Raw genomic sequence first — 72,089 nt, forward strand, 5'->3', positions numbered from 1 at the left:
TGCTGACTACTGGGAGATCTATAATATAATTCTATAAACGTGGTCAACCCTTTTTTATTCCTCAGTTCCACCCATATAGCCTTGGTAGACGAGACCTCTGTCCTGTCTGAGCACTGCAATGGTATTTTCCCTGATGAGTAATGCCACCCCTCCCCCTTTAATATGCTCCCCATGCTTTAGGGTTAGGGTTAAAACAATGCCTGAAATGATGGAAAGCCAGAACATTGAGCTGCTGGTTCTTCCCTTTGCAACCAAATAAGGTCATAATTGTACATCATGTTCCATGCTCTAAACTCATCTGCCTCAGCTTTCAATGAAAGACGTAACTCAGAACATCAGCCCCACCATGCTCAACCTTTCAGTTCCTGTCTTGTATGTAGGCTTAACATTCATTTTCCTCACAACCACTCTACTATCTGCCCTGGCTCTCCGGTTCCCATCTCCCTGCAACTCTAGTTTCAGACTTCTGGAGCAGCACTAGCAAACTCTCCCACAAGGATATTGGTCCCACTCCAGTACAAGCACTAACCGCCCCTTTTGTACAGGTCTGAGCTTCCCTGGAAGAGAGCCCAATGATATAAAAATCTGAAGCCCTCCCTCCTGCACCATCTCCTTAGCTATGTGTTAAGTTGCTTGATCTTCCTGTTTCTATCCTCACTAGCACGTGAGGGTAGTAATCCTGAGATCATCAGTCTGGAGGTCCTGTCTTTTAACTTAGCATAACTCCCTAAATTCACTTTGCTGGACCTTTCCTGCATATATCATTGGTATTGACATGGACCACAACCTCTGGTTGCTCATCCTTCCCCTTTATAATGCTGTGGCCTTCATCTGAGTTGTCCTTATCCCTGGCACCTGGGAGGCAACATACTATCCCGTAATCTCACTTTTGTCCACAGAATCTCCTGTCTATCCCCCTAACCAATGAATCTTCTGTCTCTACAGCTCTGGTCTTCTGCCCCCTTCCCTCCTGAGTCACAGAGCCAGACTCATGTCAGACACCTGGCCACAGTGGCTTTCCTCTGGTAGGTCATCCTCCCAACAATATCCAAAGCGGTATACGAGGGGTGATTGATAAGCTAAAAGGAGTCAATTTTAGAAAACCTAACACATTTATTTTTCAACATAGTCCCCTTCTACATTTACTCACTTAGTCCAGCAGTTGTGGAGCATACGGATTTTGGACCTCTAGAAAGTGTCAACAGCAGGGGTGATTGATAAGTTCATGGCCTACGGTAGAAGGAGATGAATTATACAACTCTTGTCACATGCACATGCAGTTCAACTCTTTGAGTGATTACGCAGGAAGTTTGAAGTTAATAATTCATCTCGATCTACCTTAGGCAACAAACTTATCAATCACCCATCTGTGGACACTTTCTGAAGGTCCAAGATCCATATGCTTCACGACCGCTGGACTAAGTGTGTAAATGTAGGAGGGGACTATGTTGAAAAATAAATGTTATAGGTTTTCTAAAATTGATTCCTTCTACCTTAGGCCACAAACTTATCAATCACCCCTTGTATTCGTTATTGAGGGGAATATCCACTGGGATATTCTGCACTATCTGCCTATTCTATTCCTCTTCCCTTTATCATCACATTCCATCGAGGAACCAGCTGGAGGTGTATTGTTATGTTTGCAAAAGAAACGTTTCCTGATCATCATCTAAAAGGGTCTTTGAGTAAGAGTGACCATAATATTATAGAATTTTACATTGAATTTGAAAGTGAAGTGGTTAATGCAAAATTATGTAGAAAACTGTATAGTTTTAAGTGTGAGCTGGCTGTGGTTAATCGGGAGACTACATTTCAAGATATAATGGTGGACAGAAAAAAACAGTATTTTCCTTTAAGCACAAAAGCCCCAAAGGAAAAGTAGTCTATCTGCTGCTGACAGGAGAAATTAAAGACAATATTAAATCCAAGAAATTTTGGAAAGTTGCCAGAAATAGTTGTAAGCCTGAGGTTTGGGAGCATTTCAGAACTCAGCATAAAAGGGCCAAGAAATTGATAAAGAAAGTGAAGATAGAATATGAAAGTGAGCTGGCAAGAAGCTTAGAGATGGATTGTATGAGCTTATGCAAGTGTGTTAAAATGAAAACAGAACCCAGGACTAGTGTTAGTTTCTTACCAGGGCATTTATGATAGAGAACAAGGATGCTGTGGAACACAGAACACAGGAATAGGCCACCAGGCCCCTTAACGTCCTCCTGCCATTTAATATGACCTTCTTTACCCACAATCCTCAGTTCCTTCATTTATCAAATATTTATCTATCTCCATGTTAAATATATCAAATGATCTGGACTCTAATATGCTCAGGGAATTCTAAAGATTCACTACATTCTGAGAGAATAAATCTGTGTACATCTCAGGTTTCCTTGTAGCTATTCTCCCTTGTTTGTGACTCTCCAACTTCTGAGGACACCTCAACAGCTACATGTCCAATCCCCTAAGGATCTTATAGAACCATAGTTTAATACAGGCCTTTCAGCCCTCCATGTTGTGCCGACCAATATAATCCTTAAAAAAAGTACTAAACCCACACTACCCAATAACCTTCCATTTTCTTTCATCCCACACTACCTCATAACCCTCCATTTTTCTTTCATCAGTCATCTACCTTTATCAAAACTCCAAAGAATACAAACCCAAAGTTGTCCAGTTTCTCTTGGCAAGACAACCCTCTTATCCCAGAAATTAACCTGGTGAATCTCCTTTGGAATGCCTTCAGTGCTACTAAATCCTTTTTAGGTAAGGGAAGCAACACTGTACACAGTACTCCAGTTGAGATTTCATCAACACGCTGTACATTATAACAAAACCTCCCTATTTTTAAACTCCAACCCTTTGAATTAATGGCCAAAATTCCCTATGCCCTCTTAACCACGTTGTTAAACTCACAGGTCCAAGTCCACCTTGAGATTCTTGAGAATTCATCCACTAAAGCACCTAGCTCTCACTGAATTTCACTCATTTTTGTTTCTATTTAGATAATAATCTGCCTTTTGATTCCTCTTTCTAAAGCGTATGACCTCACATTTTCCAACATTAAACTCCATCTGGTAGTTTCACTCAGTCACTCAATCTATCTGTATCCCACTCTAGAATGACAATGCCCTTATCTCAACAAATAAAGGTGTTCAATAAGGGTGTGGGAAGCATGCAACAGCTGTCCCTTTAGGGGATGTAAATTCAACCACAGAGGCATCAACCACTGGCAGGACATTAACTCAAATATATTATGGCTGAGATTCTTGCTTAAGTTCAGCCTGACTCTAATTGTATTGGGTGGATCTTGGATGGCAAGAGATGGATTGCTGGAGCTTATATTGTCGTCTCCTACAATCCATTTCACGCTGGAAGCAGGGAGCAATGAGGTGAAAATTATTTCCTGTCCACCCTTGTGTGTCCCTGAATATGTTATTTGATAACTTCATAAATCCTGCATTTTGTACTCACTCACAAGGTCTCGATTAATCACTGAGTAAATAGCTGACCAATTTCTGAACAGTTGACTTGCTACAGTGGAAAGTCATTCTATTTTTGCATCTAGTGACGACACTGATAGGCCCCTCAGGCTGTGTACTGTGAGCAGCCACAAAATCACAGGGCTAAAATGTTTCTCTGCATCAGTGGGCTTTTGCATATTCCACAACACCTCAGACATGCTTGTTGGTGCAAAGCAGACTTGTGAGACCTATTTCCTTAATTAAAGTTACCAAGGCAGCGGCATGTAATATGATCAGTATTTAATAGCTCACTTCTTGCAGAGTTACAAACCTACCAGATTTGCCATTCACCATTGTTTGCAGATTTATATGGAAGCTCTTGTGTTACTTATTTCTGCTCATTTTTATATGGAGCACCCAGCTCAGAGTGTCTGACTACTTTATGGCTCTTTTATGTTCCACTGCTGCAATCTTCCATTCCACTTCATCTAACCTTGTCACCACCTCCTATCAAATATCAATAAAAACATTCAAAGCATAAAATTCAGTTGGCAACAAGTAAACCCATACTTTAACCGTGAACTTCTGCTCAGGAGGTGTATTACACTGACAAAGAAATTGAAACAATTTCCCTCTGTTTAAGTTGATTAAGGATACCCATGCACCATTTGCAGTTTAATTCCAGATAAGTATGAGCTGTTGCAATGTGTTGAAGAATAGAGGGGCCTAGGACTACAGGTACATTCTTCAATATAAGTAACATCACAGATGCTGTTGAAAGCATTTGGCATTTTTTCATTGAGCAATGAGTGCAAGAGTTGGGACATTACATCGCAATTGTACAAGATATTGGTAAGACTGTGTTTGAAGTATTATTTATTGTTTTGTGACCCTGCCATTATGTTGGAAAGAGAATATTACCAGGGCGAGTGCCCAGAGTTAAAGGTAGAGTTTTGGAAGGCTGGAATTTATTGACCAAATTGAGGTGTATAAAATCATTAGGAGCACAGGTAGGGTGAATGCACACTGTCTTTTTCTCTGGGAAAGGGGCTCAAAAACTACAGGGCACAAATTTAAGGTAAGAGGAGAAAGATTCAAAAGAGGCCTGAAGGACAACTTCTTCACTCAGTGGGTGATCCATATATGGAATGAGCTGTCACGGAACATGATTGAGGCAGGTATAGTAATGGCATTAAGGAAAAAAAATGGACGATTATGTGGATAGGAAAGGTTTAGTGGTATATGGGCAAGTGGGACTAGGTTGGTGGACACCTTGGTTACCATAGATGAGTTCCTGGGCCTGTTTCTATGCTCTACAACTCTATGACTCTCTTTAGCCTTGGCTAACATTACACTGTGCAATGTGACCAACTGATAAAATGAATTAGTTATTTCTCTTCCATCTTATGTGTTGTTTCTGGGGCCTAGCTACATACACATTGAGTTACATTAATTTGTATGATGAGAGTTCTTTTTCTTAGATGCCTATGGATGAAGTGGTGACCGTTGTGGGAAGTGCAACAAGAAGGATTGGAGGTGACATTGTGAGATGGCTCAGTTGTTTCAAAACAGGACTAAATGTTCTGAATGCATGGCCCCAAGGTTTTCAATCTTGACTTAAATGATCCTTCTCCTCTTTGCGTTATTCCCTGAAGCTAACTGCAATAGTTGAGAAAATAATAACATATTACATAACTGTAATATCATTCCCTCTCATTTCCCTCATTGCTAATCTGCTTTCCTCCATATTCTTTTACTTTCTTCATAAGACCATAAGACCACAAGACACAGGAACAGAGTTAAGCCATTCAGCCCATTGTGTCTGTTCTGCCATTCCATTATGGCTGATCCCGGATGCCACTCATCCCCACACCCCTGCCTTCTTGCCATATCCTTTGATGCCATGACTGATCAGGAAATTATCAAATTCCACCTTAAATATACCCACAGACATGACCTCCACCACAGTCTGTGTCAGAGCGCTCCACAGATTCACTACTGTCTGACTAAAAAGAATTCTCCTTACCTTTGCGCCCTCTAGCTCTGGAAACCCCCACCATAGGAAACATCCTCTTCATATCCATCCTATCTTGTCCCTTCAACATTAGGTAGGTTTCAATGAGATCCCCTCACATTCTTCTAAATTCCAGTGAGTACAGGCCCAAAGCTGACAAATGCTCTTCATGTGTAAACCCTTTCATTCCTGGAATCATCCTTGTGAACCTCCTCTAGACTCACAGTGATAACACATACTTTCTGAGACATGGGGCTAAAAACTGTTGACATCTCTCCAAGTGTGGCCGAAGTAGTGTCTTATAAAGCCTCAGCATTATCTCCTTGCTTTTATATTCTATTCCCCTTGAAATAAATGCCAAAATTGCATTTTACTTCTTTACCACAGACTCATCCTGTAAATTAACTTTCTGGGGGTCTTGTATGAGGACTCCTGAGCCCCTCTGCATGTCTGATATTTGAACTTACTCCCCATTTAGATAGGAGTCCACACCATTGTTCCTTTTACCAAAATGCATTATTATATATTTCCCATTTGCCACTTTTTTGCCCAGTCTTCCAATTTGCCAAAGTGCTGCTACAATTGTATTGCTTCTTCTGTACTACCTACCCCTCCACCTATCCAAAGTTGTGCAAACTTTGCCACAAAGCTATCAATTCTACTGCCTAAATCATTGACAAACAATGTGAAAAGTCACGGTCCCAATTCATCTGGCTTTCTTTTTAATGCTTTACAATACTTACAGTATATAGATACCTTTGATGTCATCAACACTTACAAGTTGTCTTTAATGTTCTTGTGAAGTTTGTGTGTGAACAGAACATTCATTGTGCTCATCAATCACTCAAAAAAGAGAAATAATGTTTAAAATGGTGTGTTCAGCAAAAAAAAATTTAAATGCTGGTTTTTAATAACTTTTGTGTAAATTTCCATGAAGAACAATTTTGTACTATTATGTTGTGGGATCACTTTATAAATAGAATTGTGATAATTGTATTGTCTCAGTGTTGGTAACCTACTAAATCCTTGTCTGCCTTTTTGCAAAATTCTTCTAGAAGTATATAGGCAAGGGCTGCAACAGTACCTTCAAGGACACAATAATCTCTCCAGATTGCAAGCACCTGATATTGCAAGCAGCTTGTTTTTATGTTTGATAACTCTAAAAAAAAATTAATCAAAAGAAAAACACGGGGCCAGGGATAATATGTCTACTTTGTTCTTATTTTAGTAAGGCGCGCAAATATGATGTGGTGGTGTGATGACGTATGCCATTCATGTACTTCTACATATTATCTAAACAAAGAAGAATGCTTAATCAAACAATATATTCACAATATTGCTGAAATATTAAATACCTGTATACAGCACTTGTACATGCAAAGGAGCTTCTGGGATACAGAGGGAAGGATTTGCTGGCAGCTGCAGATGGGATCTCAGTTCATGGCAATATCATTACAGCTTGCAGAGGAATCTGAGTAGTTGAGTTAAACATCTTGGCTTACTTATACTTTACTGGGTTATGAACAGTTCTCAGGAATGCAACCTTTCATAACCTGGACAGGTTATACAAAGGACTAACAATTAATTTTGTGGATACACAAGTTGAAAGCATGGGTTCACATCCCATCAAGACTTCTTAATAGTAAGGACACAGTCAGTCCATGTGGGTAGCAATGTCCCTAGTCCCATTACGAAGAGCACTAGTGCTCATCCGGCTGTTATTTACACTGCTGACAAATGACTGTGTCGTAGGATTCAGCTCAAACTGTATCATCAAGTTTGTGGATGACACAATAATGGTTGGCCTCATCAAACAACAATGATAAGTCGGAGTACAGAGAGGAAGAGGAGCGGCTAGTGGATTTGTGTGAGAACCTAAGTCTGAACATGGAGAACATGGACTTTCGGAAGGTACAGATGAACCGACCCCCTATGCACATACATGGCTCCTCCAGAGAGAGAGTTAAGTCCACCAAGATCCTGGGAGTTCACCTGGTTACTCAATATCACCTCCCTGGATAAGAAAGCACAGCAAAGTCTCCACTTTCTGAGGAGATTGAGGTAAGTGATGCTTCCCCCCTCACTTCATCTTAACTTTCCTAAGTTATTGTGAGTTTTATGTGTGTTATGTGTACTACTGTGCTTTACACCCTGGTTCAGAGAAATATTTTCTCATTTGATGGTATACATGTATATAGTTAAATGACAATAAATTTGACTTGACAAATGGACATTTAAATTCATGCCCTTGAATAACTGAGCAATAAACAGCCAGTGTCAGGTAATTACAGGCTCTCTCAGTGATCAGGAGAAGTCTAATGTCAGAGTGCGCTTGGTAAACAAAAGCTGACTGGTAGACAACCTTCAGACTTTTGTACTCACATGTGGAAAAGTGAAAGCTGCTGTTTGTTATGATGAACACCAGCAAATTCAGCATTAGGAATTCCTGGTTGTCAAAACCAGAATCAGCATAAGTTGTGAAATTTGTTGTCTATGCAACAGCAGTACAATGCAATACATTATAATAGTAAGAACTGTGAGTTACAGTAAATTATGTATAAAATATTTAAATTAAATGAGTAGTACAAAACTAAAAAGTAGGTGAGGTACTATTCATGAGTTCAATGTCCATTCAGAAATTGGTTAGCAGAAGATGTCCTGGATACTATGGAGGTAAGTGCCCATGACGGAAATGAATAAGTTCACAATTCTCTGTAATTTATTTTGATCCTGTGCAGTAGATCCCCCCTACCCCCACACAAATACCGGATGGTGATGTGAATGCTCTCCACAGTACATCTGTAGACATTTGCCAATGTCTTTGGTGACACACCAAATCTCTACAAACACCTCACTCCTAGTGAAATATTGATGTGTGGCTCACCTGGATTCACATGGATGCTACCTAACTTGTTGAGTGTATCAATCCTCCCTTGGCTTTGTTTGGCTCCCTTTGCAGCAGAAATCTTTATGCACAATATTGAACAAGCATGGGCTAGCTGTGTACCATGGTCACCACACTGCCCTACTTAATCCCCACTGATCTTTCAAAAGAATGCAGAGAAAGTGCTAAACTTTCATAGGTGTTGCCTCAGAAAAGTGGAATGTACAATTCACCTTCCTGCTCAGGTGGACTTAAAAGATCTTATGGCATTGTTTGATGAGAGGGTGGAGTTCTCCCAATATCTACCTCTGAACCAAAAGAAGGTTAACTGCTCATTCATCTCATTTGTTCTTTATCCTTTGTGGAAATTTGGCACAACCTTAGTCAATATAACATGGACAACTTCAAAAGGAATTCCTTGATAGTTAAAGGCTCTGATGAAGTTCCCTTTTGAATATTATTAGCGCTTGAAATAAATTTAGCAAGGGTAATTACATTAGCACCACCCTTTGTTTTAATTCCAACATGGAATAAGTAGTGTGTATGAATTTAGGCAATGTGTTACTGTTATAATTGAGGAAGTTAATAACTTCTTTAATAGAATTGAAGAAGGTACATGAGATCTGCAAATCAGATTAAGCACTACCCAGGGCAGTTTAGTATTCTATATATATATATACATGTATATGTCCAATATGTACTGAATGCACACAGATTCAGCCAATTCAGCACCTGAAACCTTCACTGTGGTTGCAGATACAGATCTGAATCTTTTACAAAGACGAATCCCAGTCTCATAAAATTATCCAATTTAGCCCCATTGCAAACTCCAGCTAGCCTGACTGTTCCACTGAATACGCTGCTCATACTGCCAAAGGCATAAAATTGCTGAAAACAGACAAATTTTGAGCACGCACACACATGCCATACAAGGTTCAACTGTTGAATGTTTTGTGCAAGTGAGTCTTAATGCACGGCTGCAAAATAAAACCTTGGCTCAATTAACTTTTCACTCAAGCCACTGTGCTGTACTCTGTGCAGATGGAAGGTCACAACTCTCTCCAAAAACTGGAATTTATCCTGTGTTTCGATCCAGATCACTGACACTCCATAGAAATGAGCTCTAAAGATTCCAAAGAAACAAATCATGTGCATAAAGCTTAAGTCTCTGCTTTCATAGGCATGAATTATCCACATTCTTTTCTCTACAATTCCTCATTAATTGTCCTGGGACTATAACCTTCCCTGGCATCTGCCACCTAAAGGAAAATTAGAGAAATGTTACAACTGTCCAGCTGGTTAGTGTCCAGAATGATTCAAAGATCACTTATCTTCTTACCGTTGAAACCAAAATAAGAAAATGCTTGAAGTGAATTACTATTTTTAAAAATTAGGTCCTGAAATTTTGAAGAGCATTAACATAGCTCTTCTTATCCAGTTCCCCGGATCGGTTGCAGCATTAAGTATAAGCTAACAAACACATGGGTAGCAGGTGGGAAGGTTGGTGTAGGTGTTCTTGACAAAAGGTACACAGAACAATAAAGAAGATGTGTAAATAGGGTAATAGAGTGAATACTTACTTTCACATCATCTTCTGTCAGCCTCAGGGTTTCAGTTAACCACCCTTTTGCTGTCCGCACTGGAATGACTGATCATTTTGCTTCAATATTGTTTTCTGTCTCAACAGGGTAATGAGTGGTGTAAATAGGGGCAAATATTTACAATCCTTGACAACTCTGTCACAGAGATTCTCTCTGTTCCCTCCATGCTTTCCTTACACTGTGACTTAATCCACATTTCTCTTCACCAGTTCTGTTGAAATAACATTGATACAAAATATTGACTCTGTTTCTCTCTCCATGATTGGGAAATCAAGAACTGAGACTCACAGTTTTAAGGTGAGATAGGAGAGATTTAATAGGAGCCTGAGGGGCAAAATTTTCAATTAGAAGTGACCTGTATATGGAATGAGCTGACAGAGGAAGAGATTGAGTCATGTACATTAACAACATTTGGACGTATACATAGATAGGAAAGCTTTAGAAGGGTATGAGTAAACCTGGGCTAATAGAACTGGCTTAGAAGGGAATCTTGATTGTCATGGTTCATTTGGGTTGAAGTGACTCTATGACTCCATCTAAACACTATTGTATCAGCTGACACAATCCAGTCAAAGAAGATTGTTGTATACTTTACCAAATTTGAGCCAAAGGTGAGCAGTGCAGAACTACTCTTTCCCTCGTTATTTCATAATAAAACACCATTATTCTGTATGTGCATTCGACCTCTATAGTTGGAAGTTTTTGAAATTTGAGGACACTACTTTGGCATTTTTGCTTGTTCTGCAGATACATAGTCTTAAGCTAGAATGTTGTCAGTCAGTACTAGTAATTAAAAATGTGGAGATTTAGATTTAACCTTCAAAAATAGGTCATGAGCCTCTATGTTGTGTTTTTATGGAGCATGGACACAAATGTAAACACCTTACTTTGTTAGTTTTATAGTTGCTGCATTGTTTGAAATTCAATGAGTGCTTTCAGTTTGTGTTATCAAATTAGAATTAATTCCCTGTGTGGATGCCAAACATTGGATGGGAAAGAATGTAATTTCTTTGTACTTCTACTTAGGCCTAGAAATTACACTTGCGATGCTATCAAATGAATCCTTAATGCATTTGTTTGAGATTACTCAACTCTGTAATTTAGGCGTATTCAAGTGATGTTTAATGAGTTGAGGTTTTATTAAGTACAACAAAGAAATAAGTTTAAACTTGAGGGAAAACACTTCATCTTCTCTCAGCCTGTGCGACTTAATAGTGACTTTAACAATGTCAGGCAACCACCCTATTTTTTCTTTTCGTCTGCATAGATATGCCAGAATTTTTGGTTTTAATACTTATTTTTTGTTTTGAACAGTATTTTACAAAGTAATCATTACCTTGACAATTCAGTCACAGACATTCTCTTTATTTTCTCCACCCTTTCCTTGTACTGTGATTTAAACCACACTTCTCTCACCTGTTCTATTGAAGCAACTTTAATACATAATGTTGATTCTGTTTCTCTCTGCATGGATGTTGCTCAGCCTGTTGAGTGTTTCTAACTGCAACACCATGGTTCACGTTTTTACTGCTATGCTGTAGCTATTTCATTTTAGCAGCTCTGTAAGAGCAGTCTGTTTCTCTTGCAGCCTGTTTGGGTTACCATGAAAGATAAGGTATGCTTAAGAATTTGTGTCTTCAGCAAAGCCTTTGACAAAGTTCCACATGGAAGGTTAGTTAAGAAGGTTCAGTCATTAGGTATTAATGCTGGAGTAATAAAATGGATTCAACAGTGGCTAGATGGGAGATGCCAGAGAGTAGTGGTGGATAATTGTTTATTGGGATGGAGGCCGGTGACTAGCGGGGTGCCTCAGGGATCTGTTTTGGGCCCAACGTTGTTTGTAATATACATAAATGATCTGGATGATGGGGTGGTAAATTGGATTAGTAAGTATGCCTATGATACTAAGGTAGGAGGTGTTGTGGATAATGAGGTGGGTTTTCAAAGCTTGCAGGGAGATTTATGCCGGTTAGAAGAATGGGCTGAATGTTGGCAGATGGAGTTTAATGCTGAGAAGTGTGAGGTTCTACATTTTGGCAGGAATAATCCAAATAGAACATACAGGGTAAATGGTAGGGCATTGAGGAATGCAGAGGAACAGAGAGATCTAGGAATAACAGTGCATAGTTCCCTGAAGGTGGCGTCTCATGTAGATAGGGTGGTGAAGAAGGCTTTTGGAACGCTGGCCTTTATAAATCAAAGCATTGAGTACAGAAGTTGGAATGTAATGTTAAAATTGTACAAGGCATTGATAAGGCCAAATTTAGAATATTGTGTGCAGTTCTGGTCACCGAATTATAGGAAAGATATCAATAAATTAGAGAGAGTGCAGAGACGATTTACTAGGATGTTACCTGGGTTTCAGCACTTAAGTTACAGAGAAAGGTTGAACAAGTTAGGTCTCTATTCATTGGAGCATAGAAGGTTGAGGGGGGATTTGATCAAGGTATTTAAAATTTTGAGAGGGATAGATAGAGTTGACGTGAATAGGCTGTTTCCATTGAGAGTAGGGGAAATTCAAACAAGAGGACATGATTTGAGAGTTAGGGGGCAGAAGTTTAAGGGAAACACGAGGGGGTATTTCTTTACTCAGAGAGTGATAGCTGTGTGGAATGAGCTTCCTGTAGAAGTAGTAGAGGCCAGTTCAGTTCAGTTCAGTCATTTAAGGTAAAATTGGATAGGTATATGGACAGGAAAGGAGTGGAGGGTTATGGGCTGAGTGCGGGTATGTGGGACTAGGTGAGATTAAGAGTTCGGCACGGACTAGGAGGGCCGAGATGGCCTGTTTCCGTGCTGTGATTGTTATATGGTTATATGGTTATTTAGGATGGTGGAACTGGGAGAAGGTTCTAGATGCTGGGGGGAGAGGTTTTGTGAGGGACACTAAGGCAGGTCTTTGTTCAGTGGGAGATGAGGAGAGAAGACGATGGAGAGAACCGGCGATAGGATTTGATCTGGTGGGAAAACACGATTCAGTGGAGCTCAAGAAACAAAGGTCTACCAAGTATCGGTGAATATGGCTTTTGGAAGATTTGAGCTACAACCTGTGCACATTTGACTGTTTAATTATAATGTGCACCTTTTGTTTTTCTCCTTTCTTTTTGTTACTAATTTTGTTGTTAACTTTCATAAATATACTTTGTTTATAATTGCATGCAATGTACAATCTGTTACTTCATGCTGAAATGTGATTGCAGAGGGTAGTAAATCACACAGCGTTCACACAAACGTTGGATGGGCAAGACATCTCAATCTCATGGATTTGGTGGGACCCAACTCGTATACACCCTAGATGTACAAAGCCTGGGGAAGGTGGGTTTCTCGCCATGGAGTCCAGTGTCTGTTACTGAGGGACTAACGAGCTGTTTATAGAGATGTCCAGTAAAAATGGGATTTCAAAACATTTTCTGTTTTTGTTCTGGATTTCTGGCTCTTGCAGTTTTTGCTCCAGGGAAATGAATTTGATTGAACATATTTATGTGCTCATTTTCTAACAATTCACCTCCCGTGGAGAAAGGATGATACTGGGATTGATACAACATAGTAAGTATCCCTGCAAAAAAAACATACTGCCGGAAGAACCCAGCAGGTCAAGTAGTGTCTGTGAAGCTTAATAAAAAGTCAAGATTTTGGATTGAGACCCTCCATCAGGGCATCAAATTATAGATAATCAAAAAAAATGCTAATAGTATGTAGTTGATCAGGCAGCATCTGTGGAGAGGGAAACTAACTGTAATGTTAGGTTAGATGAGTTTATGTTTACTTAGGGTGCAATGAAATTCCTTAAGTGCAAGAACCACAAGATGATAGGTGAAACTGGGTGGGTGGGAGGGAGAGGTGAAGTTGATTAGTGAAAGAGATAAAGGGCTGGAGAAGGGAGAATTTGATAGGATAGAAGGCCATGGAAGGAACAAAATGGGGAGGAGCACCAGAGAGAGGTGATAGACAGGTTAGGACATAAGGAAATTGGAAGTGGGGAATGGTGAAGGAGGGCGAAGGGCATTACTGGAAGTTTAAAAAATTGATGTTCATTCCATTCAATGTTTTGGCCAAGACCCTTCTTCAAGTCTGGAAAGCAAGTGGGAAGACAACAGAAGAAAAAGGTGGGGAGAGGTGATGAGTCTTGGCCTGAAATATTGACTGTTTACTCATTTCCACAGATGCTGCCTGACCACTGAGTTCCTCCAGCATTCTGTATGTGTTGCTTTGAATTTTCCGCATCTGCAGACTTTCTTCACTCCTTTTTTGTTTGAAGCTCACAGAGTGAACAGCATATAAGGCAGTTATAAATACAACAACAAAAACAATGACAAGTGCAATAGCAAGATGTGCAAATCAGAAGTAGTGCAATAGCAGAGTGGTAGAATTTAGAGTCTGAGAATGTGGAATGTGAAAGAGGTGATTGATTCTGACAGTAGTGGAGAAGAAGCTGTTCTCAAGTATGGATGTCCAGTCTTTCCTTTATCTTCTCTCAGAAAGTAGAAGAGAGAAAAGGGATTGGCCAGGGTGACTAGTATTGTTGAGAACACTACTAGCCCTCCTTCCTGAAGCAGTGCACCATAAAGAAGACTAAATGGAAAGGAGTGTGATCAAAATGTTATGAGTTGTACCCAGGAACCAAGCAGTTACCTTCATGATTTTGTGAGCATATGTAACTGCTTAGTGAACATTAAAGGGACAGAACTCTTTGCAAGTGTGTGTCAGCTGGAACATAGAACATAGAAATCTACAGCACATTACAGGCCCTTTGGCACATTCCTGGCAAGAATATAGACCTGGACCTAGCCGGAGGCAGGAACCTCATTTAATTAATTGAGGACAGAGACTCATGGATCACACAACACTGAGGGACTGAGAGTCTAAAGCATTTAGAGTTCAGCAATGTGGCTACAATAAATTCAGAACAATTCACAATGAAATTGTTCTGGAACTATTCTTTTCTTGACCCTTTAACATCCTCTAATCATCTGAGTGGAATAACAACTGAGTGGAATAGTTATTGTCCTTGCTCAGTGTTTACCTTGACTGACCCTTTATCAACTATCTCCCAGCTGTGGCTTGCCTCAGTGCGGCTGCTTCCTTCTTTAGGAAGCCACCTGAAGTTTCAGCCTCCACACTTTGAGCATCTCACCAAAACACAAAACAGTTAATATCTGAACAAGTTATTTTTACCATGATCTCCTTGTGTTTAGCTTTTTCAATCGAAAGTAACCATTGTGATCATGCAGTAATGTCACACAGGAAACTTCATCTCCCCCAGCTGATCGTTGTGCCATCCGATCTTGTGAAGCCACAGATTGCACAAACATTGTGAGAGTTCTCTATTCATCCACACTTGACACTGCATTGTTGCCTTTGTTGAGTTACTGTGCACTTTATGTATGATGCCCCAGTTTCATTTCTCACTGCCTACGGTTCCGAGAAACACTGGATTGCCTTGATTGGTTTTCAACACAACTGACAGACCTCATTCATTGCTGGTGTTAATTAAAAGATGCCTTCCTTGTGTTTTTGTTTCTCCGTGGTAAAGAAGTTTTGTTTCTATGACCATCCTTATACAGAAGTTCTAGAGCTGGGAAAATCCCACACCACCTTCTTATGAGTAATAAGGAGCAAGGGGTGAAGGACTTAAGTTATTAGATGCTTGAACATGAAACAGCAGCTGTTGCAGGTTTTAGCTGAGGTTTTGGCAAGGCTTAGAGCGACTATGTGACAGCAGGTGCCAAATGTTTTGACACTAACAAAGTGATACAACATAAAAACATACAAGGTGCGGTTGAAATTGGGTTCAATTAATAGTGCAGAAACAATGGTGGTGTATCAGTATCTTTATACACTGCACATTCTAATTTCCATCTTGGTTGTTTGTCACATTCTAATTTCCATCTCGGTTGTTTGTTACAGAGGCTTTTTGGTACAATTTTACCTTGTTTTGCTGTCAATTGATATTTCTTCCACCCCTCACCCCCTCCCCTCCACCACTTAGATAACTCTGGGGCCTTAAGGACTGCTATATTGGAAGTTACAATGTGCAAAACCCATTGCTCCAGTATTTCTTGGTGTATTTGTTTTATAGTTAAGGCATCAGATATTTTTTACAAAGTTCTCAGCTTCTGTCCTGTTTTCGTAGTGAAGCTGTTGACAAGTCTGGTTCAGTTAAGTCTTGGATCAATGTTAACCTTCAGGCAGACTTTGCGATAGTGTTAAAATATTAACTATCTGAAACATATGTGTTATGAATTCTAGTTGCTAGGCATTGATTGCTTCCCTTGCAATGTTTCCTCTAAGGTTTGTGTGTGCACGTGCACATATCTTTTGCTTTTGAACAAAGGAATTTAAACTGCACACTTAAACTGCACCCTCCACTTCGTTGGTATGGTTCACGATCGTACACAATCACATTTCCTTTTCCGGTTTCTGATGCAGATGGTGTTAACAATGTGGAGTTTGTGTTGATTTGTCTGCAGATTTTGGAACTGGCTTATTTAGACAGTTTTTATTGAAGAAATAATTCAGTGCACACATGTTGGTGTCACTGGGCAAAAATAAAATGCACAACACAAGATTTTTGGACATACAGGTCATTACAAATTAGAAGGAGCATATTTTCCTTGCCCTTTCATGATTTTCCATTAATTATTTTATTATCAGTGAAATATTAGCAAATACTCCCTGCATTCTCAACTTATAAATGAAAATACATATAGATACTGACCTCTGATGCATAAAAACAAGAATGGTCAGGATGGGAAATAGTTTCTTCCCTCAGGCTATTAGGCTTCTGAACTCACTGCAGCATTTCATTCAAAGTGTCGCTGGTTAATCTGTTCTGTACCTTACAATACTGAATTTATGCACTTCACTTTGTTTATTCATGCTTAATTCATCTGTAGATTTGATATACATGTATATAGTTAAATGACAATAAACTTGACTTGACTTGACTTGAAGCTCCCTGGTCTGAGGTTCCAAAAGTATCTCTTACTGCAGTGATTGGGCATCAAACACAACTATATTCCAGGCATGATTCTACCATTCCCCTCTATCTTCTCCTGGCATTACACTCAGTCTAACCCTGCTGTAATATACTGTCGTTCTGTCCTCTGGCTGCAAGCTGTTGTGTTTGTGGTGAACTACATACACCTGTCTGGACACGCCCCCTGCTGACTGCTCCTGTTGCTCCTCCCACAGACCCCTGTATAAAGGCGATCAAGGCTTGAGCCCGGCCTCTCAGTCTCCAGGATGTAGTATGGTGGTCACTCACTGCTTGTTCCTTCTTCCAGTCAATAAAAGCCGATATCTCGCCTTTACGTCTCAGAGTGAGTTATTGATGGTGCATCAGTGTTGATGCCTGGATCAACCAGAGACACTGGAGGCCATTTCCAGAGCAGTCAATTCCATTGCCTTGAACTGTGGTGGCAGAAAGGAACAGTAACATAAAGCCAATAAGAAATACAGATTTAATGGATGAAACTATGCTTAAAATACTTCGTGTTTTGATTGAGTCCAGATTGAAGCCAGCTGTAAAGCCCTTTGATACTCCTGATTACTATTCCTAATCTCACAGTTTGTTCCCCATCTGCGTTTTCTATATTTCTTATAACATTATTCTGCATTAACTCTCCTACGTACATATGTTTCCATTTTTTACTTCAGTTTTGCTCTAAATTCTCCTTATCACAGCTTTTCAAGTACTGCTCTCCTCCAATTCAGACTGCATTTATCCTGCTCATTATCCATCCACATTGCCTACTGCTTGCTCATTGTTTGATCTGTCATTTTTTTATCCAACCATTTAGTCTGGGTTAGGTCTTCTCTCATTCCATTAACTTGAGATCACTTCCAGTCTGACATTTTTATCTTGAACTCATCTCTTTCTTTAACTATCTTGAGTAAATATTCACTTTTCCTGTCCTGCTCTGACTTTTTAATCCCTGAATATACTGTATTAGATCCAGAACAGTGGTAAGAATGTGTTAAGTGTCTGCATTGAGTCTATACTCAATGTCCTTTATCCAGCTTCTTATTCACTATGTTATTTGAATGAGAGAAAACTCCCCACACTCAGTATCTATAAAGAGATATTGGGTCCATAAAGAGATTCTTCTTCTCTGGAAGAAGATGGTGCCAGTAAACAACATGACCAAAGGTGACATCTTTCAGTCGATTCACAAAACTACTTATTTCACTCTCTTATATCTTCTTTTTCTTTCAAATGCTGTTCTGCTACTGTTAGAGCCTGTGATCTACATCTTGGTGGTGTGCTTTCAGGCTGATTGACACTTTGCTGTCATTGAGGGTGTCCTGTGAGGCATGCAACCTCAAGGCCAAGAAGCTTGCAGGAGCTTGGAGAAGGCCAAGCAGTGTGCCCATGATCAACTCCATTTCTCACCAATCTTGCTGGTTAAAGTGCCGAGGAAGATTGAAATCATTGAATCAGTGCGGAAGGTGAGGGGGTGTTCAGCGCCATCTATCAGTCTCTTGCTTGCTGCTGCCGGAGGAAGGTCTCTGCATTCGAATGGTTTCTCTCTCTCCCTTGATGCTCTGTGAGGATTTGGGTCTTGAGCAAGGTATAATCGACACGGTTTGTGGATTGGACTTTGTTGTTCATGTTCAGATGTGTTTCTGCTTTCTGGTTGCTCCTTTTTTGTTGCTATTTTGGGTGACAACTCGATCTGGACTCTTTCGGTTTTGAGTTTTATATTCTGTGTTTTTCACTCATGTTTTGCTTTGCCATTTTTTTGCGTAATCTGTATTTTATTCACATTGGAGGGGAATGTGGTTGAAGTTTTACTTTGAATAGATTCCATGGTTTTCTTTCTGTGATTCGTGGCTGTCTGTGGGGAAGACAAATTTCGGTGTTGTATACTGCATTCATACTTTGATAAATAAATGTACTTATTTCCTTGAATCTTTGAGATTAACTTCAAGGTAAATTCCTGTTTAACCCAATTGTTAATTGTATTTTTTGTACATTACAGATCTGTGTTTCAAATGTACTGTAGGTAAATAAAGCATGATTAGGTCATCGGAGATGACCCTAGTACTACTCCCTCACCACCATTCAGGGTCCTAAACAGTCCTTCTAGGTGAGGCAACACTTCACCTTTTGGGGTCATACTGTGTCTGGTGCTCCTGGTGTGGCCTCTTGTATATTGGTGAGACTCGACATAAATTTGGAGAATGCTTTTGCTGAGCACCTTTGCTCCGTCCACCTGAAAAAGTGGGGTCTCCCAGTGGCCACCCATTTTAATTCTACTTCCCATTTCCATTCACTGTTGTGATGAGACCACACTTGGGTTGGAGGAACAACGCCTTATATTCCGTTTAGGTAGCCTCCTATCTGATGGCATGAAATTCAAATTCTCAAACTTCCGGTAATGCCCCCCCCTCATCCCTCCCCATCCCTCACCATTCCCCATCCCTTTTCCCTCTCTCACCTTATTTCCTTGTCTGCTTCCCTTTAGTGCTCCCCCCCCTTTTCTTTCTTCCATGGTTTCTGCCTCTTTTACCAATTTACTTCCCAACTCTTTAGGTTTCACCTATCACCTTGTGTTTCTCTCTCCTCTCCTGACCTTTTAAATCTACTCCTCGGCTTTTTTTTCCAGTTCTACTGAAGAGTTTCAGCCCGAAATGTCAATTGTATCTTTTTCTTAGACGCTGCCTGGCCTGCTGAGTACTTCCAGCATTCTGTGTGTGCTGTATCAGAGGTGTCTTTTTTCTTCAAAGAATTGGGTTCCCTTCTTCTACTATTTATTCTGCCATCAACTACATCTCCTCCATTTCCCAGACATCTGCACTCTCCTCATCAACCTATTGCCATATCAGGGATAGGATTCCTCTTGTCCTTACCTACCAATCCACGAGTCTCCACATCCAGCACATCATTCTTCAGAGCTTCTGCCATCTTCCACGGGATCCTACCACCGATCATATCTTTTACCTCCCCTCATTCTACACTTTCCACAGTGATCACCCTCTCTGTGACGCCTTTGTTCATTTGTGCCTCCCAACTGATCTTCCTCCTTGCACTTATTCCTACATGCAGCACAAATGATAAATCTGCCCATTCACCTCCTCCTTAACCTCCTTAATAGTCCCCAGACAATCCTTCCAGGTGAGGCAACACATCACTTTTGAACCTTTTGGGATCATCCTGTGTTTCTGGTGCTGCCTCTTCTACATCGGTGAGACCCAGTTTAGATTTATTCAAGATTTCCTGGACTGGGCTTGTACATGGTTAACACGAAGAAATCTGCAGATGCTGGAAATTCAAACAACAACACACACAAAATGCTGGTGGAACACAGCAGGCCAGGCAGCATCTATAGGGAGAAGCGCTGTCAACGTCTCGGCCCGAAATGTTGACAGCGCTTCTCCCTATAGATGTTGCCTGGCCTGCTGTGTTCCACCAGCATTTTGTATGTGTTGTACATGGTAAAACCAGAAAGGCCAGCATTGTGGTTCTGTGATAGGCTGAGACAACTACAACCTAATTGGAAATTCATGCAACATTGGCATCCTCTGGAGTCAACTGAAAACAAGTGTTCAAACATGCATTGGAAAACACAAACATATCAAATACAAGCATTGTTGGATGCCCCAAAGCCAAAGGACATGGCACAGTTGAGGTCCTTTTTAGGATTTGTCAATTATTATAACTGGTTCCTGCCAAACCCGGCTACTGTGCTCTACTCTTGAACTCATTACTACTGATCGGGAAGAAATGACAATGGACAAAAAAGTGTAGGATGCCTCTCCAAAAGACAAAGGAAATGGTGATGTCAGACACCGTTCTCACATAGTATGATCCACTTTGTCCCGTGAAGCTTGCCTTATGGTATAGGTGCAGTCATATCACAGATTATGAGTGATGGAAGTGAATGCCCCATAGCCTTTGCATCACGTTCCCTTACCATTGTAAGAAAAATTATGGACAGATTGATAGAGAGGCCTTGAGTCTGGTTTGTGGTGTAAAACATTTCAACTAATATTTGTATGGGAGAGAGTATGCCCTCGTTATTGATCATCAACCACTAGTGTCCATTTTCAGTCCACAGAAGGGTGTTCCACAAACAGTAGCAGCATAAATGCAGAGATGGACTCTGTTTCTTGGAGGACACAATGATAAGTTCAAATTCAAGAGAACAACTAATAATGGAAACGCTGATGCCATGTCCCATTTATCTATGGAAAAAGAAATATGAAAAATTTACAATAGAGGATACTCCTCCTGACTTATCCTCCCTAGTGCAAATCAACGGTCTTCCTATTTTGGCAGATGTGATCCAAAAGGAAACCAGAAAAGACCCCACACTGTCACAAGTCTATATGGCCAGTCAAAGTGGCTGGAATGAACATCAGAAACTCCATTTTAACAGTGCTGAATGAACTGGTCCTTGATGGTGGTTTGCCTTATGAAGAGATTGAGAGTTGATATACCATCCAAGCTTAAATATATGTTTAAGTGTTGGAGGAGGTACATGCCGGTCATCTAGGCATGGTCAAAATGAAAGTGTTGGCACAAACCTTTGTCTAGTGGCCTGGGATAGATCAGCAGATCGAGCAGCTTGCCATGCACTGTTCGGGATGCCAACATGTCCAGAGGTTGCCCAGAGCTGAGCCTCTCGATCACTGAAATGGCCTGCATTGCCCTGGCAGAGGATTCATGTGGATTTTGCCAGACCAGTCATGGGCACAGATTTCTTGGTAGTAGTGGATGTGGCTCAAAGTGTCTAGAAGTGTTTCCAATTGGCTTCACTATAATCTTGCACACTGTTGATGTGTTGAAGCATCTTCTCAAGGAATGGCATTCCAGAACACTTGTTTATTGACAATGGACCACAGTTTGTTGCAGAACAGTTTCAGACATTAACAAAAATAAATGGAATAAGACATATTACATCTGGATCTTACCAGCCAGCTACTACTGGCTTGGTGGAAAGATTTGTCCTGAGTCCATAGAATGCATTACAAGCAAAGTCAGCATAGCACACTACACTGACACGTAATCAGAAGCTCACCAAACCCAATCTCAGAAGGAGTTTGCTGGACAAACAGCTGAGACAAATTGAGGGCTCCTCAAACAAGAAGGTTCAAATTTCACTCCTGGACAAGCAATCCTGGTGAGAGACTACAGAGATGATCAAATATGGGTACTTGGAAAGGTTAAGGACAGAACTGGACCACTCTCCTACACAGTGGAGATTGTGCCTGATCTCACCTGGAGACGACACATCGATCAGTTCAGGAGAGCAGAGTCAACTATTAGTGAAGAAAGGTGTCCAGAGCTGTCAGAACCTCTTCCTGCAGTCCCAGAGTCAATTCCTACAACTGTCAAAGAGGATGCCCCAGAACCTGAGATTGTCAGGAAAGACGTTATTCCACAAGAGTAAGAAATCCTCCACAGTGATTAAATCTTTAGGCCTGAATGGGTCAATTTAAATTTTACTATGCTGTTCATGTTTCTATAGTAGTTGTATTATATAATATACTGTGCATGTATGTGTATGTGTGTGTATATATATATATATATATATATATAGACACACACACACACACACACACACACATGACAGAGAGCAATTCATTACATATGTGAGTGAAGGAGGAGTGTTGTGTATTTAATATTTCAGCAATTTTTGTGAAATATTTTAAATATGTTGTTTGATTAAACATTACTTGTTTATATAATTCAGATATAAAAATTATGTGATTGGCACTATGCCACCATGTCATAAGCGAGTGCCTCACTAAAAGTAAAGGGAGAAAAAATAAGTAGAGAAGTATCCTGGCTCCTGGGCTTTTCTTTTGATTAGTTTCTGGAGTTACAAAACATAATAGTTTTCAGGGTGGTGAAGAAAACAGATAGCATATTTACCTTCAATAACTGAGGCATTAAGTTCAAGAGTCAACTCTATAAAGCTTTGGTTATAACTCATCAGAAATATTGTTTTTAATGTTGGTTGCGCTACATGAAAAGGATGTGGAGCCTTTGGAGAGGGTTTAGAAGGTGCCTACCAGGATTCTGCCTGGATTAGAGGGCATGTGACATAAGGTGAGGTTGGCCAAACTAGGATTGTTCTCTATGTAGAGGCTAAGGATAAGGGGAAACCTGCAGAGGTTTATAAAATTATGAATGCCATTGATAGAGTCAATAGGCAGTATCTTTTCTCCAGGGTTAAAAGACTTATTACTGGAGAATATGCCTACGTACTCAAGAAGGCATGTGTATGGGATTGTGTGAGTTTTGGTATCAGCCATGATGGAATGGTGGAACAGACTCAATGGGCTAATTCTGCTCCTATGTCTCATGGTGTTTTAAATGGATGGGGAAAGGAGACGTGTGGAGCAAGTTTTTCTACACAGAGGGTGTTGGGGTCTGGAATGCACTGCCAGGGATGGTAGAAGGAGGTAGATATATTCATGAGGCTCTTAGATAGGCAAGTTAAATGTGCAGAGGATGGAGGGATCTGGAGCATGTGCAAGCAGGTGTCATTAGCTTAATAAGCTTGGCACAACATCATGAAGTGAAAGGCCTGTTCCTACGCTGTATTATTCTATTTTCTATATTCTATGCTGTTGACTATGAGTTTGGGTCTACTGAAGAACACATGCCCTAGTTATTGTCATATTTTGGAGATAAGAGATTCCGGCACTCATACTGGCTTCTGCACTTCTTATATTGCAACAGTCTGAGCACTTCCAAAGGATTTCACTGAATGGGAAAGACTTTGGAAAGTCCAAACAAGGATATATTCATATTTTTTCCTAACTGAAATATCTGTCAGATCCTGTGCAGCTCAACATAATTCTGGATAATCAAAACCCTCAATTACATGAAGCAATTTATTCTGAGCTGCATATTTTTTCTAAATTAACACCACAGATGTAAACAACAGTGTGTCAAAATTGGCCTCCAAGCTATAAAACATATTAATATATTACAGTCTTCAAAATTCCCAAATAACACTAAATCCTTATCTGCCACAGGCTACAGATTAAAGCAATGTCTGAAGCTAGTTAATGAAGTTTGTGCCTTTTGGCAAAGGAATTATAGGTTTTATGCATGACAATGATATTGATAAAATCTTGTTCTTAAATCTTAATGCAGAAGTATATCAAAGAGTGCTTCACCAAGTTATAGCACCTGAGGGCAGCTCTGCGTGCAAAAGTGTAAAACAGAAGATTGATGTTTATGGAAGTAGAAATCAAATGAGGAGTACAAGGTGCTGTTAATTTGGCATTCTTATTTGCACACTATGACCACAGTCGCAATTCACACAGATGCACACACACTTAAACATATATGCATATATATATATATACATATATATGCACATGCACATTGCAAACACACACACTACCCAGCTAAGTACACATGCTTACACATGCCAAATCTCCATACATTGACATACACATCACCCATGTATCTCATCACATGCACACATATCCACAAGGACAACCAGGCAAACCACGCACACATACACACTTCAAAGTAAGCCTTAGCAGATAAACACAGATTTAATCTGATGCCAGATTTCACAAACTGGTCAGGACTTGACTTCACCATTTTATCCCCCGTCTGTGCTTCTTCCAATGCTTGGACATCTTTTTGAAAATGCCCCAGAAGAGTATCTGAGGTTTGTTTCTGTTTCTCTGTCAAGAGGCTGAACAAGATCATTCTTAACTCTCCATTTTAGGATACCTGAATATTTTGCTCTTCTTTTTTTCGCTCTGGATTTGCTTTTATACGCCTGCTTTCTGTATCACAAATTGTTACTGATAAACTGCAGTCTTTTCAACAAGCTTGATCTCTGCCAATGCAGCAAAAAGGAGCAACAAAATCTTCATGGCTCATGGGTGTCCAGGCATTTCACTCGTAAAGTAATAGGCTACATCAACAGGCCCTTCAGCCCATCAAGTCTGTGCTTACTATGAAATACTCTTTTACCCTAATCTTGCATTAATCTTATTCTCTTAGCTTTCTCAAATGTTCAAAGTTCAAAATAACTTTATTATCAAAGTGCAAATATGTCACCATATACAACTCTGAGATTTGTTTTCTTGTGGGCTTGCAGAAATCCAGGTAACATAATAGAATCAATGAAAGATTACACCCAACATGATGGTCAAGCAACAATGTGTAAAAGATAACAAATTGCGTGAATACAAAAGAAGATAAATAAATAATAATAATCAATAAATAAACAAAAAATATCAAGAACATAAGATGAAGAGTCCTTGAAAGTGATTTGATAGGTCGTGGGAATAGTTCAGTGTTAGGTGAGTGAAAATGAGTAAAGTTTTCTCCATTGTTTCAAGAGCTTGATAGTTGATGGGGAATAACTGTTCCTGAATCTGGTGGTGTGGGTCTTGAGGCTCCTGTATCTTATTCCTGATGGCAGCAATGAGAAGAGAGCACGACCTGGGTTTTGGGGGTCCCTGATGATGGATGCTACTTTCCTGCAACAATGCTTTGTGCAGATATGCTCAAAGGTGGGGAGGACTTTACTGGTGACAGCCTGGGCCATATCCACTACTTTTTGTAGGATTTCTAATTCAAGGTCTTTGGTGTTTCCATACCAGGCTGTGATGTAACCAGTCAATATGCTCTCCACTACATATCTATAGAAGTTAGTTAAAGTTTTAGATGTCACGGCAACTTCACCAACCTCTAAGGAAGCAGAGGCGCTGACATGCTTTCTATGTAATTGCACTGTCATGCTGGGTCCAGGACAATTCCTCTGAAATGATAACACTGAGGAGTTTAAAGTTGCTGACCCCATCTGCCTCTGATCCCCCGATGAAGATGAGTTTCCTCCTCCTGAAGTCAATAAACAAATCCTTGGTCTTGCTGACAATGAGTGAGAAATTATTGTTATGGCACCACTCAGCAAGATGTGCACTCTCCCTCCTGTATGCTGATTCATCACCACTTTTGATTTGGCCAACAATAGTGGTGTCATCAGCAAACTTAAATATCAGATCCTATCATATTCGAACATTCATCAACACACTGGGGGTAATTAACAGTGACCATTTAATCTATAGACTAGTATGTCATTGGGATATGGGAGTTAACAAGAGCAGCTGGAGAAAATCTACACAGTCACAGGGAAAGATGAAAACTCTATACAAACAGCACCAAGGATCGGGATCGAACTGGGGATAATGGAACTGTGAGGACCTTTCTGATTCAGCTTGGTAAAAATGTAAAAAGGAAATGCACTCAGTGATTCTGGAAGCAGTATTTAGACCACCAGGAGAACGTGATTCAGATGGTCCCAAGACAGACAACAGGAAAAGCTTTCCATAGTACCTACAATCAGATTTATTCACCCTCTCCTCCCCCACTTTATTACTCTGGCATCTCCCTTCCATTTCAGTCCTGAAGAAGGATCTCAGCTTGAAACGTTGACTGTTTATTCATTTCCATAGATGCTGCCTGAACTGCTGAGTTCCTCCAGCACTTTGTGTGTGTTTGGATATTCGCCATCTGGAAACTTTTTCATGCATCAGATTTATTACCTATCTTGAAAATAGTAACTTAGTGGCATCTCGGTGGTCCCCTTTCACATTCTTTGTTCCCAATCATGAAAGGAATGGTTGTGAATTTGTGACATAGCTCCCCTGTCCAGATCTTCAGAAGGGATAGCTTTTGCTTCTCAGGCCCTGTCATTTTCTATTTTACATTTGTCCTTTTTGAATCTTATTGTCTTGGCAAAGCGGCGAGCCTGGACTGGATAATTTACCATGGGAAGGAGACAGGAAGAGTCAAAGCTTCTAAGTTTCTCGAAATGCCCCTTTTATTTGGTGTTGACTACCTCTTTTTCCACAAGATTCCACCATTCCAAACTCCTGCAGAGGTGGCCATGAGAATGCTCAAGTCTGGGATGGTTTTGATGGAGTAAAAATAAGGTTAAAAGTTGTCAACGTTGTCTCTGATTTAGCAGGATTTGCTTTTATAATGAACAATAATGACCTTTCATTCCTTAAAATTTTACAGCATTTTAGGATCAGAATGATACAAAAATACTGAAAAGTAAATTTTATTGTCATATGCACAAGTATGTGAATGAAAAACATTCTGCAAAGAGCATAGAACAACACAGCACAGGAACAGGCCCCACAGCCTACGATGTTGTGCCAAACCAGCTAGAAAGTAAATTAACCCCCCTCAAAAAAAACTAATCCCTCCTATCTATATAATGTCCATCTTCCTCACATTCATGTGCAGGTTCATCTCTTAAGCTTGAAGGTGGAGGTGGAGGGTCAGGTAGTTTTGAGGAAGTAGAAAGGCTACAAAAGGACTTAGATTAGGAGAATGGGCAAAGAAATGGCAGATGGAATAGTGTTGGGAAATGTATGGTCTAAATGGAGAGAAAATATAAAAATCCGAGGTACAAGGGGACTTTGTGCAGGATTCTCTAAAGGTTAACCTTTAGGGTGAGTCTGTGGTGAGGAAGGCAAATACGATGTTAGCATTCATTTCATGAGAACTAGAAAATAAAAGCAAGGGTGTGATGTTGAACCTTTATAAAACACTGGTGAGGCCTCAGTTGGAGTACTGTAAGCTGATTTGGGGTGTTTCTCTTAGAAAGGATGTACTGAAACTGGAGAGTTCAAAGGAGTTTCATGAAAATGATACCAGGATTGAATGGCATGTCATACAAAAAGCATTTGTTGGCTCTGGGCCTGTATTCACTGGAATTCAGAAGAATGAGGAATTGAAACCTATCGAATAGTGGAAGGCCTGGATAGAGTGGATGTGGAGAGAATATTTCTTATGGTGGGAGTGTCTTAGTCCAGAGGACACAGCCTCAGAATAGAGGGGTGTCCTTTTAGAATGGAGATGAAGAGGAATTACTTTAGGCAGAGAGTGTTGAATCTTCAGGATTTGTTGCCACTGGCAGCTGTGAAGGCCAAGTCTTTATGTATTTTTAAGGCAGAGGTTGATAGATCTTGATTGATCAGGGCATGAAGGGATGCGGGGGGGGGGGGGGGGTTATTGTGGATGGCGGGGGGGAAGGCAGGAGATTAGGGCTGAGGAAAATTCAGCCAAAATGAAATAGTGGAGGTGACTTGGTGGGCCAAATGGCCTAATTCTGCTCCTATATCTTATGGACTTCTAGACTTAAAAGCCTCCAATATATTTGCCTCTACTACCATACCAGGCAGCGCATTTCAGGCATCCACCTCTCTCTGAGTAAAAAACTTACCCCTCACATTCACTTTGAACCTACCCCCTCTCACCTTCAATGCATGTTCTCTGGTATTAGATATTTCAACCCTGGGAGAAAGATACTACAGCAACATCACAGGCATATTGCATTAGATACATGACATTTACAAGAAAAACATAAATTATCAAAATTATACAGGAAAGAACACATTAGAACAAATAAACAAAGTGCTTTGTAGTACAAAAGTGTGAGAAGATGGCATGGTCTAGATGGTGGGGATCTTCAATGAGAAATGATGCTTTCTTGAAGCAGTGGTTTGGGGGTAATGGTGGGATGTGCCCATAGTGTATTGGGTTGGATCCGCTATTCTTTACACTTTCTTATGATGTTCCTGTGCACTGGAATAAGGCTATTCTGTAGAGAATATGGCCTTTTATTTTATTGTACTAGAGCTTCTTTGAAGTATCCAATCAGTCACATTAACTTAGCTCCTGTTCTGCAGTTTATCTTCCAGTAGTCACTCGACTCAGGTGATCTTCCTCTGGATTGGAGAAAGGCAAACATCACCCCTCTCTTTAAAAAGGGTTCTACCACCAACCCAGCAAATTATTGTCATTCCCCACCAAAGATTACTTAGGAAGCTTGATTTCTATGGTGTTCGCTTTAATACTAAAAGATGGATTTCCAGTTTCTTGACAAAATGTCTGCAGTGTATGTGCATGAATGGAAAAAGCTCTGAATAGCGTCCAGTATTAAGTGGTACACCCCAGGGCACAGTGCTAGACCCACATTTGTTTCTACTTTACATTAATGACATCCTTGAAAAGTCACAAGCACTACTAGACATTTTGCTGATGACTGTTTGATATAGCGTCCAATTAAGTCAGCTGATGATGAAGATGCTCTTCAAAAAGATCTTGATAGTATGGTTGAGTGGTCACAACAATGGGGCATGCAGTTCAATCTTTCCAAATGTGAAACCATGTTTGTCACCAGGAAGAGAAAATCATATAAGATCTTGGGTGTCACCCTTGAAGAAATCAAACTGATCAGGTATCTTGGCATCAAAATCCAGAATGATCTGCGTTGGAATGGTCAGATGCATCATGTAACAGTGAATGCAACTGGAGTCCTAAATTTTCTGAGACGCAATTTTCATCATTCTTCAACTTCTGTCAAGGAGAATTTGTACCTCATCCTTGTTCGGCCACATCTGGAATATGCAGCTGCTGCATGGGACCCATACACAAACAAAAACACTACTTCCATTGAGCAAGTCCAAAGACAGACGGCCTGATTTGTCACAAATACTTATGAGAGAGGAGCGAGTATTACTTAACTTTTGAATTCATTAAAGTGGAATTCTCTCCAAGATAGATGTAAAGCTGACCTGTTTTTTACAAAATGTTAAATGGTCAGCTTGACATAGACTACCAATCCTACACCAAACCCAAACCTATTAGGAGCAGATGAGGGCACTCATTTCAATTTGAAATACTAACTACCAAGTCAGATGTGTACAGCAATTCATTCTTCCCTCGCACAATTAAAGCATGGAATAATCTTCATCCTACCATAGTCACTCAATCAAACCCAATTAAAATTAAGACAGCTCTTCTTCTTCAAAAATCTCCTTCTTAAGTCCACCCTCTGCCACCTCCAGTTTAAATTCCATGCAGAATATTTTGGAGGACCAAGAACCAAGAACCAAGAACCAAGAACCTGCTTTTCATCTGTTGCCCATAATCTCTCCTCAACCATTGTTTGCTAGGATTGAAAGCAGAAAGCTGAGGCTGCAAATATCAAATAAAAACAGAAAATGTTGGAATAGTGTACTGAGTGTGAAGACAGAAAGTGAGTTAACATTCCTGTCCAACAATTTATCGCCAGTCAAGTGTTAATCAATCAGTTACAGAAATCAATAATCACTTGTTGTTTATCTTAGATTTATAGGAGATTAGCAGGCCAATTTGTAAGAGGACAAAGAAAAACCTGAATGTTTAATGAAACTGTCATAAACAGAAAAAAAACAGAGAGCCCAGAAAAAAGGTAAGTAAAGCAAGTTTTCAGCTACGAAGTAAGTATATTGATATTCCAGTTTATCATTTATGGAATATACTCAAATATTCTTCTTTATTTTGAGAAGCCTAGATCTCATGGATTTAAGGTGTTTCACAATTTTAAAAGGCTATAATTTAAAACATTTTAAAAATACACGGAGGAATGAACCATTCAAATGGTATTTTATGACGTATGCTGGACTTAAATATATTATTTTTAAAAAACATTCTCTTTGACTTTGTAGACAAATATGAGGTGCAAGCTGAACCAAAACTATTCTGCAAAGAGCAATGAGATTATCCTGGAATATGCAAGATGGAAGGCTGTCATTTGGCCAAAACAAATCTGTACTCTGTTAGCCTTCCTCATTGTAAGCAGTTTCTATCTATTCTTGTATGATTATCTCACTTTCCTTCAGGCAGATATTTAACCTATTCTTACATGTTGACATGGGAAGATAATTTGCAACAGTGATAATGGTGAGGCTGTCAGTACTTGCTGACAACAACCTCTGACAGCTGCAGTACATTGAGAAAATCTGGAATTAGTTCCTGGAGCTACATTGGGGGTGGGGGTTAGGTGATGTATGGAAAGCATTGGGCCACCTGGTGGGGTTCGGAGTTGTAATCATATAGAGCATGGCGATGGAGTGGTGATCATCAAGATAGTCAATCCCACAGCGAAGGTCAAAAAATCTATTTAACCAGCTGGCAAAGTCATAGAGTCATAGAAAAAGTCAAAGTCAAGTTTATTGTCACATACTCTTGAACATTTATAGAAACATAGAAAACCTGCAGTATAATACAGTCCCTTTGGCCCACAATACTGTGTTGAACATGTACTTACTTTAGAAATTACCTATGGTTATCCATAGCTCTCTATTTTTCTAAGCTCCATGTACCTATCCAGGAATCTATTAAAAGGCCCTATCGTATCCGTCTCCACCACTGTCACCAGCAGTTCATTCCACGCACTCACCACCCTCTATGTAAAAAACTTACCCCTGACATCTCCTCTGTACCTACTTCCAAGCACCTTAAAACTGTGCCCTCTTGTGCTAGCCATTTCAGCCCTGGTAAAAAGTCTCTGACTATCCATTTGATCAATGCCTCTCATAATCTTATACACAAGTGTGTTGTAAATCTTAGCAACTGTGGTGAACTGCCTGTCTGGACACGCCCCTTGCTGACTGCTCCTGTGGCTCCTCCCACAGGCCCCTGTATAAAGGCGATCTGAGGCCTGACGCTCAGCCTCAGTCTCCAGGACTTAGTATGATGGACACTCACTCCTGGTTCCTTCTTCCAGTCAATAAAAGCCGATATCTTGCCTTACGTCTCAGTGTGAGTTATTGATGGTGCATCAGCAACCACACAAACATAGCATCAGAAATGCAACATTCACAAGAAACACATAAATTATATAAAATTATACAAGAAAGAACACAACTAGAACAAAAAAAGGAAGTCCAGTGCAGTGCACAGTGGTGATAGATTGCTATACTGAGTTTGTGATTAGGCTAGTGAGAGGTAGGTTCAAGTTCCGAATGATAATAAGTAAATTATTATTGTCATACTTACCGAAATACTGTGGAAAAATTTGGTTTTCCAAGCCATCCATACAGTTTGTTTCATCTCATCAGTGTATTATGGTAGTGCAAGGGATAAAAAAACAATAACAGAATGCAAAATAAAGTGTTACAGTTACAGAGAAAGTGCAGTGTAGGCAGACATATGCCTTGATGCTTCTTATCTGCCACAAGACCAGAGTATATGGTATACCAGGGACAACTAGAGGCTGCTGAACCTGAAGCAAAGCAAGGAATGGAGCAGCCTTCTGTGGTCTGCTGAAACTGCAGGAAACAGAGACACTCTGCTGCCAAAGAGGGGCCACGTGCTGTGTGAAGTAACAGTCCATTTCTCTGCAATCTCCATTTCCCCATGCCCCGAAGAAGTTCAGGGCAGAGCAGTGTCAAGGAGACAAGGGCTTTAGTCTGGAGAGTCACCACATGAGATGAAGATGAAAAGAGAAATAGGATGGGAGATAGTAAGAAACTCACAGGGCAAACCAAAAGGGGTTTTGAAGAATTGAATAAAAATGAGTTGCATATTCAACCCTTTAATTATAATGATGTTATATATAGATTAACAGACTTTCAGTTACATAGAAAATATCCAGTTGGGTGTATAATTGCTTGGTATGACACTGCTCTACCCAAGACCACAAGGAACCGCAGAGAATTTTGAATGTAGTTCACTCTATAACAAAAACCAGCCTCCTCTCCATTGAATGTGTCTGTACTTCCTATTGCCTTGACTAAATAACCAACAAAGGCCCTTCCTCCCCATTCATTCTCTCTTTTCCCTACTTCCATTAGGCAGAAGATACAGACACAGACATTTGAGAACATTGACTATTGGATCAAGGACAGCTTCATCCCACTGTTCTCAGAGCATTCAACGGACATGTTATATGATAAAGATGGACTCATAATCTCTCAGTCTAGCTCATCATGGTCCTTGCTCATTTGTCTACTGGCTCTGCACGTTCACTGTGACTATAACAGTATAACATTTTGTATTCTGTTGTAGTTTTCCTTTAGAACTACCTTGATGTACAGTACTTAGGTATGGAAAGATCTATCCGAATATCATGCAAACAAAAGTGTTTCCTTGTATCTCAGATAATGTGTCAATAATAAACCAATTTCCAATTGCTATTAATGTTGTTTACAATATATATTAATGATTTAGATGAGGAAATTAAATGCAGCATCTCCAAGTTTGCGGATGACACAAAGCTGGGTGCCAGTGTTAGCTCTGAGGAGGATGCTAAGAGGATGCAGGGTGACTTGGATAGGCTAGGTGAGTGGGCAAACTCATGGCAGATGCAATTTAATGTGGATAACTGTGAGGTTATCCACTTTGGTTGCAAGAACAGGAAAACAGATTATTATCTGAATGGTGGCCGATTAGGAAAAGGGGAGGTGCAACGAGACCTGGGTGTCATTGTACACCAGTCATTGAAGGTGGGCATGCAGGTACAGCAGGCAGTGAAAAAGGCAAATGGTATGTTGGCATTCATAGCAAGAGGATTCGAGTACAGGAGCAGGGAGGTTCTACTGCAGTTGTACAAGGCCTTGGTGAGACCACAGCTGGAGTATTGTGTGCAGTTTTGGTCCCCTAATCTGAGGAAAGACATTCTTGCCATAGAGGGAGTACAAAGAAGGTTCACCAGAATGATTCCTGGGATGGCAGGACTTTCATATGAAGAAAGACTGGATTGACTAGGCTTATACTCGCTGGTATTTAGAAGATTGAAGGGGGATCTTACTGAAACATATAAAATTCTAAAGGGATTGGACAGGCTAGATGCAGGAAGATTGTTTCCGATGTTGTTCCGATGAGGGGTCACAGTTTAAGGATAAAGGGAAAGCCTTTTAGGACCGAGATAAGGAAAAACTTCTTCACACAGAGTGGTGAATCTGTGGAATTCTCTGCCACAGGAAACAGTTGAGGCCAGTTCATTGGCTATACTTAAGAGGGAGTTAGATATGGCCCTTGTGGCTAAAGGGATCGGGGGTATGGAGAGAAAGCAGGTACAGGGTTCTGAGTTAGATGATCAGCCATGATCATACTGAATGACGGTGCAGGCTCGAAGGGCCGAATGGCCGACTCCTGCACCTATTTTCTATGTTTCTATGTTTCTAATGCCTGTTAGTGTCTAATTAAAAATTTTACAATCAAATATTTTAACATCAGTTTGCATTTGGTATTATTGCTTATTTCTTATTGTTTTCTACCTGTTTCTTCCAATTTCTGATGAAGTTGCTGCTGTAACTCTATAAAATAGCAGGAAATATAGCAGGGATTTATATTTGACCTGCTAATCTGAAAATAAACAGAAAGGGGCTCAATCTGTCCAGTTGCAGTTTGAAAAACATCTGCAAGACAATGGCACAATTTCCCCAAATTATTCATGGAACAATGAACACATTGATGAAGTGTACTGATAAAATACCACTTCAGTCAATGCAATGGTTTAAATGCTAGTCACAAATGGAATAAACCTCCCACAGCTCCTGCTGACATGAATGTTACGTCTTTGACTGAAGTAGCTGTAGAAAATGAATGAGATGATGCTTCCAAAGGGCATTCTAAGCACTGAGCAAATGAGGTGCTTATTTCTGTTTGTTGTAGATTAATTTTAAGATTGATTGAGCCCAGTTACAGCAGCAGATCTAAAACTGCAAAGCTAACACCTCAGACAGCCAACAGTGTTTTGTTTGTTAACACCCTCGGTCCTGAGTTTGTGGTGAACTATATATACCTGTCTGGACACGCCCCCTGCTGACTGCTCCTGTGGCTCCTCCCACAGACCCCTGTATAAAGGCGATTGAGGCCTGAGCCCGGCCTCTCAGTCTCCAGGATGTGGTATGGTGGTCACTCACTGCTTGTTCCTTCTTCCAGTCAATAAAAGCCGATATCTCGCCTTTACGTCTCAGAGTGAGTTATTGATGGTGCATCAGAGTTACAAGGTTGTGAGTTCACGACCTGTTTCAGAGATTTGCGCACTCAGATGCAGTACCAGTGGAATGCAGCACCTATGGTAGAAGCCGTTAAACTGACCTTCAAATGAATACCAGGAACTTGTTGACAGTAGAACGAAGAATGGACAGTCCAGGTGAAGGGTCTCGGCCCGAAGTGTCGACTGTACTTTTTTCCATAGATGTTGCCTGGCCTGCTGAGTTCCTCTAGCATTTTGTGTGTTTGCTTAGTCCAGATAAAGGATCATGATTTGGAAGGGCAGCTGTCCATTTCCCTCTGTAGGTGTTGCCTGACCTATTGAGTTCCTCTAGCGTTTTGTGTGCTGCACCAGATTCCAACATCTACAGTCTCTTGTGTCTACATCTGGCTCTTTCCTTGTAACTCTACCAATTATGCTCCTCAGATAAATTATCACCTCATTAATTGCTGAATGCAAATTTGCTACTTGGTTTCCTGTATCGTAAGCATAATTAAACCTCAAGCTGACAGAGTAAAGTCATAAATTGAATGTTGCTCTCCATCTCTCTCAATCTCTTTCTGAAATCTAAATTGCACTTAATAACAGGGCAGAGGTAAAACTAAAAAAAAGGATAGTTGTATGAGCCTAACATAATATCAATGTCCCTCTCAATTTAGGGAGCACTGTATCCTGACAGTTAGCACTCCCATAGGAAACAGAGGGGAAACAAGTCTAGGCTGATCTTAATTATCACCATTTCTGTTTTTACTTGTCTTTAAGTTAAAGGATGGCTGTACTTCTAAGAGAGTATTGAGTTCTGTTCAGCTGTAAACCAGCTTTATACAAGATTGTGAAACAAGCCTAAGTTCCCAGTATGCATAGGCTATAGGTCTAAGGTGGCATTCTGGGTGGGCACAGTGGAAATTGTGGAAGGGGGGGGGGGGTGGAGTATAACTTCCCATTATTTTGAGCCTTGTAATCTTCACTTCTGATCTGTAAAAAGGGCATTCTGCAAGGAAACTTCTTGGGCTCTCTATTCTAATACCATCCAACTGGGCTTCTATAAACAATTTCATAATTAGATTTTGCAGATTGCTGCAGTGTGCAAAATAATATTCAGATTTGTGGCAACAAATCAGGGAGAATCCAGTCAATTTTTGGGAATAGTGCAAGTGGAAGTCTTTACTTTCTTCAATAGCTGGCTCAGCAATTCTCTGATCAAACATAGCTCAGGAGAAATGAATGTTTTCCCGGGATTCTGCCTATCTCCCACCAACGATGCAAATGGGAAGAGAAAAGCTCTTCAGACATACACAACCATCTTTTATTTTCTGCTGCTAGTCACTATGAAAAGGAGAGGTGAATGTTCTGCATTACTTTTTAACAATTGTCTTTGACAGATCTTGTGGGTTAAGGAGTCCTTTCCTTTGCTGTACTCACACATTGTTTTGTTCCAACCCTTCCCATCCACAGCCTCTGCCCTTTCATCTCCTCATCCATAGGTCCTTTCCCCACATGACTACATGATGCTGCCCCACTCTCTCTCTAAATCACATTAATTAAATTACACATCTCATCACTGTGAATTTTCATTCCTTGAGGGCAAGGAATTAGTGCATTAGTGCATTTTCCTCCAATTGCAAGCAAAGCTGTCATAGCTTTTGGCTTCCCTCCTAAATCAGAGCCTCCCACCCCTCTTCCATCTCTTCCACCATCATCCTCTTCCAGTTCAGGCTCCTCCCTGCATCTGCGATCTACTCCACCAGAATCCTCTGTATCTGGATCTCTGAGAATTCACTGTTCACTACTACCCAGTCCTCCATCCCAATCCCTGTTCTCACTGCCATCCCTCCCCTAATCCTTATCCCCTCCCTTAGCCTTTTCTCCAAATCCCTGTCCTCATTCCCAGACCACTGTCCCAATCCCTGTTCTCTCTCTCACTTCACCCTCCTGAACCCTGCCTCTCTCTCAGCTTTTCCTTCCAATCCCTATTCTCACTCTCAGCCCTTTCTTCCAGTTCTGCTTCTCACCCTTCCCTTCCTCCCAAACCCAGTTCTCACTCTTTCTCCCCACGTCCTCACCCCTCCCCTCTACTCACCCGAACTGTGTCTCATTCCTACCTGTGCCTGTTCTCACTTCCCACCCTCCTTCTCAATCCCTGTCCCCACCTTTCCTCCCTCCCAAGAACTGTTTTAATTCCCAGCCCACCCTGCTAATCCCCATCCTCAATCATGAGTCAGCCATGCCAAGAAACATTATTGGTTTAAAGATCTGTAACTGTCTATGCTCTGGAGGAACTTCCTCACCCTTTCCTCTCCCTCTTCCCTTACACTTCCAGGTCCTCTTCAACACCAATGAGCACCTGCATAACTCTGCTGAAGTGGGTTGAGCTGGAACTGACTTCCGTTTAAGCCAGTACCTCTGGCACCCTGTTGTCTAGTGCTCCACCACATCCACAGTGTGCCATTGCTTTGAATCCACACTGCTTGGTTTTGTTTGCAAGTCATACTGATACTCCCACCAGCAGAGAAGTATCTTACCCAGCTATGTAAATAACACTGGTACTGTGTCACAGAGTGCAGCCTACCACTGAAGCTTACTCCATTTGGAATTATAGTCATCATCAGAGTCATAGAGCATGGAGGCAGGTCCATGCTGACTATTCATCAACAATTCCTACTAACTCAATTTATTCTCTCTAGAGGGCAGATGACTAAGGTGAGAGGGTGAAAGCTTAATGAGATAGGTGAAGCAGTTTTTTTACACGGGTGCTTGGAATTCACTGCCAGGGTAAGTAACAGAAACAGATACAATTGCACCATTTTAAAGGTATCTAGAGAGAGTCAAGAACAGGCATGGATTAGAAGGATATGAACTGTGTGCAGGTAATGAGAAAGTTAGTCAAGCAAGCTGCTCCTCCTCTGCCTCTTTTTTTTTCTTTGCCTGATCTACCCAGTTCTTTCTACCCTGTCTCCATCCCCCAACACCCTTTACCTTTACCTCCTCCACTGATTCTATCTGCCCATCATCCACAAATTCCTATTACTGGTTCACTTTTCCCATCAACCACACTAGGAACAATTTATAGGCCAGCCCACACAGGACATGGGAGGAAATCCGAACATCCACAGAAAACGCACATGGTCAAAATGGGAATGTGCAAACTTCACACAGACAGAGCCGAGATGAGAAATGAACTCCGGTGAGGCAGCAGCTCTACCAGCTGCGCTGCTGTGCTGTCCCGTCTACCGACGGAGCCACTGAGCTGTCAGAAGTGAATCCTCAGCAAGTGAGAAAGCAAACCCTATAGTTCACTAATGCTGATCGCAACACCCTGCACACAGATAGAGGGTTGATCTCTACACCAAGGGTGCCAGAAGGGCAGCACATGGTGTGATGAGAAGGCAAGGGGAAGGGGAGCAAGGCAGTCATGACAACCATGAAAATCAAAAATGCAATCAATACTGCAAGTTTGAAACATTCAATTCTGGTGGAGAGTCTTCAGCTTGAAACATTAACTCTGTTTCTCTTTCCACAGTTGCTGCCTGACCTGCAGAGTGTCCAGTATCTTCTGATGTTATTGGTATTGGTATAGGTTTATTGTTGTCTCATGTACCAAGATACAGAGAAAAGCTTGGTTTTGTATGCCATCTAGACAGATCATGCCATACATGAAGTGCCATTGAGTCTTCTCAAACATTAGTATCTGCTTCCCAACATAAGAGGGGTGAAGAGAGAATGGGAGGGGTCCCTGATTGTGCTGGCTGCTTTCCCAAGGCAGCAGGAAAGGTAGATGAAATCAATAAAGAGATTGCTTTGTGTGATCGACTGGGCTGTGTTCACAACTTTTGCAATTTCTTGCTGTCTTGGGCAGAGACGCTGTGATATATCTGGATAGGATGCTTTCTTTGGTTCATCTGTAAAAATGGGCTCCAAGATGATGCTGAGCTATGATTTCCATTGAGGCTCAGATTTAGCTGCTTTTTTAATTCTTCAGTTGTTTCCTTTTTAGCATCATAAGGATGATTTTGGGGACAGAGTTAGGGGACACATTATGGGTATAGGGACAGGATGAGAGAGAGAGGTCTCTGCTCCACTGCTAATGATGCAGTGGACATGGGAAGTCCCTGGTCAGATGTTGGACCTCAGACAAGCAGAGAGAGGACAAGGACTCTGCAGGTTCTGGAGTCGGTGTTCCATGCAAAGAGGAAAAAAGAGTTTGGATAACTCCCTAGGTTCACAAATCATTGAGACTGTTTTTAGGTCTAGTGTTTGGAGTCCCATCATCAGTAAGTCTGGAGTTCAAGGCCTAGTATTCAGTGATTGGCATGTCCTGGGATAGATGCCAAGGACTAGTTAGTGGGACTAAGCAGAAAAATGGTTCAGCGCAGCCAAGAAGGGCCAAAAGGCCTGTTTCTGTGCTGTATTGTTCTATGGTTCTATGATCAAGGTTGAATTGGAAGCTCAGTAATTGAGGCCCATTGGCCAGAGCCAAGTCTGCCAATCTCTCTGAGTCCACTGGGGAGGTTGAAGCTACTGTCTGTATCTGCTGGAGGATGGAGGCTGGATGCATGACCAGAAGTTAAAGGAATGTGTATCCTGTATGTGTGGGTGGGAAGGAGAAATGGAGTTTGTATTTTGTTTTTCTCTGTGTTCTGCCAAGCATTGTGGGCTTGCTATGTTGGCGGTGGAATCTGTGTTGACACTTGTGGGCTGATTCCAGCTCACCTTTGGGTGTGTTGGTTGTTCACACAATTGACACACTTCACTCTATGTTTCAATGTGCATGTGACAAAAAGACATCAACCTTGAATTGGTGAGTACTGTCAGGGACATGTTGAATTTCCTTAGCTTTCTGTGGAAGTGGAGGCATTGATATACATTCTTGGTAATTGTCCATAAAGATTGGACAGGACAAATAGCTGGTGATATCTGCGCTGAGAAATAGCCTGCATTCTCTGCAGGATCCAGAGTTATAATGGGTGAAGGTAAGGATAAAACTCATCTTGATTGTCATATTGAGTTCTCCTCTATGTACAGTCCACTTTGCCTGTATCTACTAGCTGCTCTCTAGCAGCATCTTCCCTCACCATTGCTTTTGCCTTTATCGAAATGGATGAAAAATGACCCATTCCCTTCCAAACCCCACCTTCAAGGAAGAACACAAGCACACTGATTCATTAGAACATTCAGACTTCTGTGTCATTTCCAGCATTCAATAAGAACAAAGCCAATTGATACCATTCTACTTTCCTGCATTAGCTTAATTTATCTTTATTCATTGACTGTTTAAAAGGTATCAACCTATTTTGCATGAACTCAGTGACTGAGTTTTTGCAGCCTTCCTGGCAGCTCCTCACACTATTTAATACCTGATAGTATATGGTTTATGGAGTCCATGGCTGGACCTGGATGCAGACAGGATTGAGGTTGTGGGTGTGCCAACTGTCTGTAAGGAAAGGTCATGCACCCTTTGTGCTCTGGAGGACATGTGGTTATTGTCATTGAGCAGTCAACTGGACAAAATTGGCACCAATGCACATTGATATGCCTGGTGTTTTGCCTGCTTTCTGGAGAGCATGTGAAAGAATTTATAAAGAGATAACTTATACTATATAAACCCGTTGTTCCTTTTTATCCTGAAGTACTTATTCACAGATGGTTAACTCTCATTATTTTGTAATAGTAGCTTCCTTACATGGTGCTTTAATAATTGATCCGGGAAACTTCAGCTTTGGCTTTATAACCTTTTATAAAATTTAAGATACGGGTCAATACGGGAGCTACCTGTTGTGATATATATATCTTTAACTTCTTTTACGATTTTTTTTTCTCATTTTTGATTCCTTGAATTGTACATTGCCTGCATAAGCTTCAGAAAATGCTTTGTATTGGCTCTGTTCTAAAAATGGTGATCTCTTAATGAATTTCCTTAGAGTTGATTCATTGAAAATCCTTAATCAGGCAGAAGAGGAGGAAGGAAGTTCTTATTGGCTGCTTTGTGTGGTGTCTCACTATGAGAACCTGGTTCACATACAGCAATTACATAGCCTATTTAATCAATGAATTGCAACCTGTACTACCCCAAATTAATTCTTTTGTTATGGGATGCATAGCATGAGAATGTTGTGACCCATGAAGAGTTCTGCCTTTTTTTTTATTTTGCTTGAATGAACTTCAGCTGGCCATCCATAATAAGGTAATAAGCCAGGTATGGGATATAGATAACATCTCTTTCAGCCAGGTGGACTTTGATCAAGGCTAATCTATTTTTTTTTGCTTTTGCCTACTAAGTACACTCAATGATCATTTGTGACCATTGTAAGGTAATACACATCTGTCAGCATTTAGCTAACCGGTTAGTGTTGTTGGTGATGCATGAGGATTATTGGGTGGGAGGCATGAGGAATGTAGAACTGTACAGTTCAGGAACAGGCCCTTTGGCCCAGGATGTCTGAGCTGAGCAAAAAAACTGATCTCTTCTGGCAGTATTGCGCTGAACCAGCTAAAAAGTACATCAAAAACACACAAAAACTAATCCCTCCTACCTACACTGTGTCCATATCCCTCCATCTTCCTCACATCCATGTGCCTATCTAAATGTCTCTTAAAAGCCTCTAATGCAGTGGTCCCCAACCACTGGGCCACGGAGTGGTACCTGGCCGCAAAGCATGTGCTACTGGGCTGCGAGGAAACAATATGATTTGGTGGTATGAAGCGGTGGTTGGGGAACCACTGCTCTAATGTGTTTGCCTCTACCACCATACCAGGCAGCACATTCCAAGCATCCATCACTCTATGAGTAAAAAACTTACCTTTCACATCTCCTTTCAATACACCCCTTCTCAAATTCAATACATGCCCTCTGATGTTAGACATTTGTGCCCTGGGAAAATGATTGAGTTCACATTGAAATCTGACAGTGAAAAATAAAATGCAATGTGTCAGTATTTCAGTGGAATAAAGGAAATTACATTGGCATGAGAGGGGAAATGGCCGAAGTTGACTGGAGAGGGATATTTGCAGGAAGGATAGCAGAGCAGCAATGGCTGGAGTTTCTGTGAAAAATGAGGGAAGTGCAAGACAGATATATTCCAAATAAGAAGAAAATTTCAAAGGGAAGAAGGACACTACCTTGGCTGCCAAGTAAAGTCAAAGCCAAAGTAAAAGCAAAAGAGAGGGCATACAAGGAAGCCAGAGCTATTGGGAGGACAGAGGATTGGGGAGCTTTTAAAAATTTGAAACTAAGGTCATTCAGAGGAAAAGGTGAATTTTGAGAGGAAGCTGGCGACTAGTATTAAAGAAGTAACTAAAAGCTTTTTTAAGTATATAAAGGGTAAAAGAGAATTGAGGGTAGATACAGAACCATTACAAAATGATGGTGGAGATATTGTAATGGGAGATACAGAGATGCAGAGGAACTGATTCATATTTTTCATCAGTCTTCACACTGGAAAACATCTGCAGTATACCGGACATTCAAAAGTGTCAGGGAAGTGGCCCTTCTTGGCTGTGCCGAACCATTTTTCTGCCTAGTCCCACTGACCTGCACTGAACCATATCCCTCCATACACTTCTCATCCATGTACCTGTCCAAGTTTTTCTTAAGTGTTAAAAGTGAGCCTGCATTTACCACTTCATCTGGCAGCTCATTCCACACTCCCACCACTCTCTGTGTGAAGAAGCCCCCCTCAATGTTCCCTTTAAACTTTCCCCCCCTTCACCCTTAACCCATGTCCTCTGTTTTTTTTCTCCCCTAGTCTCAGTGGAAAAAGCCTGCTTGCATTCACTCTATCTATACCCATCATAATTTTATATACCTCTATCAAATCTCCCCTCATTCTTCTACGCTCCAGGGAATAAAGTCCTAGCCTATTCAATCTTTCTCTGTAACTCAGTTTCTCAAATCCCAGCAACATTCTTGTAAACCTTCTCTGCACTCTTTCAACCTTATTAATGTCCTTCCTGTAATTCGGTGACCAAAACTACACACAATACTCCAAATTTGGCCTCACCAATGCCTTATACAACCTTACCATAATATTCCAACTCTTATACTCAACACTTTGATTTATAAAGGGCAATGTACCAAAAGCTCTCTTTACGCCACTTTTAGGGAATTTTTTATCTCTATTCCTAGATCCCTCTGTTCTACTGCACTCCTCAGTGCCCTACCATTTACCTTGCATGTTCTACCTTGGTTTGTCCTTCCAAAGTGCAATACCTCACACTTGCCCGTACTAAATTCCATCTGCCATTTTTCATTCCACTTTTCCAGCTGGTCCAAATCCCTCTGCAAGCTTTGAAGACCTTCTTCGCTGTCCACTACACTTCCAGTCTTTGCATCATCAGCAAATTTGCTGATCCAATTTACCACATTATCATCCAGAACATTGATATAGATGACAAATAACAATGGACCCAGCACTGATCCCTGTGGCACACCACTAGCCACAGGCCTCCACTCAGAGAAGCAATCCTCCACTACCACTCTCTGGCTTCTCCCATTGAGCCAATGTCTAATCTAATTTACTACTGCACCATGAATACCTAGCCACTGAATCTTCCTAACCCCTCCCATGCGGGACCTTGTCAAAGACCTTACTGAAGTCCATGTAGACGACATCCACTGCCTTCCCTTCATCCACTTTCCTGGTAATCTCCTTGAAAAATTCTAATAGATTTGTTAAATATCACCTGCCACACACAAAGCCATGTTGACTTTCTTTAATAAGTCCATGTCTATCCAAATACTTGCAGATCCTATCTCTTAGTACCCCTTCCAATAATTTACCTACTACCGACATCAAACTTACTGGCCTATAATTTCCCGGATTACTTTCATAGCTTTGTGTGGGAGTTTGTGCAGTAAAAGTTATGACTGAGAAGCTGCTTAGGAAACTTAATGGTCTGAGGGTGGATAAATCTTCTGGACCTGATGGAATGCGCCCTCAATTTCTGAAGGAAGTAGCTGGAGAGATTGCGGAGGCATTAACAATGATCTTTCAAGAATTGATAGTTTCTGGCATTGTACCGGATGACTGGAACATTGCAAATGTTACTCCACTGTTTAAGAAGGGTGGGAGACAGCAGAAAGGAAACTATAGACCTGTTAGCTTAACATCAGTAGTTGGCAAGTTAGAAATGTAGAAAACATAGAAAACCTACAGCATAATACAGGCCCTTCGGCCTACAAAGCTGTGCCAAACATGTCCTTACCTTATAAATTACCCAGGGTTACCCATAACCCTCTATCCTTCTAAGCTCCATGCACCTATCCAGGAGTCTCTTAAAAGACCCTTTCGTATCTGCCTCCACCGCCGTCACCAGCAGCCCATTCCACATACTCAACACCCTCTGTGTAAAAAAAACTTACCCTTGACATCACCATTGTACCTACTTCCAAGCACCTTAAAACTATAAACACGAGGAAATCTGCAGATGCTGGAAATTCAAACAACACACACAAAATGCTGGTAGAACACAGCAGGCCAGGCAGCATCTATAAGGAGAAGCCCTGTCAACGTCTTGGCCCGAAACGTTGACAGAGCTTCTCCCTATAGATGCTGCCTAGCCTGCTGTGTTCTACCAGCATTTTGTGTACCTTAAAACTGTGCCTTCTTATGCTAGCTATTTCAGCCCTGGGAAAAAGCCTCTGACTATCCACATGATCAATGCCTCCTATCATCTTATACATCTCTATCAGGCCACCTCTCATCCTCTGTTTCTTCAAGGAGAAAAGGCCAAGTTCACTCAACCTATTCTTAGAAGGAAATGTTCCCCAATACAGGCAACATTCTTGTAAATCTCCTCTGCGCCCTTTCTATGGTTTCCACGTCCTTCCTGTCGTGAGGTGACCAGAACTGAGCACAGTACTCCAAGTGGGGTCTGACCAGGTTCCTATATAGCTGCAACATTACCTCTTGGTTGTTGGAATCGATTGTTAGGGATGAGGATATGGAGTACCTGGAGGCACATGACAAGATAAGCTAAAGCCAGCATGGTTTGCTGAAAGGAAAACCCTGCCGTGACAAACTACTGCAATTCTTTGAGGAAATTACAAGCAGGGTAGACAAAGGAGATGCAGTAGACATGGTGTACTTGGATTTTCAGAAGGCCTTTGACAAGGTGCTGCACATGAGGCTGCTTAGCAAGATAAAACTCATGGAATTACAGGGAAGTTACTAGCATGGGTGGAGCATTGGCTGATCAGCAGAAAACAGAGAGTGGGAATAAAGGGATCCTATTCTGGCTGGCTGCCAGTTACCAGTGGAGTTCCACAGATATCGGTGTTAAGACCGTTGCTTTTTACGATGTATGAGTTGATTTGTGGCTAAATTTGCCAATAATACAAAAGTAGGTGGAGGAGTGGGCAGTGTTGAGGAAACAGTGAACCTGCAGAGAGACTTAGATAGTTTAGAGGAATGGGCAAAGAAGTGGCAAATGAAATACAATGTTGGAAAGTGTATGGTCATGCACTTCAGTAGAAGAAATAAACAGGCAGACTATTATTTAGATGAGAGAATTCAAAATGCAGAGATGCAAAGGGACTTGGGAGTCCTTGTGTAAGATGCCCTAAAGGTTAACCTCCAGGTTGAGTCAGTTGTGAAGAAGGAGAATGCAATGTTGGCACTTATTTCTGGAGGTATAGAATACAAGAGCAGGGATGTGATGTTGAGGCTCAATAAAGCATTCGTGAGACCACACTTGGAGTATTGAGTGCAGTTTTGTGCTCCTTATTTTAGCAAGGGTATACTGACATTGAAAAAGGGATGGGGTAAGAAGGGGAAGGGCATTAATGGAAGATAGAGAAGTCAATGTTCATGCCATCAGGTTGGAGGCTACCCAGCTGGTACATAAGGTGTTGTTCCTCCAACCTGAGTGTGGCTTCCTCTTGACAGTAGATGGATAGACATATCAGAATGGGAATGGGACGTGGAATTAAAATGTGTGGCCGCTGGGAGATCCTGCTTTCTCTGGTGGACAGAGCATAGGTGTTCAGCGAAACGGTCTCCCAGTCTGCATCGGGTCTCACCAATATACAAAAGGCCACACCGGGAGCACCGGACGCAGTATACCACGCCAGCCGACTCACAGGTGAAGTGTCGTCTCAGCTGGAAGGACTGTCTGGGGCCCTGAATGGTAGTGAGGGAGGAAGTGTAAGGGCAGATGTAGCACTTGTTCCGCTTGCAAGGATAAGTGCCAGGAGGGAGATTGGTGGGAAGGGATGGGGGAGATTACTGTGTCCAGTCCTTTTATATATATATATTGGTGAGACCCGACACAGACTGGGAGACCGTTTCGCTGAACACCTACGCTCTGTCAGTCAGAGAAAGCAGGATCTCCCAGTGGCCACACATTTTAATTCTATGTCCCATTCCCATTCTGATATGTTTATCCATGGCCTCCTCTACTGTCAAGATGAAGCCACACTCAGGTTGGAGGAACAACACCTTATATACCGGCTGGGTAGCCTCCAACCTGATGGCATGAACATTGACTTCTCTAACTTCCGTTAATGCCCCTCCCCTTCTTACCCCATCTCTGATATATTTAGTTTTTTTTTCTCTCTGCCCGTCACTCTGCCTGTTCTCCATCTCCCTCTGGTGCTCCCCTCCACCTTTCTTTCTCCCTAGGCCTCCCGTCCCATGATCCTTTCCCTTCTCTAGCTCTGTATCCCTTTTGCCAATCACCTGTCTGGCTCTCAGCTTCACCCCACCCCCTCCGGTCTTCTCCTATAATTTCGCATTTTCCCCTCCCCCTCCTACTTTAAAATCTCTTACTATCTTTCCTTTCAGTTAGTCCTGCTGAAAGGTCTCGGCCCAAAACGTCAACAGCACTTCTCCCTATAGATGCTGCTTGGCCTGCTGTGTTCCACCAGCATTTTGTGTGTGTTGCTTGAATTTCCAGCATCTGCAGATTTCCTCGTGTTCGCCGTTCACCCATTTTTGTGTCATTTGCAAACTTACTAATCGAACCATTTGCATTTTCATCTGTCATTTACATTATTGTACAAAAGTACACATAGATATACAGGAGCTAGAGTGCTGAAGACTTTTGTGTGGTAATGTATTAATTTTATGCATTTTACTGTACTGCTGCCATTGCAAAATAACAAATTTTATGACACATGTAAGTGAAGATAAACCCGATTCATATATGGGTCTCCTTTGTGGATAGAGTGGGAAGGGGCAGGGAGAGGAGAATTGTGGTTGGGAAAAGGGGATGGGAGAGGGTAGGGAGTGGAAAGCACCGAAGAGACATTCTGTAATGATCAATAACCAATCATTTGGAATCAAATGACCTTGCCTGGTGTGTTTGCACCCGCACTACCCCCACCTCCCATCCCCTGCTCTGGGACTCCTTCTCTGCCACCTGTACAACACCCCTCCTACAGTGCTCCACCCTCACAATTCCCAACATCCTTTGCTCCAGCCACATGTACAAACTCATTCCCTGCTGCACATTGACAAATGCGGCACTGTGCAAAAGTCTTAGGCATCTCAGTTGCAAATATGTGCCTAAGACTATAATGGGCACATGTTGCCTGGGTTGAATGGATGGGTTTGCCTTCACTAACTTGTCTCTGTTAAAAGACTAGAACCACATTAGACTTGCTTTTGAGGTGGCGTGGCAGGCAGCAGCAGCGGCCTCTCCGGACCTGGTGTTATTTTAGATTAATTTTTTTTAACTAGGGCACTAGGCACAATTTTTTAATTGCACATAGACAACAGAGCAACCGGCATTCATATCTACCATCACCAGACACTGCTGCAGTACAGAAATTGCCCAACAACAAACCTTCATGAGGATCTGTTGCAGAAGCCTCACGACCTCGGCTTGCTTCAGGGACCAAGCCTACAGTCCTCGGTGTCACCTGATGCCCGTGGCCAAGGGTGGGGACGTCGTAAGTGGTGTGCGAGGAAGCAGAAGCACGGCAAGCGGGCAGGGGTCCATGCTAGTCTAAAAACAAACCCTAGCCGGCTGGTTCTCTCATCCATTCTGCTCTCCAATGTCTGCTCCCTGGACAATAAATTGGACTACATCTGTCTCCAGCGGACTACTTGGTGGGAGTTCAGAGTCTGCTGCGCTTTCATTTTCATGGAAACATGGCTTAGTGACAGAGTTCCGGATGCCACCATTCAGCTAGACAGGCTCACCTTGTTTCAGGCCGACAGAGATGCAGCACTGTGCGGTGGGGGCTTGTGTGTATACATCAACACGGAATGGTGCAAGTATTCTGTTCTGGTTTCCAGATACTGCTCATCACTAGTGGAGTTCATGACTGTTCGATGCACAGCATTTTATTTACCACAGGAATTCACCACTGTCCTTATAGTTGGTTATGTATATTTCCCCCCAGCACTAATGCTAAGGAGGCACTCTGTGAACTGTATGGGGCTATTAGTGAACTGCAGAACGCACACCCTGATGGACAGCTTATTATCACCAGAGATTTTAACCACGCAAACCTCAAGTCAGTGCTCCCCAAATTCCATCAGCATGTGGATTTTGCAACAAAAGGAGCGAACGCCTTAGACCATGTTTACACAAATGTCCCCGAAGCGTACCGGGCGGAGCCCCGCCCTCACCTTGGTTACTCAGACCACATCTCTGTTATGCTAATTCCAGCGTACAGACCACTCGTCAGGCGCTCCAGACCAGTTCAGAAGCAGGTGAAAACCTGGTCAGCAGGAGCCATCCCTGCTCTTCAAGACTGCTTTGAGCACACTGACTGGCACATGTTCAGGGAGGCTGCAACCGATGGTGACTCCACCAGCTTAGAGGAGTACACGGCAACAATGACTAACTGCATCAGCAAGTGCATCGATGATGTTACTCTGTCCAAGACCATCACTATATGCGCTAACCAAAAGCTATGGATGACCGTGGATGTGCATGCGCTACTGAGGACCTGTGACTCTGCCTTCAGAGCAGGTGATAAGGCAGCCCTAACAACAGCAAGGGCCAAACTGTCCCGGGTCATCAAAGAGGCAAAGCGTGCAAACGCCCAGCGAATCCACAGCCACTTCCAGGACAGCAGTGACATGTGGCACATGTGGAAGGGCATCCAGGACATCACCAATTACAGGACAACATCACCAGACTGTGCGGGTGATGCCTCCCTCCCAGATGCGTTGAACAATTTCTACGCTCGTTTTGAGGCGGAAAATGACATGGTGGCGAGGAAGACCACTCCTCCTCCCAATGACCAGGTGCTGTGTCTTACCGTGGCCAATGTGAGGAAAACTCTATTCAGGGTCAACCCATGGAAGGCTGCTGGACCAGATAATATTCCCGGCAGAGTGCTCAGAGGGTGTGCAGACCAGCTGGCAGATGTTCTCACTGACATCTTCAGCGCCATTGTTCCAACATGCTTCAAGGCCACCACCATTGTCTCTGTGCTGAAGAGGTCTTCAGTGTCCTGCCTCAATGACTACTGTCCTGTTGCACTCACATCCATCATCATGAAGTATTTTGAGAGGCTCGTCATGAGGCTCATCAAGACACTGCTACCCCCCTCACTGGACCCCCTGCAGTTTGCGTATAGTCCCAACCGCTCAACAGACGATGCCATTGCCATCACCCTCCACCTGGCCCTCACCCACCTGGACAAAAAAGACACGTACATTCGAATGCTGTTCATAGACCTCAGTTCAGCATTCAACACAGTCATTCCTCAGCACCTGATTGGAAAGCTGAAACCACTGAGCCTGAACACCTGCCTCTGCAACTGGATCCTGGACTTCCTGACTGGGAGACCTCACTCTGCTGACCCACGACTGTGCAGCAATACACAGCTCGAATCACATCATCAAGTTCGCTGATGATTTGACTGTGGTGGGTCTCATCAGCAAAAACAACGAGTCAGCGTACAGAGTGGAGATGCAGCAGCTAACAGGCTGGTGCAGAGCCAACAACCTGTCTCTGAATGTGAACAAAACAAAAGAGATAGTTGTTGACTTCAGGAGAGCACAGAGCAATCACTCTCCGCTGAACATTGTTGGCTCCTCTGTTGAGATTGTTAAGAGCACCAAATTTCTTGGTGTTCATCTCAACACCAGCTCCATATCCAAGAAAGCCCAGCAGCGTCTCTACTTTCTGCAAAGGCTGAGAAAAGTCCATCTCCCACCCCCCCACCCCCCCACCCCCATCCTCACCACATTCTACAGAGGATGTATCAAGAGCATCCTGAGCAACTGCATCACTGCCTGGTTCAGGCAATGCACCATCTAAGAATGCAAGACTCTGCAACAGATAGTGAGGTCAGCTGAGAAGATCTCTCTTCCCGCCATTACAGACATTTACACCTCACACTGCACCTGCAAAGCTAACAGCATTGTGAAGGACCAGAGTCTGTAGGAAGAGAGACAATCTGTGTTTCAGCTTTGTAACCCTCTGTCAGAACTGGGGAAAAAGGAGATGCAGGTTTGTTTTCAGTAAGCGATAAGGTGGGCGGTGGGTGTGTAGAATGAAAGGAATATCTGTGATAAGACTGGTCAAAATGGATTGACAAGGGAGCTACCAGCATATTAAGCTTCCTAGTCTGTGTAATGTGCTGCTTATGGTAAGATGGTGGTACTTGCCTGGCTGACTTGATTAAAATAAATAGGATAAGAAAAACTGTGACCACATGATTTAAAAACATAGAAAGTAGAAAATGCTGGAAAAACTAAGCAGATCTGCCAGCCTCTGTGGAAAGAGAAACAGATGAGCGACACTTCATCACACCTGAGAAAGTGAGAAGCAAGTTAGTCCATTAAGCAGTGAAATGTGGGACCTATGAGTTTTCACTGAAAGAGTGAAGACGGGAAGTAGATGGGATAAGGTCTGTTGGTTCCTCTTGGAATGGCCAAAAAAATGTGAAAAGACAACTATTTACCTGTCCAAGTCCTTCCAGGTTATAACTTGTGGAATTAGCAACATCTCACAGTTATCAATTACATGTCACATTAGAAGGGGACACCACCTTTCCTTTTATCTCTTCAGGTAGACAGACCACATGTCTGTACACTCACCCAAGCATCCGCTTGCTGCTTTACAATGCTGCCTACCAGTCAACACTGAGCAGAGGGTTTGTGGGAGGCAGCAGGAAAATGGTCAATATCCTGGCAGCGGATCTGGTGCCTTCCTTCTGTGGCAGCCAGCCATGTCAATTGTAAACACAGCCAAATGATAAGGCATCAGGGGCTTCCTGCTGATGATATGCCAACACACAAGGGAACATCAGCCATACACCGAGGCTCACACTGCCACAAGGACGCACTCTGCCAACTCCAGGAACCTGCTACACCCAACTTGGCTTGGTGTCTTCTGGTCTTATGCTTCCTTGCTGCACCAGATCATCCACATGAGGGAAAAGCTCTGAGGAGCAGGAGCAGGAGGAGGGTAAGGAAGGAGGGGGAAGCAGAAGAGAAGATAGGTTGTATCAGTCAGTGACTGAGCTGTCATGGTTGAAGAAATCTGAGGGTGATACCATCGAACTAGTGAGATAATTGTGAACCCACATCATTTCTCAGACTATCCAAATGACTTCTGTGATTTTTCAAGAATCTATCTTTATATGAATTTCATTGTACTGTATTTCAATTAATCCATAACACATGCTCACATCTAATGTGGGTGGCACAGTGGCACAGCTAGTATCCTCACTGCCCTGTTGGCCACAATGCAATCCTGTCTGGAGCTGTCTGGATGGAGTTTGCACATTGCTGTGACTGTGTAGATTTCCTCATTGGCCTTGGTTTCTGAAGTTGTGCTGGCCAGTAGGTTAATTGGCGGTGATACAGCACATTACTCCAGTGTAGCTGGGTGACAGGAAAATCATAGGGACGATGATGGGCATGTGTAACAGAGAACAGTTGTGGGGAAGTAACTTAGTGAATGAGAATAATGAGATTCTGAGAGCCAGCCTACATTTGATAGGATGAATGTCCTCCTTTTAGTGAGAACCAACAGGGTAGGGAGGGTCAAAAAGCCTTGCCTTAAGCTATTTCTGCAAATATATAATGTATAAAATCTGTAGTCTGCAGCTCGCAGATGTTCATCAGTAACCTTGTGTGTTTAGTGATGACAAGCAAGAAAGAATGCAATGAATAATTCATCACCAAAAATATTCCTTTAGCTATGATTGCTTTTCATATACTGTAAAACTTCATAACCTTTTATTGGTTGCTTTCTTCATCGGATTACATCTAGAAGTGACTGCTGATGCTACAGTACATACACAAACCTGTATTAACACAGCTGGCCCTGTGTGTACTTGCAGCTTCTTGGAAGTAACCTCTGGAGAGGTGGTTGAAGAGATTGTGGAGGCACAGGTAATGATAGACAATAGACAACAGGTGCAGAAGTAGACCATTCGGCCCTTCAAGCCTGCACCGCCATTCTGAGATCATGGCTAATCATCTACTATCAATACCTGGTTCCTGCCTTGTCCCCATATCCCTTGATTCCCCTATCCATACAAGTTGAACAAGTTAGGTCTCTATTCATTGGAGCGTAGAAGGTTGAGGGAGGATTTGATCGAGGTATTTAAAATATTGAGAGGGATAGACAGAGTTGACATGAATAGGCTGTTTCCATTGAGAGTAGGGGAGATTCAATCAAGAGGACATGATTTGAGAGTTAGGGGGCAGAAGTTTAAGGGAAACATGAGGGGATATTTCTTTACTCAGAGAGTGATAGCTGTGTGGAATGAGCTTCCTGTAGAAGTAGTAGAGGCCAGTTCAGTTGTGTAATTTAAGGTAAAATTGGATAGGTATATGGACAGGAAAGGAGTGGAGGGTTATGGGCTGAGTGCGGGTAGGTGGGACTAGGTGAGATTAAGAGTTCGGCACGGACTAGGAGGGCCGAGATGGCCTGTTTCCGTGCTGTGATTGTTATATGGTTATATGGTTATAAGATACCTATCTAGCTCCTTCTTGAAAGCATCCAGAGAATTGGCCTCCACTGCCTTCCGAGGCAGTGCATTCCAGACCTCCACAACTCTCTGGGAGAAGAAGTTTTTCTTTAACTCTGTCCTAAATGACCTACCCCTTAATCTCAAACCATGCCCTCTGGTACTGGACTCTCCCAGCATCTGGAACATATTTCCTGCCTCTATCTTGTCCAATCCCTTAACAATCTTATATGTTGCAATCAGATCCCCTCTCAATCTCCTTAATTCCAGCATGTACAAGCCCAGTCTCTCTAACCTCTTTGCGTAAGACAGTCTGGACATCTCAGGAATTAACCTCGTGTATCTGCGCTGCACTTCCTCTATAGCCAGGATGTCCTTCCTTAACCCTGGAGACCAAAACTGTACACAATACTCTAGGTGTGGTCTCATCATGGCCCTGTACAAATGCAAAAGGATTTCCTTGCTCTTGTACTCAATTCCCTTTGTAATAAAGGCCAACATTCCATTAGCCTTCTTCACTGCCTGCTGCACTTGCTCATTCACCTTCAGTGACTGATGAACAAGGACTCCTAGATCTCTTTGTATTTCTCCCTTACCTAACTCTACTCCATTCAGATAATAATCTGCCTTCCTGTTCTTGGATAACCTCACACTTATTCACATTAAACGTCATCTGCCAAGTATCTGCCCACTCACCCAGCCTATCCAAGTCACCCTGAATTCTCCTAACACCCTCATCACATGTCACACTGCCACCCAGCTTAGTATCATCAGCAAACTTGCTGATGTTATTCTCAATGCCTTCATCTAAATCGTTGATGTAAATCGTAAACAGCTATGGTCCCAATACCGAGCCCTGTGGCACCCGACTAGTCACCATCTGCCATTCTGAGAAACACCCATTCACCGTTACCCTTTGCTTTCTATCTGCCAACCAGTTTTCTATCCATGTCAATATCTTCCCCCCAATGCCATGAGCTCTGATTTTACCCACCAATCTCCTATGTGGGACCTTATCAAATGCTTTCTGAAAATCGAGGTACACTACATCCACTGGATTTCCATTGTCTAACTTCCTGGTTACATCCTCGAAAAACTCCAATAGATTAGTCAAGCATGATTTGCCCTTGGTAAATCCTTTCAAGAATCAATGATCTTTCAAGAATCACTAGATTCTGGAATGGTTTCAGAAGACTGGGAAATTACAAATGTCTCTCCACTCTTTAAGAAGAGAGAGAGGCAGAAGAAAGGAAACTATAGTCCAGTTAGTCTGACCTCAGTGGTTGGGAAGATGATGGAGTCAATTATTAAAGATGAGGTCTCAGTTACATGGAGGCTCATGATAAAATAGGTTGTAGTTAGCATGGTTTCCTCAGGGGAAAATCTTTCCTGACAAATCTGTTGGAATTCTTTGAATAAGTAACAAGCAGGATACACAAGGGAGAATCAACTGATTTTGTGTACTTGGATTGTCAGAAGTCCTTTGATAAGGTACCACACATAAGCCTGTTTACCAAGCTATGAGCCCATGCTATTACAGGAAATATTCTAGCATGAATAAAGCAATGGCTGATTGGCAGGAGGTAAAGTGTGGGAATAAAAGGAGTCTTTTCTGACTTGCTATCAGTGACTAGTGATGTTCCACAGAGGTCTGTGTTGGGACATATTCTTTTTATGTTACATGTCAATGATTTGGATGATGGAATTGATGGTTTTGTTGCCAAGTTTGCAGAAGATATGAAGATAGGTGGAGGGGCAGGTAGTTTTGAGAAAGTAGAGAGGCAACAGAAGGACTTACAGATTAAAAAAGAATGGACAAAGAAATGGCAGATGGAATACAGTGTTGGGAAGTGTATGTTTATGCACTTTGATAGAAGAATTGAAAGGGTGGACTATTTTCTAAATGGAGAGAAAATACAAACAAACTGAGATGCAAAGAGAATTGGGAGTCTTTGTGCAGGATTCCCTGAAGGTTCATTTGCAGGTTGAATCTGTGGTAAGGAAGGCAAATACAACGTAAGCATTCATTTCAAGAGGACTAGATTATAAAAGCCAGGATATAGAAACATAGAAAACCTACAGCACAATACAGGCTCTTTGGCCCACAAAGTTGTGCCTAACATGTCCCTACTTTAGAAATTACTAGGCTTACCTTTAGCCATCAATTTTACTAAGCTCCATGTACCTATCTAAAAGTCTCTTAAAAGACCCTATCATATCTGTGTCCACCACCATTGTCAGCAGCCCATTCCATGCACTCACCACTCTCTGAGTAAAAAACTTACCCCTGACCTACTCTGTACCTATTCCCCAGCACCTTAAACCTGTGTCTTCTTGTGGCAATCATTTCAGCCCTGGGAAAAAGCCTCTGACTATCCACATGATCAATGCCTCTCATCATCTTGTATACCACTATCAGGTCACCTCTCATCCTCCATCACTCCAAGGAGAAAAGGCCAAGTTCACTCAACCTATTCTCATAAGGCATGCTCCCCAATCCAGGCAACATCCTTGTAAATCTCCTCTGCACCCTTTCTATGGATTCCACATCCTTCCTATAGTGAGAACCAGAATTGAACTCAGTACTCCAAGTGGGGTCTGACCAGGGGTCTATATAGCTGCAACATTACCTCTCGGCTCCTAAATTCAATTCCATGATTGATGAAGGCCAATATACTGTACGCTTTCTTAAACCACAGAGTCAACCTGCACAGATGCTTTGAGCATCCTATGGACTCGGACAGCAAGATCCATCTGATCCTCCACACTTCCAAGAGTCTTACCATTAATACTATATTCTGTCATCATATTTGACCTACCAAAATGAACCACTTCACACTTATCTGGGTTGAACTCCATCTGCCACTTCTCAGCCCAGTTTTGCATCCTATCAATGTCCCATTGTAACCTCTGACAGCCCTCCACAATATCCACAACACTACCAATCTTTGTGTCATCAGCAAACTTACTAATCCATCCCTCCACTTCCTCATCCAAGTCATTTATAAAAATCATGAAGAGTTAAGGGTCCCAGAATGTAATGTTGAAACTTTATAGAGCACTGCTGAGGCCTCACTTGGAGTATTGTGAGCAGCTTTGGGCCCCTTATCTTAGAAAGTGTGTGTTAAAACTGCAGAGGTTTCAAAAGAAGTTCACAAAAATGGTTGTGAATGGTTGAATGGCTTGTCATATGAAGAGTGTTTGATGGCTCTGGGTTTGTATTAATTAGAATTCAGAAAAATGACAGCTGACCTCATTGAAACCCATCGAATAGTGATAGAGTGGATGTGAAGAGAATACTTCCTATGGTGGGAGAGCCTAAGACCAAAGGACACAGTCTCAGAATAGAGGGGTCTCCTTTTAGAACAGAGGAATTTCTTTAGCCCGTGGGTGGTGAATCTGTTGAATTCTTTGACACAATCAGCTGTGGAGGCCAAGGCAGAGGTTGATAGGTTCTTGATTAGTCAGGGTATGAAGGGATACAGAGAGAAGGTAGGAGAGAGTGGCTGAGAGGAAAGTTAGATCAGCCATGATGAAATGCTGGAGGAGACTTGATGGGCCAAATGGCTTAATTCTGCTCCTACACCTTATGGACTTATGGAAACTTTGTTCGTCTATGTTCCTGTGGATTCTGAAAATGTTTGCAAAAAAGTCAATGTCAAAATAATAGAGCCTGCATCTTGTATCCAGAGTGAATTTACCTGTAGAAGACCAAAGGAATAACGAAGAGGACACAAAGAGGTGATGCTTTAATGCGGGTTGATTAGTGTGCTGGTTCGGGAGGGTATAGAGCGGTGATTCCTGATCTTTTATATGCCATGGATCAGAGGTGTCCATGGACTCCAGGTTGGGAACCCCCTGTCTAGAGGATGCTCACATGAATGATCCCAGAAATGTAAAAAATAGCATTTGAGGATTGTTTAATGTTTGATTACATGGTAGTGTTCAGAAGGATGAGTAGGGTACACCTTTGAAATGAATTAGGTACTGAGAAGTGAAGACTAGGATCCGAGGCCACAGCCTCAGAATAAAGGGGGTGTCCCTTTAGAACTGAGATGAGGAGAAACTTCTTCATCCAAAGGGTAATAAACTTGTGGAATTTTTTTGCCACAGAAGGCTGTGGATGGAGGCTGTCATTAGATGTACTTAAGGCAGAGAATGATAGATTCTTGATTAGTAAGAGGATTAATAATTAAGGGGTGGAAGCAGAACAATGGAGTTAAAGAAGTCAGCCATGATATAATGGTGCTGCAAAGTTGATATGCAGAATGATCTAATATCATTCCCATATCTTGTAGATTTCTTAATGTGCTCCCACCTGCACTGTCATCAGATGTAGTTCAAAACCTCTTACTCAATGTTAGCAAGACTAATGAGCTAATTACTGTATTGACTTTTGAAGGAAGAAACCAGACATCTATGAGACAGTTCTCATCAGAGAAACAGAGGTGGTTATCATTTCCAAGGACCTGAACTGGGTCCATCACATAACTGCAATTATGAAGAAAGCATAACAGAGCTTCTACTTCCTTAGGAGTCTGCAAAGATTTGTCATGACATCTAAAACTTTGATAGACTTTACCAGCTGTGTAGTGAACAGTATATTAACTGGGTGCATCATAGCCTGGTATGGAAATACCAATACCCTTGAGCAGAAGTAGTGGATAAGGCTTAGTCCATCATGGGTAAAGCCCTCCTCACCATTGAGCATATCTACATGGAGTGTTTTTGCAGGAAAGTAGCATCCAGAATCAGGGACTCGAACCAGCCACAGCTTGCTGTTTTCTCACTGCTGCCATCAGGGAGAAGGTACAGGAGCTTTAGTATTCACACCACCAAGTTGAGGAACAGATATTACCCCTCAACCATCAGGCTTTTGAACCAAAGGAGATAATTTGATACAATTTCACTTGACCTATCATTGAAATGTTCCCACAACACTTTCAAGAACTCTTCATCTCAGGTTCTCAATAATTATTGTTTATTTACTTAAAGTTATTATTATTATTTCTTTCTATTTGTATTTACTCTGTATGATGTCTTTGACACATTGGTTAAATGCACAGTTGGTGCTGTCTATCATTGATTCTATTATGGTTATTATTCTATTATGGATTTGTTGAGTGTGCCTGCCAGAAAATGAATCTCAGGGTTGTATATAGAGATGTACAGTATATGACTTTTGATAGTAAATTTACAATGACCTTCGAAAAGCCAGTGATTACAGAAGGTCACTCATACTGAGAGAGCCTGTCTCAAAGGCACCTGAACTGACCAGACTCAACTTGTTATGTAGACAAATTTTAAGGTTTACTGTGGCAGATACCGTAAAATGTTTAAGAGGCTTTTGAGACAAGTTCATGAACAAGCAGGGAGTGGATAGATGGAAGACCAAATGCAGATAGATAGGATGCACCCTGGCCTGCTGAGTTCCTTCAGCATTTTGTGTATGTTGCAGACGATAGGACTGGTTTAGCTTGACATTACAATTCAGAATCAGAATCAGTTTTATTATGACCGGCATGTGGCGTGAAATTTGTTAACTTAGCAGCAGCAGTACAATGTACATAATACATAATATACATAATGTACATAGTACATAATATAGAAGAAAAAAATAATAATAAATAAGTAAATCAATTACAGTATACATATATTGAGTAGATTTTAAAAAGTGCATAAAACAGAAATACTGTTTATTAAAAAAAGTGAGGTAGTGTCCAAGAGTTCAATGTCCATTTAGGAATTGGATGGCAGAGGGGAAGAAACTGTTCCTGAATCACTGAGTGTGTGGCTTCAGGTTTCTGTACCTCCTACCTGATTGTAACAGTGAGAAAAGGACATGCCCTGGGTACTGGAGGTCCTTAATAATTAACGCTGCCTCTCTGAGACACTGCTCCCTGAAGATGTCCTGGGTACTTTGTAGGCTAGTACCCAGAATGGAGCTGACTAGATTTACAACCATCTGAGGCTTCTTTCAGTCCTGTGCATTAGCCGCCCTCCTCCACGCCATACCAGACAGTGATGCAGCCTGTCAGAATACTCTCCATAGTACACCTATAGAGCTTTTGAGTGTATTTGTTGACACACCAAATTTTCTCAAACTCCTAATGAAGTATAGCCACTGTCTTGCTTTCTTTTTAACTACATCGATATATTGGGACCAGGTTAAATCCTCAGGGATCTTGACACCCAGGAACTTGAAACTGCTCACTCTCTCCACTTCTGATCTCTCTATGAGGATTGGTATGTGTTCCTTCTTCTTATCCTGAAGTCCAGAATCAGCTCTTTCATCTTACAGACGTGTGCCAGGTTGTTGCTGCAGCACCACTCCACTAGTTGGCATATCTCACTCCTGTACACCCTCTCATCACCACCTGAGATTCTACCAACAATGGTTGTATTGTCAGCAAATTTATAGATAGTATTTGAGCTATGCCTAGCCACACAGTCAAGTATGTATAGAGAGTAGAGCAGTGGGCTAAGCACACACCCCTGAGGTGCACCAGTGTTGATCATCAGCAATGAGGATACAGTATATTAACACCAATCTGCACAGATTATGGTCTTCCGGTTAGGAAGTCAAGGACCCAATTGCAGAGGGGGGTACAGAGGCCCAGGTTCTGCAATTCTCAATCAGGATTGTGGGAATAATGGTATTAAATGCCGAGCTATGGTCGATGAACAGCATCCCGACATAAGTGTTTGTGTTGTCCAGGTGGTCTCAAGTTGTGTGGAGAGCCATTGAGATTGTGTCTGTCGTTGACCTATTGTGGCGATAGACAAATTGTAATGTGTCCAGGTCCTTGCTGAGGCAGGAGTTCAGTCTACTCATGACCAACCTCTCAAAGCATTTCATCACTGTCGATGTGAGTGCTACAGGGCGAAAGTCATTAAGGCAGCTCACATTATTCTTCCTAGGCACTGGTATTAGTGTTGCCTTTTTGAAGAAAGTGGGAATTTCCACCCGTAGAGGTTGAAAATGTCCTTGAATACTCCCGCCAGTTGGTTGGCACAGGTTTTCAGAGCCTTACCAGTTACTTCATACGGCCCTTCTGCCTTCCGAGGCAGCCTAATTTTGGCCTCTGAGACAGAGATCACAGGGTCATCAGGTGCAGCAGGGATCTTCACAACTGTAGTTGTATTCTCCCTTTCAAAGCAGGCATAGAGGGCATTGAGTTTATCTGGTAGTGAAGCATTGCTGCCATTCATGCTGTTGGGTTTTGCTTTGTAGGAAGTAATGTCTTGCAAACCCTGCCAGAGTTGTCATACATCTGATGTCGCCTCCAACCTTGTTTGAAATTGTCTCTTTGCCCTTGAAATAGCCCTCCACAAATCGTCCCTGGTTTTCTGGTACAAGCCTGGGTCTCCAGACTTGAATAGCACAGATCTAGCCTTCAGCAGACAACGTACCTCCTGGTTCATCCACAGCGTTTGGTTTGGGAATGTACATTAAGTCTTTGTAGGCACATACTCAGCCACATAGGTTTTAATGAAGTCAGTAACAACTGCAGCATACTCATCTATGTTCAAAGATGAACCCTGACTACTGTCCAGTCCACTAATTCAAAGCAGTCCTATAGGCACTCCTGTGCTTCCCTTGTCCAAACCTTCTTGGTCCTCACTACTGGTGCTGCAGTCCTCAGTCTCTGCCTATATACAGGGAGTAGAAGTACAGCTAGGTGATCAGACTTCCCGAAGTGAGGTTGTGGAATAGCATGGTAGGCATTCTTGATGCTGGTGTAGCAATGGTCCAGGGTGTTGTTTCCTCTGGTATTGCAAGTGATCTGTTGATGGCAATTGCTTAGTGATTTTTTCAGACTGGCCTTGTTAAAATCTCCCAAAACAATGGTGAAGGCATTAGGGTTCACTGTTTCATGCATGTTGATCCCATTGCTCAGATCATCTAATGCCTGCTTGACATTGGCCTGAGGTGGAATGTATACTGCTACCAGAAAGGATGACACTTAACTGCTAGATATTCCAGATCTGGTGAGAGAATTGAGACGGCACTGATATATTTGTGCACCAAGAAGAGTTGATCATGTGGCATACCATCTCTTCTTTTGAGAGACTCTGTAGATCTATCCTGCTGGTGTATAGTGAACCTGTCAATCTGAATCGCTGAATCCGGTACAGAAGGGGTTAACCAGGATTCTGAGAAACAAAGGACACACGCCCCTCTGATTCAGCACCCTAGCTCTGAGATTATCGATTTTATTCATCAGAGACTGCACGTTTGCCAGCAAGGTAGGCAGTATAGGGAGTTTAAAACCCCATTTCCTTATACACGCTTGTAATCCTGCCCTGCACCCTCACTTCCTCCGTGAGCGTTTCAGACCACAGTTGGTGGTGTTTCTGTCAGTTTTAAGCAGTAATAGTTCATTTAGATGCAATAAGATATCTTTGTTGACTGTACTGATCTTGGAAGCACTTGTGCTTTTTAGCTCTATCAGGCTGAAATGGGAATATTTAATCGTATCCATGGAGAGTACTGCTGCTACTCGAATCGCGCCCAGGCGCACCGGAGGTATGGCACAGACACTGTGGGTGGAAGAGCCTGATAATGTGCTATGTTTTATGTTACGGTGCTCTTCTGTCAGAGCGGATGCCACCTTTCATTATTTGCATAACTGGGATGCTTTCTGCAAGTCAGTTATATATTCAATGAAGTTCTTCATCAAAGTAAGCAGATGAATCATTGCAATTTATTCTTCTGATTGATTTCAAAAGGATAGATCATATCAGGCCAGTAATTTTATCTTTTATCCGTTCGCTCTGTACTGCACCAGAAAGAATAATTAGTTTATGCTCATACCTGGCCAGAATAATAGAACATTGAACAGGCCCTTCAGCCCAAAATGTTGTGGCAAAACAATTAAATTAATAACCAAATGGCCAACTAAACTAATCCTTTTTGCCTAAGCAATGTTCATATCTTTCCATTTGCCTCACCTTCTAATGTATCTGCTTCCACCAGCCCAAGCTATCCACTTTGGAAGCTGGAACAAGAGGGCAGAGTATTGTCTGAACAGTGTCGAGTTAGGTAAGGGAGAAATGCAAAGAGACCTAGGAATCCTAGTTCACCAGTCAATGAAGGTGAATGAGCAAGTGCAACAGGCAGTGAAGAGGGCAAATGGAATGTTGGCCTTTGTTACAAGGGGAATTGAATACAAGAGCAAGGATGTTCTTTTGCATTTGTACAGGGCCCTGGTGAGACCACACCTGGAATATTGTGTACAGTTTTGGTCTCCAGGTTTAAGGAAGGACATTCTGGCAATTGAGGAAGTGCAGCGTAGATTCACTAGGTTGATTCCTGGGATGGCAGGGCTGTCTTACGCAGAGAGATTGGAGAGATTGGGCTTGTACACGCTGGAATTGAGGAGATTGAGAGGGGATCTGATTGAAACGTTTAAGATAATTAAAGGATTTGATAGGATTGAGGCAGGAAATATGTTCCAGATGTTGGGAGAGTCCAGTACCAGAGGGCATGGATTGAGAATAAGAGGTCAGTTATTTAAAACAGAGTTGAGGAAGAGCTTCTTCTCCCAGAGAGTTGTGGAGGTGTGGAATGCACTGCCTCGGAAGTCGGTGGAGGCCAATTCTCTGGATGCTTTCAAGAAGGAGCTGGATAGATATCTGATGGATAGGGGAATCAAGGGATATGGGGACAAGGCAGGGACTGGGTATTGATAGTGAATGATCAGCCATGATCTCAGAATGGCGGTGCAGACTTGAGGGGCCGAATGGTCTAGTTCTGCACCTATTGTCTATTGTCTATTGTCAAGCAGTTCATTTCAGGCACACACCACCCTCTGTGTAAAAAAAACTTGCCCTTTTGATCTTACCCCCACTCACTTTAAATGAATGGTCTCAGGTATTAGACATTTCAACCTTGGGAAAAGATACTATCTACTCTATCTGAGCCTCTCATAGTCTTATAAACCTCTTTCAGATTTCCCCTCAGCCTCTGCTGCTCAACCCAAGTTGAGACCTCTCATTACAGTACATGTCCTCTAATACCATCATCTAATGTAATTCCCTGGCTGCATGGACGATCTTGGATTGGAGACTTTAACAATGACTTCCACCTGAGATGTCATTCTTACAGGTGGTATTACATGTCTATTCTTAATAATTGAAGGCCAGAAGGGCAAAGAGTGTTATCCCTAAGCCAAATTTTCCCTTTCTTATTGCATATTAATTTCTAGGTTCGTTTTCTGCCCGCATGTCTTTGGAAAGACAAGGCAGTTAAGGAGTTCAGATTAATAGTTTACACCCTAGCTCCTTAAATTCCATTTTTTATAAGCATATCACTGGTGAAACTGCTGCAGCATCTACCTGACCGTCTCACCTCTACGGAATTTCTCACCAGCACTCCCCAACAAGCCTCTTATCTGACCACAGTAAGTTTTCCATTGTACTGCACAACTTCACCTTCTTGCCAGAGATGCCAATTTTTTACATAAGTTGGACATTTCTGGCATAGACAATTAGCACATGCAATGAATGCACCATTCACGTAGGCAACTGCTATATCTGGGAGAATGACATTCCATTCAACTTTAATGGTTCAATTAGTACTAGAGAATGAATACAGTATACAACCTGAAATCGTAACTTTTTGCAGACATCCACGAAATGGGGAGAAAAATAACACCAAAGAATGAATAACAGAAAAATGTTAGAACCCCAAAGCCCCTCCTCCCCCTGTCACAAACAAGCAGCAGCAAAACATCAACCCTCCCCCTCTCTCGCAGACTCCTAAAGCAGAGGGTTGAAAACCACAGACAATGCACTTGTAGAAACTTGACTGAGCAGCATGTATGTAAGAGATGGATAACAGAAGTTCTGCTTACTTTGTGTGCATTACATATATTAGTCTATATATAAATAGGAACTTGTCCTAACACCATAGTTTATTTGCTCTTACTGTCAAAGCCACTAAACTGATGAAGTGATGTAGTGCCAAAATATTTTAGGTATGGTTGGATATTGTACCTTTAGGTTCCTTAAAAATGTCTTTACACTGAATGTAAATTGTGTCAGTCATGACACAAAGAACATTTGACCAAAGTGCTTGAGAATGTAACAATGCAGAGTTAAATACTTTGTATAGCTTTCACATTCCAAGTTTACTTAGGCTGGCAGGATGTTAAAACATTTTAATGATGTATGCAATTTCATTCACAATGAGGATGGGGATTTGCAGTCATATAGCTTTAGATGAATTCCATCTGCAGATTTGTTGGTTGTGTTTATGGAGTACAGGTTCTATAAATCATTGGAGTATTTTATAATTTTGTTTCTCTTTAATGTAAATGTTATTCTTTTTCTTAAAATAAGAGATTTAACTTATATAAAGCAGTCAATGGAAAACATAAACATGAGAAAATCTGCAGGGGCTGAAAATCCAAAGCAACACACACAAAATGCTGGAGGAATGCAGCAGCCCAGGCAGCATCCATGGAAATGAATAAACAGTTGACATTTCTGGCTGAGACCCTTCTTCAGGTCTGGAAAGGAAGATGCAGATTCCTGAATGAAAAGGTGGTGGGAGGGGAAAGAGGCTGGCTGGAAGGTGTTAGGTGAAGCCAGGTGAATGAGAAAAGTCATGGGCTGGAGAAGAAAGAATCTGACAGGGAGAAAAGAGTGGACAGTAGGAGAAAGGGAAGGAGGAGGAGACCGAGGTGGAAGTAAAAGGCAGGTGAAAAGAAGTAAAAATCAGAGAGGGGAATAGAGGAAAGGTGGGGGGGTGTGAAATTTGTTCACTGGAAAGAAAAGTCAATATTCCTGCGTCATCCATTCATGCGCGTCACTAATTAGATGACAAGGCATTTGGCTATTAGAAACACTGACTGGTCAAAAACCAGCTACGTGCACTTTTCGTGGTTTTACTTGTCACATCCACAGAATGAATGGATTGTCCCTACCCCTATCTGGGAACGGGTCGTGCCGATGTCATGGGCACATGCCGGTGTAGTGGGCAAATCGTATTACTCACTTAGGACTCTAACAGGTCTCCTAAGGATCTTGATTTAGTCACCAGGAAGGTGACAAAGGGGGATATGAAGCAGATTTTTTTTTATATATGGTTGGGGTTAGTGTTTTGTTAGATGTTACCCATAATCGAGAACGTGAGCTATGATTAGACCATTGACATTCATCGTGATTAAGGACACGGGAATGTACCATTGTCGTGAATTTTAATCTGTGTACCTAACTTCTCTAGATATACCCGGACGTATTGAACAAGCCAGGAAGCTGTGGCACACACTTAGTGGTAAGCAGTCATCATCCATCTTATTTGCTCACCTGACTGTTACCTTTCACCAGCTAGCCGTCCATGAACGTCTGCAATATGTCAATCGTCAACCGGATCGTTAGGCTGCAGATGCTTCTTGCAAACGTCTTGAATCCACTCCCTCTGATGAACTGCAACAGTTTTTCATTCTCTTTCGTCCAGAGACTCCTCGCTCCCACCACGAAACCAAAGTATTCCACGGACTCTGCGCCAGTCAGATCTTGGATCTGACGTGTTAGGTGTTTATATTTGTCCGATTTTCTCTCCATCCCCTCTCTAAGGCATTGTGGTTATCTTCATACTTATCTTCACGCTTACGTCCACTACGGCCGCCCTTCCTTCCTTCACGAAGATCAGGTCTGGCTTCCATAACGATCCGTCTTCTGTCCTAATATAAGGTTCGACATAAGCCTCCCATCCGTTTTTACAAACTTTTTCTTTCAATTTGTCCATCACCTTATTGTGTCTCTTTATCCTACTCCTCTTTACCGCTCCACACCTTCCAGATATGTGTGCCAATGTCTCATTGGCCACACCACATCTCCTGCAGGTTTTTATTCTCCGGTCTTCCCCTTTGTTCCTGGTGCACCAGGTTGGATACTGACCGCATCTCAGCAGCAAAGCGTCCACGATTTGGTAAGCTTTCCACCCCTCGTGGTTCTTCAGCCACCAGTTAGAGAACTCATTCCCTTTGAAGCCTTTGATTCCCGAACCTTGTTGAGCAAGGAGGGCCCATTTGTCGAACTCTACTGATCGCCAGTCTAGCTCGAACTTGGGAATTTCACCTTCCCCCTCCTCCATCATCTCCCCTAGGAAGCTAACCAACATACCCGGGCCCTTTCCCAGGTATGCTTCAATGTTCAGTTCATTATTTCCCTTAACATCCTTAATCGCTTTGAGTTTTGCCAGACTTTGAATCCTCTCCTGGTTGTCCTCATTCGCCATACTAAAGGATGCCTTAATTATTCTGTCTTCTGAGAGCTCCAGCGCCAACCTCTTCCGTATCACGGCCACCGGAATTTGGATCTCCTCCACTTCATTTTAGCATAAGAAAAGGCAAGGGAATGGGAAAACATACACAAATGTCCAACTACAATATATGCAGCAAATTTGCCTTTGATGTCTTCAGAGCCCAGGTTGTTTCTATTATTTATCTTTTTTACACACATGCAGTATTTCAGAGAAGGAATACAATTCTTCGTACTGTGAGCAAAGTTATCACAGGTGGATACAGACTAAAAATTGCCCAGTCAGATATTTGCCTTTCAGCTCTGTGGTCCAGTTGATAGGATGATATTCCTTTCCGTTTCCTACTTGTTATGAGTTCCACTTGTGCTGATTTGGACATCTTGTGTGTCACATTTTGTGCCATTGAGTAAAATGCAGCTGTACAAAATTATGGGGTAAATGATTGGTGAACTGCGAGAGCTGCGAATCAGTATGGAAAGCTTGATATCCAAATTTCTGATGACACACTTGTAAACTAAGCTCCATGCTTTGTAGAAAGGACTTTGTAATTTTCAGGCTTAGCTTTGTCTTCTTGATGAACTCGGCTATGAGATGCAAAAACAGGAAACGGTGATGCAGTAGAAATAAGGATCTTATCAGAGTGGGGTCAGGCACAATGTTGAGGTTGAGCAGAGAGATCTTTATTTTGTATCAACAGAATAACAACATGTCTTATATTTCATCTTCCTCCATATCTATCACTCCTGATTTCATAAATCAATTTTTCTGCATTAAAATATTTGTGTTTTTAGAATATCTTCTGTTCTTAGTTCAAATTTCCAGCATCTAAATTATTTCCGTTGAATTTTGATCATCACAGCAATTTAATTCTTTTTCTTTTAAAGTAGCCTTAAATTGATTTTAGACAACTTTTATCGTGTCTGCAATATTTTCCCCTTGGCCCAATTCTAGGCAAACACTCTAATCTGAATGGGGTAAAAGAAAGAAATAGCATAGTCTTTTCTGTAATTATCTTATAGCAGAATTCAATCTTCTTTCTTCTTCATCAATTTTTGAGATTACTTCAATTCCCATTGTAAACACAGGAAATATTTGCAAAGAAACCCCTGATGCTGGGAACCTTGTCTATCAGTGCATTACAGGCAGCTTCTTCACAATGTCCTCTGGTGCACTGGTGGCTTGCAATGTTCATTACCTTAACAGCTGCTAAGTTTCTCTCTTCAGGGCTCCTGCATTCATTCCCAAAACTTCACTCCTTGACTTGCCTTTTAGTTGGGAAATATCCCTTTAGTTATTCTGCCTATCTGATCTGCTACTAGCCATTCACTTAGTGACTCCCAGTTCTCCAGTCACTTAGAAATACTTCAGGTGGGTGGCTGATTAGGAGCTTAGACAGGAGTCAAAGGATTGTCTGAACCTTACTCCTCTTTACATTTATCTTACAGTGAGTGCCTGTCTGACTGAATCCTTGCAGACAAATTGTTGTCCAAATGTCTGACTGGATAATGAGGTGTGTTTAATTGTCATGTTGTTTATCTATTTGTTTTGTTTTGCAGATGGCCAATTAAGCCGGCTGTTGTTAAATGTAACATGAAGGTTTCTGTCTAAATCCAACAAGCAGACATCGCAGATGCTCCAGCATAATCCTTGGCATTTTCTGTGTCTTCAATTACAGCCGGATTGTCAGAGTTGTTTAATTTCAGCCAACGTGCAAGTGAGAGATTAACTTGAACAACTGGCCACCCATACTGGATGGAGTGGGGGCAGTGCAAGATGGAGGGCCTTGCTAAGCAGGTAAATCTTAAGGTAGCTCCTAATAAGGAAGTTAAAGAAAATCTCATGTGAAATTTTAATGCCACAGAGCACTATTCCAATAACACAAGAGATTTTGCAGATGCTGGAAATCCACAGAAGTGCACACAATATGCTGGAGGGACTCAGCAGCATCTATGGAAAGAAATAAACAGTTGACTCTTTGGGCCGAGACTCGATCCAAAACATCCTTTCCATGGATGCTGCCTGACCTTCTGAGTTACATAGAAACATAGAAAACCTATGGCCCTTTGGCCCACAAAGTTGTGCTGAATATGTCCCCACCTTAGAAATTACTATGTTTACCTATAGCCCTGTATTTTACAAAGCTCCATGTACCTAACTAAAAGTCTCTTAAAAGACCCTATTGTATCCAGCAGCCCATTCCATGAACTCACCACTCTGAGTAAAAACTTACCCCTGACTTCTCCTCTGTACCTATTCCCCAGCACCTTAGACCTGTGTCATCTTGTGGCAACCATTTCAGCCCTGGGAAAAAGCCATTGACTATCCACATGATCAATGCCTCTCATCATCTTATACACCTCTATCAGGTCACCTCTCATCCTCCATTGCTCCAAGGAGGAAAGGCCGAGTTCACTCAACCTATTCTCATAAGGCATGCTCCCCAATCCAGGCAACATCCTTGTAAATCTCCCCTGCACCCTTACTATGGCTTCCACATCCTTCCTGTAGTGAGGCAACAAGAACTGAGCACAGTACTCCAAGTGGGGTCTGACCAGGGTCCTATATAGCTGCAAAATTACCTCTCAGTTCCTAAATTCAATTCCGCGATTGATGAAGGCCAATACACCGTATCGATGCCTTCTTAATCACAGAGTCAACCTGTGCAGCTGCTTTGAGCATCCTATGGACTTGGACCCCAAGATCCCTCTGATCCGCCACACTGCCAGGAGTCATACCATTAATATTATAATCTGCCATCATATTTGACCTACCAAAATGAACCACTTCACACTTATCTGGGTTGAACTCCATCTGCCACTTCTCAGCCTAGTTTTGCATTCTATCAATGTCCCGCTGTAACCTTTGACAGCCCTCCACACTATCCACAACACCTCCAACCTTTGTGTCATCAGCAAACTTACTAACCCATCCCTCCACTTCCTCATCCAGGTCATTTATAAAAATCACAGAGTAAGGGTCCCAGAACAGATCCCTGAGGCACCCCACTGGTGACTGACCTCCATGCAGAATATGACCCGTCTACAACCACTCTTTACCTTCTGTGGGCAAGCCAGTTCTGGATCTACAAAGCAATGTCCTCTAGCATTTTGTGTGTGCACTATTCCATTCTGCTTTTGTATGATAATCAGTCATTTTCTGTATTAAAGGAGTAGCAGACATATTTAATTAATTACTTTAATCTGCTACATTTTCATCTGCTATGGCCATCAATTATTTCCCAATAAATTGGCTTGTTGATTAAAATCTAATTCTGCCTTGATCAGATAGAATAATTGAACATTAAGTATTCTGAAATTGTTGAAGGCTGGAGGGAACTCAATGTTTATCGAGAGAGGGAAGGAAATCCAAGTTTTTGAAAAGATGCCAGATATCTAAAATATATCCACAATATATGGGAACACTCAGGTGGCCGGGCAGCATCTGCAGAGTGAGAACCAGAGTTAATGTGTGTTTCAAACACTTTCTGCTTTTAATCCTGTCTGGCTACCCTCCTATTTTAGGATTAAGGGCCTCCTTTACTACAAGCTGAATGGAAGACAAATATCTGAATAAAACCCGAAAATTGAAAAGTGGATGTCATCTACAAAAGTTAGTTGTCAAAAATTGAATAGACAATCTGCAGGCTCTAATAAATAAATTCCATGGGGGTTGCAAACATGCAAAGAACAAAATGAAGTTTAAAAATAAAGAAATTAGAATATAGAACATAGAACAGTACAGCACAAGGAACAAGCTCTTGGACACACAATGTTATGCCAAACTAATTAAATTAGCAGTCAAATGCCTGACTAAACTAATTCCAAAATGGCCATATCCTTCCATTTTTTGCACATTCATCTGCCTATCCTAGAAAGCCTTGAATGTTTCTATCATATCTGCCTCCTCAATCAGCCCAGGCAGTGCATTCCAGTCTCTGGATAAAAGATTACCCTGCACATTTCCTTTGAACTTCTCCCCATTCATCTCAGAATCAGAATCAGAATCAGGTTTATTATCACGGCATGTGACGTGAAATTTGTTAACTTAGCAGCAGCAGTTCAATGCAATACATAATTTAGCAGAGAGAAAGAGAAAAAAAAATAAAATAAAACATAATAAATAAACAAGTATATCAATTATGTTTATTGAACAGATGTTTTAAAAATGTGCAAAAACAGAAATACCACTTAATAAAAAGTGAGGTAGTATCCAAAGCTTCAATGGCCATTTAGGAATCGGATGGCAAAGGGAAAGAAGCTGTTCCTGAATCGCTGAGCATGTGTCTTCAGGCTTCTGTATCTCCTACCCAATGGTAAAAATGAGAAAAGGGCATGCCCTGGGTGCAGGAGGTCCTTAATAATGGATTCTGCCTTAAATGGTTTTAGCCATTTCAACCCTGGGAAAAAAAATCTATACCTATCACAATCTGAGAAATCTCTATCCTCAGCCTTAATAATGGACTCCAACACTTGCCCAACCACTGAGGTTAGGCTAACTGGCCTATAATTTCCTCTCTTCTTAAGGAGTGGAGTGACATTTGCAATTTTCCGGTCCTCTAGAACCATGCTAGATTCAAGTGATTCTGGAAAGTTCATGATCAATACATCTGTTATTGCTTCAGCAACCTCTTTAAGGACTTTGGGATATACTCCACCTGGTTCAGGTGATGTACACCTTAAGGCCTTTCAGATGCAGCATAAGAGTTTAGGTGTAGACGTAGATTCATAATGCTGGTTGTTGGACAGGTAGTGGAGCTAAAGCTAGATGGATCGAGATTGATGAGCACACTCAAAATTTGTTAAAACTTCCAGCATTGGTGCTTGTCTTCTTGGACATGTTCCACCCAGTATTGCTTCATTATCATTTATCAGGGTTACATGGATGAAGAAGACATCTTTCCTCTCTTCCCCTGCTTCTAGTGCATGCAGAAGTTGATGACCAAAGTATATAGGAAGACCTTTTCAGAGCTTGGTGATACCTTCCAGCAGTGGGTGGGACTATTGAGTACCCTCCCCTTTAAGGATTGGAAGCATTATGGCCAATTAAGTGCCAGTTCATTGCAAATGGTACAATGGCACCGTATGAATGTGTACTAAAGAGTGTAGTTAGCAAAGTATGGACACAGTAATCACATTAATGAAATTCATGCATGAATTTCATTTCCAAGCTCCTGTCCAGACAGTGCTCATCACTTTCTTGTTGGGAACCAAGTGCATGTTTTCCAGCATAATTTAATTTTCTTTTATACAAAAAGCAGTTGCTAAAGTTTAAGATTGGTTATTAAATTCCTCCGTAATCAACTGCAAATTATCTCTTACAGATCTGTTCAAGTCTGTTACAGTCACTCACCCTCCAGTGGGAATGTTGCTATAAATCACAGACACACTGACAGGTGCCTGCTGACTCTACGATCAGCTAGAAACAGTAAAACAAAAGATGCACAAAATGAGAAATGTATGCTTTATAAATAATAGATATGAGACAATGATTTCAAGGTGCTGATCTAATTTCACTGTGTAAATGAGATCATTGGCTCATCAGTCATACCTGGCACCATAAATTCATTATTTTGATTGTCTTTTAATGCAAAAGGAAATAAAATCAAATAAAAATGTTTGGATTTGCTGTGGTGGACCCTTATATTACAAACTAGTTTAGCAACACAGGTTGAGTTTTCAGAAAAAGAGCTTTGACCAGCGACCAATCTGGACATAGGGAGTTTGGAGGGGAGTGGCCTTTAGTCAGGTCCACGGTGCTGATACAGGAAGGTGGTCACCCCAAGGCTACAGGGGATGGATAAATGGGTAACCACCAGGAGAGGGAAGGGAGAACGTTCAGATAGTGGAGAGCACCCCTGTGGCTGCCCCTCAACAATAAGTACTCCATTTTGAGTACTGTTGGAGGGGAGAACCTACCTGGGACCTCTCTTCTGAATGGCTCTGTGGCTAGGGAACTGAAGAGGACGGCAGCAGTATTATTTTCTTTACTTTATCGTCACCAAACAATCGATACTAGAGCATACAATCATCACAACGATATTTGATTCTGCACTTTGTGCTCCCTGAAGTACAAATCAATGTAAATATAATAAAAATTTAAATTATAAATCATAATGAGAAAATAGGAAAGGGAAAGTAAGGTAGTGCAAGTCAGGTCCGGATATTTGGAAGGTATGGCCCAGATCCGAGTCAGGATCCGTTCAGCAGTCTGA

General features: G+C 41.8%; 1 long non-coding RNA gene across 2 annotated transcripts; it reads left to right on the top strand.

Annotated features, from left to right (window-relative positions):
• The first annotated feature begins 4,044 nt into the window (after window positions 1–4,044).
• LOC132378568 (uncharacterized) lies at window positions 4,045–34,071 on the top strand. Of its 2 annotated transcripts, XR_009507110.1 has the most exons (5): window positions 4,045–4,307; window positions 4,937–7,530; window positions 30,085–30,188; window positions 30,445–30,570; window positions 32,575–34,071. It is a non-coding gene; the product is annotated as an uncharacterized LOC132378568 (long non-coding RNA). The 2 variants fall into 2 exon arrangements; XR_009507109.1 differs by lacking the exon at window positions 4,045–4,307 and having other exon boundaries at window positions 4,316–7,530.
• Window positions 34,072–72,089: the final 38,018 nt, after the last annotated feature.

This window comes from Hypanus sabinus, chromosome 20, assembly GCF_030144855.1.
Source record: "Hypanus sabinus isolate sHypSab1 chromosome 20, sHypSab1.hap1, whole genome shotgun sequence".
Lineage (NCBI taxonomy): Eukaryota > Metazoa > Chordata > Chondrichthyes > Myliobatiformes > Dasyatidae > Hypanus > Hypanus sabinus.